Source organism: Chenopodium album, chromosome 9, assembly GCF_948465745.1.
Source record: "Chenopodium album chromosome 9, dcCheAlbu1.1, whole genome shotgun sequence".
In the NCBI taxonomy this organism is placed as follows: domain Eukaryota; kingdom Viridiplantae; phylum Streptophyta; class Magnoliopsida; order Caryophyllales; family Amaranthaceae; genus Chenopodium; species Chenopodium album.
Window position 1 is genome coordinate 4,246,167 of NC_137842.1, and position 69,228 is coordinate 4,315,394.

At 35.6% G+C, this 69,228-nt stretch overlaps 4 protein-coding genes and 1 non-coding gene across 5 annotated transcripts; 2 read left to right on the forward strand and 3 right to left on the reverse strand.

Annotated features, from left to right (window-relative positions):
• The first annotated feature begins 19,731 nt into the window (after window positions 1-19,731).
• Window positions 19,732-19,838, forward strand: LOC145560943 (small nucleolar RNA R71). The gene has a single exon (XR_014093534.1). It is a non-coding gene; the product is annotated as a small nucleolar RNA R71 (small nucleolar RNA).
• Window positions 19,839-39,568: 19,730 nt separating this feature from the next.
• Window positions 39,569-40,039, reverse strand: LOC145557333 (F-box protein CPR1-like). Its single transcript, XM_081618523.1, has one exon. It carries the CDS (start codon window positions 40,037-40,039, stop codon window positions 39,569-39,571), a length of 471 nt encoding a protein of 156 aa, XP_081474649.1.
• Window positions 40,040-41,519: 1,480 nt separating this feature from the next.
• On the forward strand, window positions 41,520-45,709 carry LOC145559425 (uncharacterized). Its single transcript, XM_081620846.1, has 2 exons — window positions 41,520-41,653; window positions 44,207-45,709. Exon 2 carries the CDS (start codon window positions 44,471-44,473, stop codon window positions 45,566-45,568), a length of 1,098 nt encoding a protein of 365 aa, XP_081476972.1. The 5' UTR covers window positions 41,520-41,653; window positions 44,207-44,470; the 3' UTR covers window positions 45,569-45,709.
• An 8,244-nt stretch (window positions 45,710-53,953) lies between these two features.
• LOC145559426 (cytochrome b561 and DOMON domain-containing protein At5g35735-like) lies at window positions 53,954-59,718 on the reverse strand. Its single transcript, XM_081620847.1, has 4 exons — window positions 59,149-59,718; window positions 57,808-58,038; window positions 55,995-56,249; window positions 53,954-54,458 (listed from the first exon to the last, which is right to left on the reverse strand). The coding sequence occupies exons 1-4, from the start codon at window positions 59,530-59,532 to the stop codon at window positions 54,147-54,149; spliced, it is 1,182 nt and encodes a 393-aa protein (XP_081476973.1). The 5' UTR covers window positions 59,533-59,718; the 3' UTR covers window positions 53,954-54,146.
• Window positions 59,719-65,994: 6,276 nt separating this feature from the next.
• LOC145557334 (uncharacterized) lies at window positions 65,995-67,248 on the reverse strand. Its single transcript, XM_081618524.1, has one exon. It carries the CDS (start codon window positions 67,246-67,248, stop codon window positions 65,995-65,997), a length of 1,254 nt encoding a protein of 417 aa, XP_081474650.1.
• Between the last annotated feature and the right edge of the window lie 1,980 nt (window positions 67,249-69,228).

Sequence of the window (69,228 nt, forward strand, 5' to 3'; positions counted from 1 at the left end):
AACAGCAACACTGCCGCAGCACCGCAGCACAACAGCAGCACTGCCGCAGCACTGTCACTGCAGCACTGCCGCAACACAGCAATAGCAACTGCAACACTACCGCAGCACTGCCGCAACATGTAGTAGACTCAGCCCTCAAGCAGACAGCAACAACAATAAACACAACAAACAGGGGAAAATAGCAGGGGAAGGTTGAGAGATTTTGATTGATGATTAAAATAGAAAATAACGACTACAAGATTAATACTACCAATAAAGCTAGAGTCTCAGAGAATCTAACAAATGATTTGGATAAGTAAGGAAAAAAAAGACGGATCCATTATTTCCCGCTAATCAGATCATTCAATTCATACCAACAATTGATAGAATACACTACTACTAATTTGGGGATCACAATCCTTCTGTGAATAACTAATGGTTCACTTTTATTCTATCCAAGTCCCTGCTCTACATATGAAATCATTGGTTTCCCAAATTAACCTAACGAGAAATCAACATTACTAATAAAATTAAAATATCAAGTTTTAAATCATTCGGTAAATGACATACCAATTCAATCTTAATTTGTTCGGTTGATTTAGATCCTTGGCAATGGATTGGCATTTCTTTCCCATGCCTCTTTCTATTTAACGAATATTGGGCAGACTTCTTTTTGAAGGTATCAGTTGCTCTAATTGTTGCAAGTCGTTTCCTAATGCTTGGGTGACACCATTTAGCGCGATAACCTTTTGTTGTGAACATCTTACTCACCACATTAGAAAGGCGTCTAGAACATTTTTGTTTCCATCCTTTCTTTACCATTTTTGCCATCGAAGGATCCCAAGAGAACTTAGCCTTTTGAGCAACGATGCACCACTTGTTAGTGAAATATAATTTATTAAAGGACAAATTAACTTTGAATTGTTTAAAATTATCATGTTTCATAATGAAAAATACCTTAAAGGCTTTCCACCAAATTGCTATTGCTTCTTTCGGAACCTTGGCCCAGTTAATCCATGGCCCCATAAAATAAGTCTTATATGAAGTTTCAACAACTTCATCCACAACTTCACGAGAATGAAACCTGTTTCATAAACACTGAAATTAAAAACAACAAATAAATGTATAAATATAGCAATTCAATTTATTAACTAAGGTTACTCACCATAGTCCCTCTGTTTTGTGCAATACTTGAGAAGCATTTGGATTACCCGTGTCATCAGGAAACTCTACTTCCTCTTCATTTTCATTATAGCCAGAACCATCTGCATCATCATTTTCCATCTCCTCTTAATCCCTATATAGTTCTTCCATATGAGAATTATCATTCATTTCACCATGTGATGGTGTTTGTTCAGAAGAAAGCTGTGATGAAACATTAGGTTGACGCCTAATGATTGGATCCCTCCCATTAAAGCCACCTCTGGTTAGAACCATTTTTGTATATCTGCACACTATAAAATGAGAAAAGGCAAGGTAATATAGGCACTATAAGAATTAAAGTTTATAACTAAAAAACTATACTAAAGAAGTAATATTAACTATATGATATAAATTTCATATAAAATAAACTATAATTATCAAAATTACAATAACATGAAATTAAAGTCATTAAAAATATTTGAAAATTAAGATAAACCAAAGTAAAAAGTAAAATGTAAAATGTCTAATCTAAAAGGAACTATTTTCTTCATCTTCCTCATCATCATCATCTTCCTCAAATTGCTCCTCCTCCTCCTCCTCTCCCTCTTCCACTTCCTCATATTCATTACAAGACAGCTCTTGGGCTTCTTCCTCACCTACTTCAAATTCAGATAACAAAGGAGGATTTTCAATTGAAATGACTTGGAATGCATTAGGCTCAACGGGCGCATCAATAACTCCTCTTGCCTTAATGTTGAAAACAAACCACCACTAATTTCTTTCATTACTACTTGACAGGGTAAAGTCGTATCCCCTAATAAAAAATAATTACCTAAATCACTAACTAAAGTAGATAGGGAAGTAGGGTCGGTCTCCACAGGGAAACAAGTCTTTTTACTCCTAATTAATTATTATAATCTAAATTATTTAAGTAACCAATATTTATAATTAAGTAAAAGACTAAACTACTAAGGTTGAGAATGGGAAGAAAACAATATATGAAAGGATCTAGGGCATAGGTTCACCAATAAATAATATTCCAGGGTAAAACATAGTAATTAATCATTGACATTGCATAAATAACATGATTAACAGACTCTCGCAATTTATTAATCAACATAGATCTAACAGGCTCTCGCAATTTACTAGATCTAAGTTCTTATTGAAAATAGCCTTTAATATTAAATTAACATCTGCTCGATTCATCAATTTAATATTGCTATACTTTTACAAGCCGCAATTGTAAAACATTAAAACAATCCAATAAGAAATCATCATGCAATACCAATAATCAATAATAGTCAATCATCAATGCATCAATTAACCAGATTGTAAAGGGCTCTCGCTACGTATTACAATCACACAATTAATTTATCGGTATTAAATCTCATCTCTCGAATCTTGACTTAACCATTTATAAATTAACTTGCCTATTGAAACTAGACCTAAACATTAATTCTCATCTCTTGATTCTTGAATCAATATTGTCAAACTCATGCATAAAAGATAGGCCTAATCTAGTCACAGAGCATTGAATTAATCAATAGGAAATTAATCTAGCATTGATAATCAACAACAATAATTTACCCCTTCATATTATTTATTAGATCCCCATAAACCCTAGAAATTAAACTACTCACACATATTAAAAACTAAACTAATCAAAGTAATAAAATAAATCATGATGAAAGGAATAAAACAAATAAATAAGATTAAGGGAAAAGAAAATCGTTACCAAAATAAATCTGGAATTAATGAAAGAATTAAGAACAAAGGTTTAGAGAGAGAGAATACTAAGTAGAGAGAGAAAATCTAAGAAAGAAGGTACTAAAATCGTATTACGGAGGAGTATTTATACTCCGTACAAAAATCCTAAACTAAAGCAAATTAAAACGACGTTAATCGTCTCCTAAAAATACACGCGCCCGATCGGGCGAGGCACCGCCCGATCGGGCGCGTCTTTTTGTCTCTAATAGCAATCTCGCGCCCCGCCGGGCGCGTCACCGGGCGCCAGCCATAGCTTCTCCCGCCCGGCCGGGCGCGCCTCCGGGCGCCAGCCTCTTTGGCCGGGCGGCTCATTTGGGCCACTATTTGGACTTCGATTGGGCTCCAATTCTTCGGGTCAATCTGGGTTTCCTCTTTGGGTCTTGAATACTCGGTCCAAATGCCCCGGTATCACCTATACCGAGCCCTTAATCACCGGTTCGATGTCTCTAACCGGCCCTGGGCTATTGAATCTGGTCGTGCTTCTCCAATGCTCGTGATTGCTCCAAAATATCTCGGGAAAATACTCCAAAAGCATAAATCCCTGCAAAAGTCAACCAAATCTACGAAAACACTGGAAAACACCAATTAGTAATAAAAGTGGCTCTAAAGAGCCAAAAACACTACTAATTATGACCGAGGGACGGGGGTAAAATACTATATAAAATGGACACATCAAACTCCCCCAAGCCAAACCTTTGCTTGTCCCTAAGCAAAGATCTCATCAATGAATTAATAAATATGCTTCACCCCAAAAGTACAAATCAAGCACAAACGATCCAGGGTAAATCAAATAAACATGCTTCAGAGTCAACCAATCAAATCCATCCAATTACCTTTCTTCCCTAACAATTGTCAAACAGAGCAAACCACAAGAGCATATAGAATTCAAGACTAGTGCTCACACACTCAACTCTCATTTATGTGGCGAGTAAAAGATGTACTCAATCGCTCTCCAACCACCCCTTTAATGTGAACAATGCCCTCCCAACTCACACTCTCGTGTGTATAAAACAATGAACGCTCAATCCTACTAGTCGACTCGAAATATGCCAAATCATAACTTGCATTGATTAACAACACTTTCACATTCATACAATTCTATGCACAAAGGTCGGAAGGTCTTTAAAGCTTGTAATGTAAGGCTAGGGTAAAGGGTAAGATAAATTTGGGAATAAGTGAGAGAGAAGCTATGCTTAAAGGAGCCATATCCTAATAAAACCTATGATTAAAATAAATAATGATCATACATCTCCTACATAACTAACTCTAACATCAACCAAATAAACTCCAATCATAATAAATAATCCCAACACTTACAATTTCACTCATAAGATATAATAATGGAGTAATAGAGTGAATAAACAAACTTATTTTCCAAACTTGATTTTTTTTTTCATTGAGGCTCAATTTTTTCTTTTGATCTACCTCCAACTAGAACATTTGAACATTTTTTTTTTATTGAAGTTCACTTATTTTTTCAAATTTTTTTTCTTTGAACTTCTCTTTATTTTTCTCATAATATCATGCTTTATTTTTTCAAGAAAATATAACTCTCATACTCATCGAAAATAAACATGAATAACAACAAAACAACTTCTCAAATCCCACCCAAATTGTGCAAATAATAAGCACACTACAAACTCCCTCACCTCACTCACTAATAGCTCCCCGAAGCCAAGCTTGGGACTAGTAACCAATGGGGCAAAATAGGCTTGTGATGTGGCTAATAAACAACAAAAGGTCAAGGCAACAACATGGGTAGCAAGAAAGGAACAAATGTATCTACAATATCTGGAGGCTACCTAAAAGAACAAATGCCTTCGTCCTCCACAATGTGCATAATAAAGAATTATATAAATATTACTAATAGTTGCAAACCAATACTCAAATTCATTGACATACTAGGAACTATGGAACTATCACACATTCCTAACCAAATAAACTAATCAAGCACTATATTCACAAGTAGTTGGACAAAATTGACGCATGTTAAGGTTTCAAGGCAATCAAACATCAAATCATGATCAACTAATCCACAATGCCTATCATCAAATACCAAGAATCAAAACAAATTTTCTCAAGTATGGGGCACAGGGAAGCATAATTTATAATACATTGGAACGTATTTTTGGATTTTTTTTTTTTTCAATTTTTTTTTTTTTGTATTTTTATATATAAAGAAAGCAATAAAACTAACCTAGAAAGCAAGAAAACTAACCTAATAAAACACACCAAAAATAAAAGAAAAGAGAAAAGGAAAAATACCAAACCAAAATCTCCCCCAAGCCAGAATCAGACAATGTCCTCATTGGCTCGGAAACTAGCCCAGCATAGCTAGTCCTCATCATCCTCGTCCATCGAGCCGAAGCCCGCACCTCCACTGCCACCTGCACCACCTGCACCAGAAGAGCTACCACCAAAATAATCAGCGTGAAAACTCCCCCCCCCCCCCCCCCGCCGGTCCCCCGAAAGGAATGTCCTGCCCGTACCCGAAAAAGGAAGAATAGTCAGAGTAAATACCACGGGCAGTGGGATCCCTATCGTATACCTGGGGTGGAGGCTGAAACCAGTCAAAGTGAATAGCGTCGTCGGGAATGTTGCCCTGAAGAGCATTATCATCATACATAGGGTAGAGAGCTCCACCCTGGTTCCTCTCTAGGTACCCTAACCTCTGGTCAATAGATCCTACCATCCTCCTAAGGTCAGTATGCGAATGCTCGATACGTCCTAGGGCCTGACCTATACTCTGGAGATCCCAAACTGGGTCAGAGTCAACATGAGGGACGGAATGGGACATACGAGGTGGAGAGAAAGCCACCTCGGGCTGAGGCTGGGGTGGTGGAACTGGTGGTGGTGGTGCCTGCCCCCTAGCGTTGGCAACTAAAGCATCATAGGTGTAAGAAAGTTGCCCCGGGGGAAAGGCGGTCAAGTCTTGACTGGGAAGGGGAAAATTGGGCAAAGGTTGCTCGTTCCCAGTCCAAATACACCAAAAGGGTGTCTGCTCGCTATCCGGTTTAACCCACCCACATCCTCAAAATACCTAGTAGTCATGTAGGTATCTGGTCCACAGTTAGTCAGCTGGTGGGGTCCGTCTACTATAAAACCGGCCTTTTCCACCGCTATTTGAGTGATAAGGCCACCTAAACGGATAGGGGACTTGGAAGTGGTGTTGGTTGTGGCATGCCGACTCAAGTGGTGAACTATAATCCTACCTATGTTCAATTTCCCAAACCCGTATACATAGTGTCCTATGATAGCTAGTTCGTTAGTTTGAGCGTTATGAGGCTCGGCCCTACCTAAAAAACACAGACCCGCAAATCTTTGCCAGATTTTCGGGACAGGGTGGTGAATAGGTTTGGTACTAGCATGTTGGGGGTCGGGGGCAGGTAAACCAGTCAAAGCATAATATAAATCACCAATTTTATAGTCTGCATGCCACTGGTGAGATAATTCATAATTTAATTCAAAAATTTTACAAAATTCAACAAAAGTTAAACTAATATTTCTATTATTTAACCTGAAAAATATTAGGCCCATTCCTACTACTAACAACATGAAAAGTGGACAGGAATTCACAGGTAAGTTCTCAGTATGTAGGATAATGCATGTCAACAAATTTTCTCATGCCAATATCATTCAAAAATCGTTTAACAAAATCGTACAAACCGAATGATTATAAGGTAGGGCGGTGAAACCACCGAGAAGGAATTACCTCACGACCGACCAAATGCTCCAATAGTTCCTTTTGTTCCCGGCTCACGATCCGGATCGTCGGCCAATACGGGAGCTGCAAGTCTGGGTCGTACTCCTCCCTCGAACTAAAGCTCCTACCAAAAATGGACCTAGCCCTCTTTGATGCCATGTTGAAGAAATGGGTTTAAAAATTTATTAAATTAAAACTGAAAATTTTTTATATGAGAGTGAAGAGGATGAAGAGAGGATCACGAATATGTAAAGAATTTTGAATTTGAGTTGGTAATGGAGGAGAAATCTTAGAGAAAAGTTAGAGAAAATTTGAGTTTTAGAGAGAGAAAGTAATGGAGGAAAGAAGAAATGGAGAAAGAAAGAAGAAAAGGGGGAAGAAAAAGACGCGAACGTGCTCGCGCCCGGTCGGGCGGTGGGTCGCCCAATCGGGCGATCTGATGAAATTTTGAGGTTGGTTCTCGCGCCCAGTCGGACGGCCTTCGCCCAATCGGGCGATGTGAATTTACTAAAGTCCGTAACCTCTCGCGCCCGGTCGGGCGCCATTCGCCCGATCGGGCGATCTGACTATTTGATTTTGTCTTGCTCCCGCGCCCGGTCGGGCGCCAATCGCCCGATCGGGCGATTTTTAGTCCAAAATTTGCGCCCTTCTCGCGCCCGGTCAGGCAAGGCTTGCCCGATCGGGCGGACAAATTAGTTTGTAAACGTCAAGTTTCGCGCCCGGTCGAGCGCCTCTCGCCCGGTCGAGCGAAATTTCTTATTTTCAGACCCTTGCTCTCGCGCCCGATCAGGCGGGCTTCGCCTGGTCGGGCCCGAGACTAAATCGGCGAACTTTATTTTTCTTCTTTTCTCCAAAATTTGGCTAACTCTTTTCCTTCAAAACTGTACAAACACTCATAAAACTCATTAAATTCCCTCATCTCTCCTCTCATAAGAAAAAGAAAAGAAAAACTAGACTAAAAAACATTAAAAATACGGGTTGCCTCCCGCAAAGCGCTGGTTTATCTAGGTCCCGCACGACCTTCTTACCATGTACAATTTCTAGGACCCTTGGCCTAACGCTTGATCGGGTGGTTTCTCACCCGGTCTAGCGATGTTTAGGCTGCGATGCGGCTTCCTAACATAACCTGTGGGACGCCAAGTCACCTTATCTGGTGGATCCTCCTTGACTTGGACTGGGGGATCTTCAATGCTACGCACTTAAAACCCTTTTTCGATCGAATGTTGCTTCAAATTGTCATTGCGTTCAACACTTGCAACTCGATCTGGCGGAACACTTACCATAGGCTCGATTCGCACAACTTGCTCGATCGGTTCCACTTGTTCATCCTCGAAACCAAGACCAACATTGTAGAGTGCTCTTTCTATTGCATCGACTTCCTTCTGCCATTTGTCTATCTCATCTGAAAAGGATGCAACACAAGATACCGCATCCAAGGGATCTTTTTCAAGAGCTTGGGGCTTATTAGAATAATTTACAACCACATTAACACTGAAACATTTCTCCTCAGTCATGGAGCTTTTAGGGACATTATTCAAATTAAAGACCACTTTATCGTCCTCTACTGATAGTGTTAACTTACCACTTCTTACATCTATGACTGCTCCTGCAGTGTTAAGGAATGGTCTACCCAAAATAATTGGGGTTTGCATATCCTCAGCCATATCAAGAACAACAAAATCCACAGGTATATAAAATTTACCTACTCTAACGGGGACATCCTCTAAAACACCTAAGGGGTATTTGAAAGAACGGTCGGCCATTTGTAGAGTTATATTGGTAGCTTTTAACTTACCCATATTCAACTTAGAACACAAAGATAATGGCATGACGCTAACACTAGCACCTAAATCACATAATGCATTATCAATCAAGAGATTGCCAATATGACAAGGGATGGAAAAACTACCCGGATCTTTTAATTTAGGTGGAGACTTATTTTGAAGTACGGCACTACACTGTGCAGTGAAAGCTACTGTCTCTACCTCACTAATAGACCTTTTTCTTGTCAATATTTCTTTCATAAATTTTGCATACGAGGGGATATGTGTGATCAATTCAGTAAAGGGAACAGTTACCTTCAAATCTTTAACCACCTCCAGAAACTTACCAAACTGCTTATCCAAGTTTGTCTTCAATTGACGATTGGGGAAAGGAAGTTTGATAATTGGCTTTGGAGCATTCTTATTCTTGTCTGGAGTAGCCACCTTCTCTGGAGTTGTACCCTGCAATGTAGAATTAGATATGTTAGTATTATCTTTTAGCCCTACAGGGCTATCAACTACATTGTCTGGTTTAATGGAATCAAGATTAGCATTATTTAATAAAACAGGTTCATCAACTCTGGGCATAGAGGGTCCTTCATAGTTTGAACCACTCCTTAGAGTAATTGCAAATGCTTGATCCGTAGGCCTAGTCGGTTGTGCCGGCAGGGCTCCCTGTTGGCGTGCTTGTAGAGTAACGGAGAGTTGCGCAATTTGATTATCTACAATTTTATTATGCGCTAGAATTTGATCAATTGTCGCATCTCTACTCTCCATGTGCTTTTGCATATTGACCAACATTGCTCTAATTTCCGCCAAAGAAGGGTCGGAAGATGAGGAGGTTTGTTGTGGTTGGTTCTTCTGGCTAGCATTGGGATGATAATATTTCTGTTGCTGTTGTTGTGGCGCCTGTGGTTCTTGTGGTGGTGGATTTTGAACATTATTGCTCCGGTAGGAAAGGTATGGATGATTCCGATACCCAGGATTGTAAGTGTTGGAGTATGGGTTATTCTGCCTATAAGCTTGGAAGGCATTAACTTGCTCCACGGAACTCCTGCAATCCTGCTCCCAATGACCTACAATACCACAATTTTCACAGAAAGCCTCATTAGAATTATTATTAATCGCAGAAACATTGGCTACATTAGCAATACTCAGATTATCTAATTTTTGGCAAATAGAGGTTAGTTGAGCTTGCAAAAAGGATACAGAGTCGACACTATGCTTCCCCTTGTTAGCAAATTGTAGACACCCATTTGTGTCTCCCCAAAACCAAACCCAGTGATGAGTGCCTTTCACGTCGAATCATAATCGAATGAAACGAAAGTGTGGGAAGGTCTAGTGTTGCGGAAAGTTTTATTTCTTTTCTTTTCTCTTCTCTCTGTTTTTGAAAACTTTATTTTAAGAAAACAGTCAATCCAGTTTGGTTGGTCCATTATACGGGTCCAATAGTGGTGTAGTTGGATGGGGCTTGCAAAGACTTTTCCAACGATATATTATAAGCCCAATTCCGATGAATATTGAGGAAATTATGGCCAATTTACTAAACTGGGCCCGGTTTGAGTTTTAAGTACGTCCCAATGATCTAGGGGAGGGCCTAATATGATTTATCATTCCTAATGTAATTAGGAATGGTTTTTGTCTTCTAGAACATTCTAGATGGTTTTATCATTCTTAATTTAATTAGGACTCTTCAGAGTTTTAATCAGATCAAATAACATTTTCGATTGAAATTATATTATTTTATCTTCCAGTACGGTAAAATTATCAGATTTTCGAAAACGCGTTAAAATCCGGTTTGGCGTCCAACCCCAGGCCTTGGCGCCTGGAATCAGGATTAGCGCCAGACGCCAGCATTGGCGCCTGGCGCTAGCCACAGATCCTGGCACCAATGAGCCAGGGTTGGCGCCAAGGTGGATTTGTGGTCTTCAGACTCTATTTTGATAAATTATCTTTTTTGGATGATTTTCTCTATAAATATCGTATCTAAAACTCCGTTTTGAGAACAACAACGAATTATCAATTCTCACCATTCACCAAGAATCACCAACTCTCATCAAGATTTTCTTGATTATTCTCTCTCTCTCTCTTTTCCTAAACTAACCTTTTCTTAATTACAAAATTCCGCATTCATTAGATCTTGATACACCTAGCCGTATTCGAAGTTGTCTTCGCCCTAGACGTGAAAGGTTTTAATTTCTGAGGGTTTGGTCCCAAATCTCTCTTTCAATTATTTAATTTAATTGCTTTGATTATTATTTTCCTTGAAGTTACTAACGTGTGTATTTTGTTATTAGAAAGAGGAACGAGGCATCCAAGTAAGTACTTTAATTGATTAATTGATATTATGATGTAGACATCATGTTTAAATTTTTATGATATTCCTAGTATCATGTCTAGGGTATTTTTAATATTAAATATGATTATTATGATGTTTCTTATGTTCTTCCTAATATTTATGATTATTAGTATCATGTTAGGGCTAAAGGTTTGATTTTTAATGCTTAGTGACATGCTAGGGTTTGTTATTAATCTTGTTAGTATCATGCCTAGGATCTTGCTATTTTTATTATGCTTTAATATTAACATGAATATGATTATGATAATAATTGTTATAATTTTGTGATTATTATTAATTATGATGATTATTATTGTTAATAATGTTGATTATTATTTATGTTGCTTGATATGTACATATTATTATTACATTATTTTATATTGTTATTGCTTGATCACCTTTATTGCATGTTAAAGGGAATTGGTACTTGCAACCACGCTTAATAAGATAATTAATAATCTTGTTAGGGTTAATTGTGATTATAAATTCAAGTGATCGCCAATAATAGTTTATTTGTACATTAAATTCAACCAACATAGATTAAACAGGTTTAGGGTTAATCCTATTGATTGTATGTTAGTCAGAAAGCGCACATGAATACGAGCAGAATAAAGTAGAGGCCTATTATTAGGGCAGGTTCAATCTCTTTTAGGTTGGATTTGTACCATCGTCCCGTCCCCGAACCCTTTTTTGGTTCATGACCTTATGGAGTTGACGATCTCTTGGATCGTAAAGGGGTGTAACCTTCACCTCGTGAACGGTTTACAAGTTCCTTAAAAACTTGTTGGCGACTCTTTTGCTCTATCTTCTTCCCTTTTGGACGCCACCGTACTTTAATGTATGATCACAGTGGGGTTCAATCTAGTGGGATTCTAAAGGCTTGAAATTATTCCCTATAGTTTTTGGCAACTCCACTGGGGAGGATTTCTATTTTAATTCCTGAATTTGTTTCGGCAATGATTTAGAATGAGTGGATGAGACTCGAAAAGTTCTAAGTATTTCATGTGCGTAATTTTGATTAACATTGTGTCATATGCATAAAAAGGTTCTCATTGGAAAGACCATCCGTAATGAGTCAAAAATATAGGATTTTACACGTAGGAAATTTGAGAAAGGTCTTTCACAACTAGGACTGAAATAACACCGCGGGAAACTGGATGATTTTATTGAGCACAGAAAGCTGCTGAGGCATGTGAGAAGTAGCGTCAGGGGCCAGAGCTTGGCGCCAAACATTTAGCCGTAGCGCCAGACGCTAATATTGGCGCCAGGCGCTTTAGTTAAAAGTTGGCGCCAGTCTCTGTTTGCTGGCGCCAATTTCCTCCAATACCGAGCCAGAAATATGCGTTCTAATTTTGACCGGTTTTTCGTATTGTTTGCTCGATCCTACTTCCTGATTGAATTTTTTCTCATTTTTCTGAAACCCATATGTGTTCTACATATGGACATAACCCTCTGGGAATTCATGCTCTATCTACCCAATTGAACGCTCCTGGCAACAAAGGGTACATCTGAGAGGTTGAATTCACCAAACCATGGAAGCGAGTTTTTTCTAAAAAAACTCGCGATGTTCTATCCACACGCGTTAACCCTTCACGGTTAGGCTTCTACGCGGTGCATCTGGACAATTAACCATGGACCCTGTTTGACTGAACCATATCCCGAACTTTAGAGAACTAGAGCCATGGTTAGGTTGCGAACTCATTGCATCATGTTGTGCCTATTTGACTAATTGTGCATTATTTGTTGTGCATATATATCCTATGCTCCTCTTAACCGTTTGTTGATTTGTGTTGAGATTATAATTAATGACTTAAAGAACTTTGCCTAATTAATTAATTAATTTGAGTCAATAAAGTCCCTTTTTCTTCTTTTAATCGGAATTGACCTAGTACGACTTTAGGCATACCCCAGTTGACTAATAATATCGAATACAGTCCCAGACCGAGGCTCCAATATTGGTGCCAAAATCTGAGCCGTAGCGCCACTGTATGGTGCGTAGCGCCAGACATTTACTAAAAAGCCTGGCGCCAAGCACCATATTGTGACGCCAGTCCTGTCGCTTGGCCGACAGTTCGGATTATTTGTCGAGTCACTACCTAGGGTCTAATTAACCAGTTTGCTAATTAATTCGGTTAATTTTCGCTATCAATAACACCTCGTCAAGTCATTAATCGAGTCTTGGTCACATAGTCTAGCTACATGGTCATGACACGAGTCATAACATGTCACCTACACTCACTAGTCTTAGCACACACTTTGAGTACACATCACCATGGCCATGTCTTAGTCAGTCTTTTCCGTCATTGGAGTTAGGGGGTACATTTTATTCCTAATTCTTCATATCCCTCCACCTCCATCATTTTTTTTCTTTTTTCACTTTCTATTCCATCTTTCTTCACTCCTTCCATCCATGTGTGTTGAATCGAGTTTGAGTCATATGATTGACAAACAAAAAATGAGGGTAATGATGAAACAACACAAGACAAGAGGCGAGCTTCAACGACAAGATTTCATGGCCTCTTTTTTTCTATTTCTTTTTCATTTTTTCCTTTCCCCAATAAGTCTAGCATAGGCACCTTTCTTTTCCTTTAGATTAATTTTGTAGTCTTTTTTCCTTTTCTTTTAATAAAAATGAGCATTTATTTCCTTACATATGATCATTTCATTGCATTGCATTAAAAAAAAAAAAAAAAAAAAAAAAACAAAAAACAAAAAAAAAACAAAAAAAAAATCCATGTCGAATTAAGCACCAGGTATACCAATGATTTAAGGCACCCTTGTAGCCACATCATATCTCCTTTCGCCATTCAATTATACAATCCTTTCTTCATAAACCACTTTGAGCCTCGTCTAACGATGGACCCTTCTTTTCTCAACCTACATCTACCTAACTTTGGGATGGGATGGTGTACAACTTATGCAATTTTCAAAGAACAAAGCTTGAGTGATTTCAAAAGATAGCAAAAATAAGCAAAAGCAAAAAAATAAATAAAAGTGTACAAAAGGGCAAGTGTACCAATGTCTTTGATATGAAAATATCTTTGATAAGAACACGTCTCAGATTGCGTCTCTTATCGAGTGCTCGGTACCGTGCCTGAGAAACATGAATGCCAAGTGAGTGATAGACCGCATGATCGGGATTGCCCACACTTATAAAGATAAAATAAATGCTAAAGCAAAAGAATGAAATAGCTAAAAAAAAAAGAGAGTAGAAACTCAAGCATGAAAATACAAATATTCAAAAGCAAGGATGCACACCTTGGGGGCTTATCTAGGATCTTGAGCCTTTATCCCTTTCTTCTTCAATCCTTTAGCCTAACCACGTTACAACCCTTAAAAAGACCTTTTTGAGGTATACACACTTGTGCGAGGTTTGGCTAGAGCTACGTTCGGCCTGATTCCTAATGGATACGTAGGCAACCTCCCATCGAGGTGCGGCCGTAATAAACATGCATTCATATTCACATTCACACACTTACACCATGATCATATCAAGGAATTCCCTATGCTCATCCCTTTTCATTTAGAGCTAGACTTGGGGGCTTGATCCCTACATCATTAGCTTACCTAGCCTAAGAGTCACCATTATTTGGCTCTTCTAACAATAATATTTTCCCACACACTTAACTCTTGCGGCCTAGCTTTAGTGTCACTTTCACACACTGCACAGATACATGACCAAATATACTTCCCTTAGGAACCCTTTGTCATGAAATCTTAACACAACGCTGAAGCATGCCTTATCATATCAAAATCACTCATAGTTGTCATTGCATCACGAAGTATGAAGTGCTTAGCCTCCGTGCCTAAGTTACCCAAATAATTTCATCATGGAGTCAACAGTTGAGATAGCCTAGAATGAATTAATCCTTGAACCTTGAGAGATAGTGTCAAACAACATTTGACTAAGCTCATTCAACATGCATCTTCAAACTTTTGATTTTCTTTTTCACGTCTTTCTTTTTCGGGAGAAAGTTGGTACCCTCCACAATTGACGGAAAATTTTTGCTTTTTTTGAGTCGCACGATCACATTACAATGCACACACGAGTCATGTACACATTGAGTCATGTCGTGTCATATCACTTTGATTTGAGTCTAACACATGTGTCATTACACTTTGAGTCGAGTCAATCTTGAGTCAGTCAATCATAGCGAGTCAAGTTTATACCTTGAGTCGTGTCAAGTCGATGAGTCAAGCAACATTAAGCCTTAGGTCAACCCTAAGATAATTAAAAAGATTGGCAAAGTTCTATAGTCAAAAAAATAAATACAGGTGCAGCAGAATAGGGAAGACCCTACTCCAATTCTTGGCGCTAGAGATATCTCAGCAACGACAGAGCTCGAAGCCTCTCAGAAAGGTGATTTCGATCTCATACATCAATTTCGGGTTCCTTGGTACGCCAGTTAGCCCCTACAAGCAATTTGACATGATTAAATAGTCGGTTTGATTACAATTGCAATAAGTAATCGATCTGACGAAAAATCGTCTCACTTAGCTTAAGCGCCTAAAACACTGGCTCATTACAATCGGTTTAAAAGCAAGCACTTAAACGGCAAAGTTTTCCAAAAATTGGATTGTCATCCCCAACTGACAATATTTCCAAAAATGGATTGTCGTGCATCTTCTTCAACGACAATTTTTCCAAAATTGGATTGTCATCTCTGGCAAAGTTTCCAAGCGTGGAATTTCGTGCTCCTTCTTTGTTGGCAAGTTTTTCCAAGTTCGGATTGTCATACATTCGTCGGCTCATTGGCAAGTTTTCCGAGATTGGATTGTCATACACCCAGTTCCCAATGGCAAAAGTTTCCCAAAGGATTGTCGTAGGTCTCTACTCATCATAAATATCGGCGAAAGTTCCTCAACGTGGATTGTCATTCATTTTAGCAAGTGGCAAATTTTCCCGAAGTGAATTGTCGGTCGACTCTTTTTTGCAAATGTTCCAAGACGCGGATTGTCAATAGTGGCAATATTTTCCCAAGAGGATTGTCGCATACCGTTGGCAAATTTCCAAGGTGGATTGCTTTCAAGAGTTATATTCCAAGATGTGGATTGTCAATCGTAGCAAAGTTCTTATGAAAGATTGTTACGAAGCATTGGCAACTTTTCCAAAAATTGGATTTTGACAAATTTTCTGAGATACGGATTGACGCTTCATCGTGGAAACATTTCCAAGGATGGATTGTTACGAAGCATTGACAACTTTCCCTAAATCGGATTGTCATACATCATACAAGAGTTGTGTTGGCAACTATTCCCAAAGAAAAGAGGATTGTCGTCACAACAAAAGCACCGACATACTGGTTCACAAGCAGCAAAGCGTCGACATACTGGCATAGCAAATACTAAAAGCAGTGATCTTTTCGAAGACTATCACAGCGGGAAAAAGAAGCTCTTTGTTAAGAACGTCAAAGCAGCAAGGTGGCATTCCCTAGATTGCGGAAAGTTGTCATGAACAACTGAAGGTAATTTCGGGCGAAGTTGTCTTCGATCATAGTTCCTAAGGCATGGAAGATGATCATAATGCGGATGAGAATTATTTCAAGAGAAATAGTTTTCGATGATATTCCCTTGGACGTGGAATATTATCATAGCGGGGAGGATAGTTTCAGGCGAAGCAATCTTCTAATTTGGAAGCAGTTACGGGCGTAGCGGTTTTCAAGCGGTATGACATTCTCTAGCTTGCAGAAGGTCATCAAAACGGCAGTACAACAACAAATCGGTTACTTTCAGAGACGTGTGCTCGACGGTGCAAGATACGCGTTTCTTAACTCTTTTATCTGTTTAACTAACGCTAGTTTTGCAGGTATCGGCGTTACAAGAGTGATTTAGGATCGCAGAACGTTCTGAATCATTCTCCGTCCCTATCGATACTTTGGCTTTCGTTTTCGAAACTTGCGTTTCTCCAAACTCAGTCAAATCTTTAACCACCTCCAGAAACTTACCAAACTGCTTATCCAAGTTTGTCTTCAATTGACAATTGGGGAAAGGAAGTTTGATAATTGGCTTTGGAGCATTCTTATTCTTGTCTGGAGTAGCCACCTTCTCTGGAGTTGTACCCTGCAATGTAGAATTAGATATGTTAGTATTATCTTTTAGCCCTACAGGGCTATCAACTACATTGTCTGGTTTAATGGAATCAAGATTAGCATTATTTGATAAAACAGGTTCATCAACTCTGGGCATAGAGGGTCCTTCATAGTTTGAACCACTCCTTAGAGTAATTGCAAATGCTTGATCCGTAGGCCTAGTCGGTTGTGCCGGCAGGGCTCCCTGTTGGCGTGCTTGTAGAGTAGCGGAGAGTTGCGCAATTTGATTATCTACAATTTTATTATGCGCTAGAATTTGATCAATTTTCGCATCTCTACTCTCCATGTGCTTTTGCATATTGACCAACATTGCTCTAATTTCCGCCAAAGAAGGGTCGGAAGATGAGGAGGTTTGTTGTGGTTGGTTCTTCTGGCTAGCATTGGGATGATAATATTTCTGCTGTTGTTGTTGTGGCGCCTGTGGTTCTTATGGTGGTGGATTTTGAACATTATTGCTCCGGTAGGAAAGGTATGGATGATTCCGATACCCAGGATTGTAAGTGTTGGAGTATGGGTTATTCTGCCTATAAGCTTGGAAGGCATTAACTTGCTCCACGGAACTCCTGCAATCCTGCTCCCAATGACCTACAATACCACAATTTTCACAGAAAGCCTCATTAGAATTATTATTAATCGCATAAACATTGGCTACATTAGCAATACTCAGATTATCTAATTTTTGGCAAATAGAGGTTAGTTGAGCTTGCAAAAAGGATACAGAGTCGACACTATGCTTCCCCTTGTTAGCAAATTGTAGACACCCATTTGTGTCTCCCCAAAACCAAACCCAGTGATGAGTGCCTTTCACGTCGAATCATAATCGAATGAAACAAAAGTGTGGGAAGGTCTAGTGTTGCGGAAAGTTTTATTTCTTTTCTTTTCTCTTCTCTTTGTTTTTGAAAACTTTATTTTAAGAAAACAGCCAATCCAGTTTGGTTGGTCCATAATACGGGTCCAATAGTGGTGTAGTTGGATGGGGCTTGCAAAGACTTTTCCAACGATATATTATAAGCCCAATTCCGATGAATATTGAGGAAATTATGGGCAATTTACTAAACTGGGCCCGGTTTGAGTTTTAAGTACGGCCCAATGATCTAGGGGAGGGCCTAATATGATTTATTATTCCTAATGTAATTAGGAATGGTTTTTGTCTTCTAGAACATTCTAGAAGGTTTTATCATTCTTAATTTAATTAGGACTCTTCAGAGTTTTAATCAGATCAAATAGCATTTTCGATTGAAATTATATTATTTTATCTTCCAGTACGGTAAAATTATCAGATTTTCGAAAACGCGTTAAAATCCGGTTTGGCGTCCAACCCCAGGCCTTGGCGCCTGGAATCAGGATTAGCGCCAGACGCCAGCATTGGCGCCTGGCGCTAGCCACAGATCCTGGCGCCAATGAGCCAGGGCTGGCGCCAAGGTGGACTTGTGGTCTTCAGACTCTATTTTGATAAATTATCTTTTTTGGATGATTTTCTCTATAAATATCGTATCTAAAACTCCATTTTGAGAACAACAACGATTCAACAACAACGAATTATCAATTCTCACCATTCACCAAGAATCACCAACTCTCATCAAGATTTTCTTGATTATTCTCTCTCTCTCTCTCTTTTCCTAAACTAACCTTTTCTCAATTACCAAATTCCGCATTCATTAGATCTTGATACACCTAGCCATATTCGAAGTTGTCTTCGCCCTAGACGTGAAAGGTTTTAATTTCTGAGGGTTTGGTCCCAAATCTCTCTTTCAATTATTTAATTTAATTGCTTTGATTATTATTTTCCTTGAAGTTACTAACGTGTGTATTTTGTTATTAGAAAGAGGAACAAGGCATCCAAGTAAGTACTTTAATTGATTAATTGATATTATGATGTAGACATCATGTTTAAATTGTTATGATATTCCTAGTATCATGTCTAGGGTATTTTTAATATTAAATATGATTGTTATGATACTTCTTATGTTCTTCCTAATATTTATGATTGTTAGTATCATGTTAGGGCTAAAGGTTTGATTTTTAATGCTTAGTGACATGCTAGGGTTTGTTATTAATCTTGTTAGTATCATGCCTAGGATCTTGCTATTTTTATTATGCTTTAATATTAACATGAATATGATTATGATAATAATTGTTATAATTTTGTGATTATTATTAATTATGATGATTATTATTGTTAATAATGTTGATTATTATTTATGTTGCTTGATATGTACATATTATTATTACATTATTTTATATTGTTATTGCTTGATCACCTTTCATTGCATGTTAAAGGGAATTGGTACTTGCAACCACGCTTAATAAGATAATTAATAATCTTGTTAGGGTTAATTGTGATTATAAATTCAAGTTATCGTCAATAATAGTTTATTTGTACATTAAATTCAACCAACATAGATTAAACAGGTTTAGGGTTAATCCTATTGATTGTATGTTAGTCAGAAAGCGCACATGAATACGAGCAGAATAAAGTAGAGGCCTATTATTAGGGCAGGTTCAATCTCTTTTAGGTTGGATTTGTACCATCTTCCCCGAACCCTTTTTTGGTTCATGACCTTATGGAGTTGACGATCTCTTGGATCGTAAAGGGGTGTAACCTTCACCTCGGGAACGGTTTACAAGTTCCTTAAAAACTTGTTGGCGACTACTTTGCTCTATCTTCTTCCCTTTTGGACGCCACCGTACTTTAATGTATGATCACAGTGGGGTTCAAGCTAGTGGGATTCTAAAGGCTTGAAATTATTCCCTACACAAATCCTCTGGGATTCCCATATTGGGAATTGTGTATCGCCATATCTTCAATAACCTGACCTGCATCATCAACATTAAGATTCATAAATCTCCCACTAGCTGCAGAGTCTAAAATTATTCTAGAAGAATTTCTTTATTCTAGAAGAATTTCCAATGTCGTTATAAAAGGCTTGGATCAACTGCCATTGCGCTAAATTATGATGAGGGCATTTTCTTTATAAGTCCTTGAACCTCTCCCAGGCCTCATATAAAGACTCATCGGCTTCTTGGGCAAAGTTCTGAATCGCACTCCGTAGTACTGTTGTTCTCTCTGCAGGATAATACTTGTTATAGAAATTCAAAACAAGAGTTTCCCAGTCAGTTATACCAAGTGTAGTTCTATTTAAGCCATTAAACCACAATTTAGCTTTTCCAGTTAAAGAGAAGGGAAAGAGAATCTCCCTGATTTGGTCTTGAGTGACCCCGGCTTGCCTGATGGTGTTGCAATATTGACAATAGTCGTCAATGTGAAGATTCGGGTCTTCACCCTTTGCTCCACTGAATTGCTTCCTCTCTATCATCGTTATAAATTAAGGTTTAATTTCAAATTGAACCCCATCAAGAGCCGGAGTAGGGGCGAGATGTAGAAAATTCGTAAGCTTTGGTTGTGAATAATTACTAAGCTTCTTTGGAGCCGTCATCTCTGATTCTGCGTCTGATGATGCCTCTAAATCGCTGGAATCAGTTGGAGGATCGCGGTGATTATTTTTATTATCACCAAAATCTGCCAGGATTTGCTTGTAGAGATTTTTCTGTCTATGGAAGGAACGTTCGATCTCAGGATCGAATGGGATGTAACCTGATCTGGAACACCTGGGCATAAACAAAAACTAGAAGCAAATATGAGATTTGTCTCAGAGAACTAACGCTCTCTCGGACAAAAAGGGAAATTATCTAGACTACAAAAACAATCAGAAATAAAAATAAAATCGTTTCCCCGGCAACGGCGCCAAATTTTGACAGGGTAAAGTCGTATCCCCTAATAAAAAATAATTACCTAAATCACTAACTAAAGTAGATAGGGAAGTAGGGTCGATCTCCACAGGGAAACAAGTCTTTTTACTCCTAATTAATTATTATAATCTAAATTATTTAAGTAACCAATATTTATAATTAAGTAAAAGACTAAACTACTAAGGTTGAGAATGGGAAGAAAACAATATATGAAAGGATCTAAGGCATAGGTTCACCAATAAATAATATTCCAGGGTAAAACATAGTAATCAATCATTGACATTGCATAAATAACATGATTAACAGGCTCTCGCAATTTATTAATCAACATAGATCTAACAGGCTCTCGCAATTTACTAGATCTAAGTTCTTATTGAAAATAGCCTTTAATATCAAATTAACATCTGCTCGATTCATCAATTTAATATTGCTATACTTTTACAAGCCGCAATTGTAAAACATTAAAACAATCCAATAAGAAATCATCATGCAATACCAATAATCAATAATAGTCAATCATCAACGCATCAATTAACCAGATTGTAAAGGGCTCTCGCTACGTATTACAATCACACAATTAATTTATCGGTATTAAATCTCATCTCTCGAATCTTGACTTAACGATTTATAAATTAACTTGCCTATTGAAACTAGACCTAAACATTAATTCTCATCTCTCGATTCTTGAACCAATATTGTCAAACTCATGCATAAAAGATAGGCCTAATCTAGTCACAGAGCATTAAATCAATCAATAGGAAATTAATCTAGCATTGATAATCAACAGCAATAATTTACCCCTTCATATTATTTATTAGATCCCCATAAACCCTAGAAATTAAACTACTCACACATATTAAAAACTAAACTAATCAAAGTAATAAAATAAATCATGATGAAAGGAATAAAACAAATAAATAAGATTAAGGGAAAAGAAAATCGTTACCAAAATAAATCTGGAATTAATGAAAGAATTAAGAACAAAGGTTTAGAGAGAGTTTAAGAGAAAGAGAATACTAAGTAGAGAGAGAAAATCTAAGAAAGAAGGTACTAAAATCGTATTACGGAGGAGTATTTATACTCCGTACAAAAATCCTAAACTAAAGCAAATTAAAACGACGCTAATCGTCTCCTAAAAATACACGCGCCCGATCGGGCGAGGCACCGCCCGATCGGGCGCGTCTTTTTGTCTCTAATAGCAATCTCGCGCCCCGCCGGGCGCATCACCGGGCGCCAGCCATAGCTTCTCCCGCCCGGCCAGGCGCGCCTCCGGGCGCCAGCCTCTTTGGTCGGGCGGCTCATTTGGGCCACTATTTGGACTTCGATTGGGCTCCAATTCTTCGGGCCAATCTGGGTTTCCTCTTTGGGTCTTGAATACTCGGTCCAAATGCCCCGGTATCACCTATACCGAGCCCTTAATCACCGGTTCGATGTCTCTAACCGGCCCTGGGCTATTGAATTTGGTCGTGCTTCTCCAATGCTCGTGATTGCTCCAAAATATCTCGGGAAAATACTCCAAAAGCATAAATCCCTGCAAAAGTCAACCAAATCTACGAAAACACTGGAAAACACCAATTAGTAATAAAAGTGGCTCTAAAAAGCCAAAAACACTACTAATTATGACCGAGGGACGGGGGTAAAATACTATATAAAATGGACACATCACTACTACTACTAGGACAAGGAGCATAATATACTTGTTCGACTTGATATGGCAGTACGAACGGATCATACTTTGGATATCTTTTTGAATGGTTCACCTCAACAAGATTATACTTATCATGTATCCTAATACCAGGTCCAACATCAAACCACTCACACTTAAACAACACCGTTGTTTAACGCTTTCTTGCTCCAACTTAAGTTAACTCTATTATTTCTTGTAGAATTCCATAATAATCACTTCCTTGGACACTTTTCACACATATACAATGTCATTTTTTATGCCCTTTTCCAATACCTATATTAATCAAACGTTTAGAAAGTCATTACAGTCATATCTAACATGCTAAAAACACTAGTTAATCATATATCTATTTAGTATTTTATATTAGTTAAGTGTCTTACATAATCTTTGAACCTATCAGGATATTTGTCTTCATATTTTATCCAAACTTCATCTGAACTTTGTCATCTATGTCCTCTGATCATTTGTTCTTCAAACAAACTGTTAATTATATTAGTATATAAACATATAGATATGTTACGAGCAACATGTTATAGTACTTTTACCAAAAGTTACCTTTCATATTGTTGTAGAGTTTCACAATTACTTAAAACATATCGGTGAGCAACTTTGTAATCTTTTTCAACAAGGTAACAAAGTTGACCTTCTGACGAACTATGTCCAAAAGTTGAAGAAAACATCTCAGGTAAGTCAGGATTATTGTTCAATTCACTTTCAGCATGTGCACCCAATCCTAAATCCTTCACCTTAGAGTTAACCTCCTCTTCAAAATAAAGGGAGCAAAAATTTGTTACCTCCTCGAGTAGGTAGGCATTACAAATTGAGGCTTCCACTCGCGCTTTATTACCCACTTTCCTCTTTAAATGGTATAAAAACCTATAAAAAAAAATTCTACATATCTTCAAATTAATTTTTTTTAAAAAAAAAGTAAAAGATGAATTTTATATAATTACCTCTCAAAAGGATACATCCACCTATATTGAACCGGCCCACCAATCTTTGCCTCATAAGGCCAATGAATAGGAAGATGCTCCATACTATTAAAAAAAACCAGGCGGAAATATTCTCTCTAATTTGCAAATAATTTCAGGAATATTTTCTTCCAAGCGCACCATGTCAGTAATTTTCAAGGTGGTAGAGCAAAGATCTCTAAAAAATTGGCTCAACTCAGTAATAACATTCCACACATTTAAGGGTAACAAGTCCTTAAATATCGCTGGCAGCAATCGTTGCATAAAAACATGACAATCATGACTTTTCATACCGAATAGCTTACACTCCTTTAAATCAACGCATCTACCTAAATTAGAAGTATATCCATCAGGAAACTTTAATTTCTTCACTCATTCACAAATAAGTTTCCTTTTCTCTTTAGGCAACACAAAAGGAGCATTCGGTTTTAAAGTCCGTTTTTCCCCTTTACTATTAACAACATCTTGCGCCTCTAATTTTCGTCGTTTACAATACTCCCCCAAGTCTCTTCTTGCTTTCACATTGTCTTTAGTTTTACCCTTAACATCCATTACAGTGTGAAACACATTATCAAATACATTTTTTTCAATGTGCATGACATCAAGATTGTGGCGTATCAAGAGTTTGCTCCAATATGGAAGCTCCCAAAAGACACTTTGCTTTGTCCAATGGTGGAACTCTCCATATCCTTCTGGCTCGTTACCATCACCCCTTATTTTCTCAACAGTTTTTGGAAATAAAGATACTCGATTCCAAATGTCCTCACCACTCATTCGTGGTGGTGGGGAATCATTCTCAACTCTGTCTTTAAAAAAAGCACTCTTATTTTTTCGAAAAGTATGATCATGGGGTAAAAACTGACGATGACAATCAAACCAACTTTGTTTCCCACCATTTTTAAGAGTGAAAGCTTTAGTGTTTCCATACAATATGGGCAAGCTAATCTACCCGCCGTGGTCCATCCTGAAAGCATGCCATAAGCCGAAAAATCACTGATAGTCCAAAGCAATGCAGACTTCAATTGAAAATTTTGTTTTTGAGAGATGTCGTAAGTTGGTAACCCAACCTCCCATAATTGCTTTAACTCTTCGATAAGAGGTTGCAAGTACACATCGAGATTCCCTTTAGGATTCTTCGGACCTGGAATTATTAGACTTAGAAACATAAAAGGTTTCTTCATGCACAATTCAGGTGGAAGATTATAAGGAGTTAAAATGACGGGCCAACAAGAATATTGTCTTCCTGTCTTTCCAAATGGTGAAAATTCGTCGGTACAAAGACCTAGTCGGACATTTCTAGGCTCGGCAGCAAAAGAAGGGTACTCTTCCTCTAGGTGTTTCCACGCCTCTCCATCACTTGGATGTGACATAAGGCCATGAACTCGAGGATTATCTTTATGCCACCTCATCTGCTCCGCAGTAGATCTTATTGCATATAATCTTTGTAACCGCGGACCTATTGGGAAATAAATAAGAGAACTATGAGGAGAATTGTTGCCACTTTCTCTTAGTGTCTTATAACGACTTCCTTTGCAATACAGACATTCTTTGAGATCTTTGTGTTCCTTCCAAAATAACATACATCCATTTGGACATACATGAATCTTTTGGTGTGGAAGTACTAGCCCTTCAAGCAATTTCTTAGTCTTGTAAAAACTATTTGTCATCTTGTTTTCATATAGGCACATGTCTTTCATTAAGGAAGCAACACCATCTATAGCTTTATGTGGAATATTATACTCGCACTTGATGTTTGCCATCCTTGCAGCAACAGACAATACAGACAACTTCGGCTGCCTTCAACATGTCAAAGAACTTCTTGTAACTAGCATGTGGCTCTTCTTCAATATTTTCTAAATCACCTTCTAGTCCAAAGGCATCTAATACCATGTTTCTGTATGGGTTCAATGCATCCTCGGTGGATATGGAGCTGCTACTTTGGAATTCTCTTTGGAAGTGTAGTTCACCATGAAAAACCCATTGGAAATAGTTAGGAAAAAAACCACCTATAGAGATGCTCCTTAATGGTATCAAGATCATGATAAGGAATATTTCGACACTTTGCACATGGACATGTCATCACACCATCTATCACGACACTGTCTTGCGTGGTAGCAAATGTAATAAATTTATTGACCTTTTCAGCAAAGGTTGGACTAAGGAATTTTCCTTCCAACCGTTTATACATCCATGCTCGATCCTCCCTCATTATATTGCAGTTTCACTAAAAAATTAATGATACAAAATGCATAGACAAAGTAAGTAAAGCACTAAGACGAATGAAATTCTTTTAGGTCATTTAACTATTTAAGGTCATCAAAATGATAATTATTGTTACCAATTAACATCATACATACCTTTTCAGCATGATATATACCTTTTCAGCATGATATATATATCATAAGCACTAAGACGAATGAATTTTTTCAAAATGAAAATTATCGAATCCAAATAAAATGTCCGATCCATCTCTAAGATCTCTTTTAATTCCATTTTATTGTTACCGATTAACAACATATATACCTTTTCAGCATGATATGTCAAAAACAAAATAAAAATGTGACTTATTATTTAGATATGGAGGCTGCAATTAATTTTACTAGAATTTAGTTTAATTGAAAAATGTGATTTATTATTTAAATACGAAGGTCATACTTGATTTTACTAGGTTTTATGCCAAATGTTGCTAATATTTTGGCACAATATATACCAAACCCAATATATAGTGGACTTATATGAAGAGAAAATAAAAATTAAAACTAGAAGTCTAGAATGTCATATTAACATTTTGTCAACAACGACACCTATATCCAAGTCTGAGCAACATATCCTTCTGCAAATCAAAACTAATTTTCCAATTAAATGAACCAAGTAATATACAATTAATTTGATAATATGAGTGTGACACCCAGCTGACCTAAATAACATGAGTGTGACACCCAGCTTACCTAAATAACATATCCTTCTGCACATCAAAACTAATTTCCCAATTAAACTGCAAGACAACATAGCATAAATAAAGTAACATCACAATAATATGCTCTTATACTTTGCTCAAAATGCTAAAAAACCCAAGACAAGAATCAGAAACAAAACCTTCTTTACCATAGCTTGTAAAGTACACCCTTCTCAATTCTCATTTCCTCTACATTAACCCTTCTACCACTCCAACTCTTTTCATCTCACCAAAGAGTCTTACTCTTCATACTAACTTATCCTCTCTATTTTCATATCACGCTCTCGGCCACTCTGTTACTTAACTCAAGAGGCATACCTATTAAGAGAGTATAATTTTTTTTTCTTTTTCATTCAATAAAACACAATGGGTATGAGTTTATTTGTCAATGCGCTCGGGCTCGTTAGTCTTGTACTTCTTATGCAAAGGATGATGCAACTACATTTACAGTAGTTGGTTCTAAGGGTTGGTCTGTTCCTTCTGATAATATGTTTAGAAACAGAAAACTAATTAACCATACATGCAAACTGTTATCAAAAATTGAAGCAGGATATTGCAAAACTAAAATTAATTTAAAGCAGATTATGCAAATTAAAGCCATACAAAATTTTGCAAATTAGTTGAGCCAAACGAATTGATGCAGGATATTGCAAAAAATAATATTAAATTAATGCAGAAAAATTAAATAAAATTAAAGCAGATTATGCAAATTAAAGCCATACGAAATTTTGCAAATTAATTGAGCCACACGAATGGAAGCAGGATATTGCAACAACAAATTAAATTGATATCAATTAAAATTCAGCTTAATTCAATTGCTACTACTATACATACGCATTGCAAATTATATATCACCATCAATTGCATAAATTACATCAATTTTATATAAGAAAACCAAACAACTAATAGATCAAACCTTGAAACTTTGTCGAAGAATTGATCAATTGAAGCGTTGATTCTTTGAATGAGGGTTAGTACCAACGGTTTTTGAATCTTTAGAAACCAAGTTTTGTGGTTTTGAGGGGAATTTTGTGGGAATTATTAACTTTTCAATGAATTGGCGGCAAGCGCCTATCAATTTGGGGTTTATGTGTTGAGTTTTTTTGGGTTTTGATAACTTCTTAGTGCGTGTTTCTTGTGGATTTTTTTTTTTCTTTTTTTGACAAAGAAGGAAAGTAGATATTTGTTATTTTGTATAATAGTTTGACTCCATATAAAAGAAGGAAAGTAGATATTTGTTATTTTGTATAATAGTTTGACTCCATATAAAAGAAGGAAAGTAGCTAGTAGCTAGTTCGGTTATATAAAGATATAGTACTTTATAATAGCTTTTTTTTGGATAATTAATCATAAACTTTCCAAATTAAGGTTATAATGTGTCATGTATGATTATTATGTACTTTATGTTTATATAATGAACCATAATATATCTTACAAAAATTATAATGAAGCAATATAATAATTTTTTCCGCGATTGAAGTAGTAAACATAATCATGTGGGGGTCTTGTTAAATGTAGCTTTGTATAAATTTTTATCACATGAAATATTAAATAGATTAAAAAGTGTATTGATTATTGTTAAAAGGCAAATGGGTTTATAAAAAACATAGAGGAAGTATCTTATTTTTATATATACTTTGAATCTTTTTATAATTCAAGGTGAAGATCACCGTAAAATGCAGTAACCAATTCAAAGAAACAGGTAAATATGTCTATTAAACAACCAACTTGTTTAAAGCTTGTTTGTTAATAGAAAAATGAACCCCGACAAAATTTTCAAGGTCGCTTAATTGACAAACGAATTCATCTGAAACAACTTGGCATTTAACTTGCTTAAGCTTAGCTCAATAATAATAATAATAATAACAACAATGATACACGAACTAACAAGTTTATAATATCATTACCTGATAGATCTTGTTGCTTTACTTAAACGAGATTAGAATTTCTCCAAGGCTCATGATTTACTAGGGCTCGAGCAGCATCTTACATATTTGTTAGGATTAGGTTTGTTATAACTAGAGGAGTGGAGGCCTAGATTGGTTCTCGGCTACCCACTAATTTAATGATAAAAACAATATCTTAAAAAGCACATTAAGTTCACATGACATATAGTGCTCTCCTTTATTAATTTAGGTCTGAATCTAGCTATATTATGTTATTTTTATACTTTTATAAATTATTTTACTAAGTTTTAAACCTACAATTAAAGTTTAACTGTAAAGACTTAGGTATTGAGCCATGTCATGTAACATATGATCTTTATAGAAAAGAAAAATCCTCAATCATAACATTTATAATTAAGGACACATGTATCATAAAAGACACACGTATCATCTATATATAATGTTTAACATGTGATTACAACTATTATTTAGTCCATGACTTATTACTTGTTTCCACTATTTTTATCAAAATTAAATTAAGACAAGTTGAGATAACTAGAGTTTAGATAATAAGATAATAAGTCTATATTTTTAAATCTAGGAAAATAAGACCTAGATGCCCTAGTGCAATTTATAGCTTGAGTTAAAGCCTAAACTGAACTTAACTGAACTGAACTGTTTACGATTGAAGGAAATTAGGAATTGAACTGAACTGAATTAAAATTAAACTGAAGAGAACAAGTCCTTACTAGTAATTATATATATCTAATTAATTATAATAAGTTTAATGAACCATTCATAGAAATCATAATATAGTATACATTATTTTATCGCCTTTGTTTTATTGCTAAAGTGATTGAACGATTATTAATTCCTTCTAATATTTCTTTTGTATAGGACAAGATGACTTGTTTCCATTTTATTTATTACAATATTTTATGTAAACTAATTTAATGACTCCAAATAAATTAGCAACAAACTATAACACAACTTGTTTATAATGGCAACAAATTAAAATGTGATGTCATTTTAGCAACAAATAGCAAAACAAGTGTCTCCAATAGCAACAACTAGAGAATAGGTTGCCATAACATTTTGTAAAATGGCATTGCTATATGACAACAAATAAAAAATCTGTTGTCATCTAGCAACAATAATGAGAAGACTAATTTCTAGCTAATAGCAACAATTCAAAAATTTGTTGCCTCAATTTGTTTCTAAATCGCTACAAATAAAAAATTAGTTGTCATAATTTGTTGATATATGGAAACAAGATAAAATATGTTGACATCTAGCAACAACTAGTAAGACAACTTGTTTTCAATAGCAACAAAACAAAGATATGTTGCCATTATTTATTTGAAAACAGAAGCGTATTTGATCGCAATTAATTAGGCAGCGAAAAAAACTATTTTAGTTGCTATTTAGCAACAATTTTGAAATTTGTTGTCAAAATTTGTTGCTAAAATGCTCTCATTTTTGTAGTGCAATCAGGTATCTACAGTCGTCATCCTCTTGATCGGTGCGCTCGGCATCGTCTTCTTCATCATCACTAGCTACCTGATTCATCTCCATATTCCAGGTGCATCATAGTGGGGATGTCGTTGGTGTTTCGGCGCCAAGGCGTATTGCTGCGGACGGAGTCCAACTCTTTCCTGAGGGTGTCGACGGTCTTCTGACTTTCCTCGGTGAGTTTTGCATTCTCCGCTTTCTGTTGCGCGAGCTCCTCTTGAGTCTTGCGGATTTCCTCCATGTGCTGATCGATGGTCATGTTTCCTCTTGAAGAACCGATGAGTGCTTGATGATCTGTTAAATGGCGAGGTTTTTAGAATTTATGAATGAAAATCTAGTCGATGGCCCCACGGTGGGCGCCTAATTGTTGATGCCAAATTTTGCTTAAGGGTGACCTAAGGCTGGGACGTTCGACAACTAGAGTATAGAAAATGAATAAAACTAAAGTAAAAGACAAGGTACTTTGGTGACACGAAAAACCAAAACGTGGGAAAACTGCGGGTGAGTGTAAGAACACCATTTCACTATGAATGACTTTGAATACAATGAGTATGAAAGATTTGAATTGAGAGTAGATAGTTTAAGTATTGTGTGTCTATTAAGGGTCTGTTCATTTCAACTTAATTTCAATTTGGTTCAGTTTAGTTTATCTCCAATTAGTTCATTCCAGTTCAGTTCCTAATTTTCTTTTCTCATAAAATACACATTTCGAATCTATTGTTCAATTAACCTCAGTTTAGTAAATCAAAACATGTCCTTAGGCTATGCTATTTATAATATCAGCTAAGAGGTCTAACCCTAGCTAATAATATCATTGAAGACTTGTACCCGCTTCCCTTAGAAATAGGGAATCGGTTGATTGACGAAGTCTTGTTTCCTATATTTGATTCTTGTACTTATCTTGTTAAAATTTAAATATCTTTCATAGAGCAAATCACTGAAAAAAAGATGCAACGTTATCATGGGCCTTGGTCAATCCCTTATTTTTCGCTGAGTTAGTTAAATGGTCGTCGTTGCTTTTCATCGTCGTTCATCAAGACGCGCCTAAAAATTGACCATAACAATTATATCATTGAAGCAATTTTCCTTGGACAAAATCCAAAGAACGACAAGTAATGTAAAGCACGCAAACTTTATCATCACCCTAAATTGCATTTCAAAAAAAAAATCCATGTAACCCTTGTTGGTAGAAAGATTGATTGGAACAACAAAAACAAATAATGGATCTAGGCGTGTACGAAGAACACTTTCCTAAAAACGTTATTCGCCCCACCGTACTAACAAGGCTATGATGAACACGTTTTTGGGATACAAAGATATACACTCAAGAGCGCTTAGTACTAACGATCATGAGACCCTAGAGTTTTTGGGGAAAACAGAGAAAAGAGGAGAAGAACAGGATGAACGTCAATTCATCCATAATTGATCTTAAATAGATCAAATATTGGCAGTTATCCGAAAAGATAAGAATGAGCATTTATGATAATTGTAACTGTTCTATTTACATTTAATTAAATATTAAATAATGTATAATTAAATAATCAGAGTTCAAAATAAACCGACAAAAATTAAATATCGTATTAGGCTTTAATTTCCGTGTCCGTGCTAAGTGCTAAGTCTTTGATTATAAATATATATAAGCCACTTAGCCCACTTGTCCAAAAACACCACTTAGCCCATTTCATACCCATATCTAATTGTTTACAATATAAACAATACATTCCCTTCTTACTTTTTTCATGTGGGATAACCTCTCACAGACTCACACATAACATTATTATTGGAAATATTCCAACAACCCTTTGTTTTATAATACAAGTAATTAACAACCGCATATAGACATCAACCCAATTTTGTTAAAAATAAGGGTTTGGTTGAGGTGAAGTTCATTGAAATTAGGGGTTTTGATGAAGGAATTCCAGAATTTGAAGATGCCTTTGAAGCATACAACTGATTAAACTAGTCGCTTATATATCCATGAATACTGTAAACGTATCTTTAATAGTTGGTTTAATAGATGCACCTTCTGAACACTAGAATAATACTAAAAAAATACTCCTTTGACATTAATTCTGATAAAAGACACAGAATAATTGTCACTGAGACATTCGTAATGCTTTATCACTATATACACGTCTGTAAGTGCCTAAGTAGTAGACTTCCTTAATCACACCAGCATTTGTTCTTGGTTGTGAGATTAGTACATAACTAGTTTAGCTTAATTCAATGACTATTATGATTAAACTTTAATGAATCCAATTGACACATAAGTATGTCTCGCATTTTTTAATTTATACTGACATTTACTTTATAAGAATTTGTTTGTATAAAAATTTTATTTATTAAAGTGATATTAGTTTATACATTTTCCTTTCTTTTGAATTTTATTTTTTCCAAATTTAGATTTGTTTTAATATAAAAAAGGTAGATTTGTTTTAATAGCTAATGAAATACCATGTACATATCTTGATTTATTTATTAAATAAAAAAGGTATTATTAGAATCTTCCATAAAAATAATAATCTAAGATACAATAAGATTTAGTAACAATATTATAATAAAAAATAGAAATTTGGAAAGAAAAATAGGCGGGAATTTTTTTAATAACATATGTCATTTAAGATTCGCCTTTAGTATACGTTATTGATTGATTGATTGATTCCCGAGATTGATAGAGCAATGGATTGGTATAAGTGCTAAAACAGACAATCTTCCACGACCTTTAAATTGATCGAGAATAGAAGTAAATTAAGACCAAAAAAATCAGGAAGTTGTCTATTCTGCTGGGATTGATGCTAGAACCTACAGTGCATCATACTGGGATAGCTTATTACGTTTATGAAACGCTCTAAAAAGCTCTTAACCAAACACCCCCAGTACCAGAGCCGAAAATTCAGAAGAAAAAATAGCCTATTATACATGTTTGCATTGGTTGAACAACATAGCAAAAGCAAATCACTTTTTTAAACATTATACAAAAAGCTTAGCAACCATGGCACCAGCTTATTTCTGATAAGATACCAATAACTCCAATGTTCTGATAGATACCAATAACTCCAATGTTTGCATATTTCATCCAATTGATAACTATAAAGTCTAAAACTTAAATTTCAATCTGAATACAATTTTCAGCCTTTAAAAACATTTCAAGTTTTCATCTTTCCTTCACAAAATCGCAAATAACAGTTAGATTTTTTACTTTTAACATCTTACATCTGATAATGAGGGATAGCTCAAGTGGTTAGAGCTTCCCTCCCGATTCTTATATGTAACGTGCTGTTAAATCGATCAAGTAATCAGCAAAGAGCAGCTTGTTCAGTTACAGTAGAGTTTTTAAAAGCTCAAAAGAACCAGTAAATTATATATTTATATGACACCATAAGCTACATACTAGTACAAGTGCAGTATAACATTAAAAATAGGTAAAATTGATATAAACCACCTTTTTTGTCCAACATTTTTGAAAAAACCACCTTTTATGTTTTTTTTTTTACTAAACCACCTTTTAAGTACCTAAATTTTTAATGACACCACCCGTTTTCAATATTTGACGGAAAAGTTAACTGCGACGTCAAAGGGGCCCACGACCTTTTCTTTTCCCTCCTAAATCATGTATATTTCCCTCCCAAAACATTCAGCCATTCCCCTGTATATAATTGCTTGAATATGTTGATGAGTAAAGCTCTAAAAAAATCTGAAGTATTTTTTTGCCAAATAATTAAACATTAAGTCAACAGTTGAGCACTCTAAACACAGTCAAAACAACCACTCAAAACAATAAAGTTTGTTTCTTTGCCGAATAATCAACCCAACACAAGCCGATTAAAGTATCAGACATGCAATTAGGGTTTATAATTCTTTAATTCAACCCAAAAACAAAGAACTAATAAACAATTGCAATCTACCAAGCATATAATACAATAATGAATTAACACAAAACGCCACAAGCCCACAAAAATTAGAATAAAAAAACATTAAAAAAAAAAAAAAAAGAAATTTACCCCGTACTACAGTTTAATAACCCATAAATCTTTTGCAATTCCTTGCCTTTACCCTTGTTACTGTCCATTTTCTCCAATGATTTACTTTTGCCAACAAAAAAACATTTAATAATTACAGGAAAAAGGAGCTAGAAATGGCGTCAATGGCAGAAATTTGTCAGCAATAAATTGGATGAGTGACGAAGAAGACTGAAGGACAAAGGAGAGAGATGAATTAGTTGAGTTGATAAAAGGAGTATTAAGTCTTTCTAACTAAACGCGGGATTTAAGAGGAAAAAATGACGTTGGTGGGCCCCACTAACGGCGCCGTTAGTATTTTCGTTAAATTTGAAATACGGGTGGTGCCATTAAAAATTTAGGTACTTAAAAGGTGGTTTAGTAAAAAAAAAACATAAAAGGTGGTTTTTTCAAAAAAGTTATACAAAAATGGTGATTTATACCAATTTTACCTTAAAAATAGTACCAGAAAATATTCACCCCTTTAATTAGGTATTAGTAGAAGTACAACAAAAGATAGCCACCCTAACCAGCCGCTTCTCCTCCAATGGTCATGAAAACAACCAAAAGTGGAAATTTTACGATGCAAAATCCCAGCACTGAAACAAAGACAAACATTTTAATATAAGCATGACAGATCCATGAGCTTTCATGCAAAAATAATCTAAAAGCTTATCTTTTCTACCAAGAAAGCACAAATTTTTTGCAGACTCAAGGCGCCTTAAACAAACAACTTAGAGTATAAGACTATAAGCCCCAATTTGCAGAGAAGTTAGAATGGGCAGCATCAAGCAATCATTCGATATAATTTTTAATACAAAAACTTTTGTATACACCCGATTTACACTAATATTATTGTACATCGAGCAATATAAGGGTAACTTTTACCTAATTTTAGGGTAACTTTTTGCCTTTTTTTTGGGTAACTTTAAACATAATACAATTTATATATATATAGACAATAAGAAAAGTTTTATAATGGTAATTTAATTATATTCAATCACTAATAATTGATTTTTAGTCATTTAAAATGTGATTCTTTATTAATAATTTTTATTTGTATTGGATTACTTTTATGCATATTAAGGTAACTTTTATTTATTTTATGGGTAACTTTTGATCAAATTAGTCTATCTTTATAGTGGATGTACAATAAATATTGTACACCCGATTTTTTTTAAAGTTTGTGTTTTTAATATATAATTCACAATAAAAATACAAAAAGAGCACAACAATTTGATACTAAGAGCACTCACACTAGTGAGCAAAAAAAAATTTGTTCATTCTCTCTCTAGCCACTTTCTCTCTCTTGCTAACCATGATCATTTTTTGTGAGCAAATTTTATCCCACTAGTGAGCAAAAAAAAATTGCTCATCAATCTCTCTCTCCTACTTTTTCACATACCCCACCAACATTTCTCTCTCTTACACATCACCATATTATTATTAATTATGTTTTTGGTTAAATGAAGTTTTAGTGCTACTAATTACAATTATACTATTATTTAACTTAATACAATTATTAAATATTAATTAATAATATTGAATTTTAATCGTTAAACAATTATAAATTATAAATCTCACTAGAAATGGGAGTAAGAATAATATAGAGTGTTTTTGTGATTTTTGAAATCGTACCAAAATATGTCAAAATGGATCTCTATTTGTAGAGAAAAAAAAAATTATAACTATTGATGAATTTTTTTTTTTATTATAAATCGGCCAAAATAGCCGTTTTAAATTAATTACCGTTTAAAAACGGTAATATTTGCTGATTGGAGGAAGAAGCTGACAGGGACATTGGAGAATTGCTGGGCCCCACTTAGTTACTATTCATCCTCAAATTTGCTCATAGGATGAGCAAAATCAGAAATGCTCATGAGCATTTTTCAATATGCTCATTGATGGGGAACCATTTTTAACAAATTTGCTCACCATTTTTGCTCATGAGCAAAAAAATGCTCACTGATGTGATTGCTCTAATACTCTTAAAAACAAGTCACATGCATTTACAGGAAACAAACCAATTGGACAGAGTGACCTACTATTCCATCTAATGTTCTTTTGGAATGCTTTACCACTCCTAGCTTTACTCTGAATATAAGTCTTGTCCTAGACTAATCTTCCCTCTCTTATTTTTCAATTATTTATATGATAATGGGAGGAGGGGGAAGCCTTTTTCCATCTATTTAAAGGGTAATGGTTGATTATTAGTAGCAAGTTAGGGATTTCTTTTATGTTTTGCGGCTTGTATATATGTACTCAGCTTTGCTGATTGCGTGTTTTGTGTGTCTTTCTTTGGTCATGGCCTTTGCCTTTCAATGACCCTGTGACGATCCAAATTTTACACTTGTAATATTGGGGAGCAGATTAACCACAGGTTCTTACACATGCAGCATTCGCATCAGGGTTGTGGGATTTTGAGTGGAGAGTTGGTTATTATTCGCAGTTTATTTCTTTCATAAATTTGAATTTATTTAAACTTTGGTTTTATTTATTTACTACTTTTGTTGGGTTTTGAATAAGGGCCTTAATGGTTCCAGCTTGTATCATTTAATTTGGTTTTGGTTATTGGTTTTGAAACTTATTTATAACTGAATTAGTTTTTCCGCTGTTATTTTCTAATAAAGCCTTAACGTTTGAACACGTGGTGGTAGCACGCTATTAATTCTCTTGAATATTCTTCAGCGTCCTCACAAGTTTAAAGAGAGAATTATAAAAGAAGGAAATTAGGAGCTGAGAGGAGCTAAACTGTGCTGAGCTGAGCTAAACTGAAAATAAACGTATGAGAAGTTGAGAACAGGGCCTTAGATTCAAATCAAAGTCCGACTGTTGCTACTTTGCTAAACTACTACCGTTGTGCTATGCTGCTGCTTGTTATCCTGTTGTATTCCTTCATGTTGATGAATTTTTTATTTTTTTTTTGGTTGATGGTTTATTTTGTCTAGCCAATTAAATCGGTGTGGTTTGGTTTTTTTTGGCATTGTTTTTTGTTTCGAGTTTTCAGTTTATTTTAAAACAAAAAATCAAAAACAGGAAACAAGAAAAAGGTGTTTTCACTTTTTTGTTGCCAGTTTTCAAAATTAGCATGATTTTAATAAGTTTGACTAATTTTTTATTCATTATATGACATATATCATACACTTTTAAAATACAAAAAACCAAAAAACTGAAAACCGCAACAATGTCAAACGAACCCTAAATTAGTGGTTTTGTTTGGTTTTAAAACTAATATGGTGCGGTATGGTTTGCAAAATTCAAATATCGAAATATTGTGGTTCGGTTTCGGTTTGGGCAATAAACCAAATCGAAAACCGAACTTTTACCCATACTGTCGGTGTTATTTTGAAATAAAAAATAAAAATACCAAGCATATCTATAAGATAAAAATAATTAATTGTGTATATTAGAAATAGATCATATATTTTCGTCAAAAAAGGAATAGATCGTATATATAAATATACTATATGAAGCCCGTGCGATGCACGGTTTGTCAGTATTTTTTTTAAAAAAAGTATTTTTCATATTTATGTGATTAAAATTGTTATTATATTAGTTTTAGAATATTAGATAAAATTCCTAATATCAAAAGATAATATTTTGTATTTAATTAATTTAAACTTTTTTTTTTTTTTGAATCATTAATTTAAACTTTAATATTTCATTTGCTAATTTTGCTTACGTGACATTTGAATTATTTAATTGTAAAAGAAATTAATAATCTCTTACTTAATTGGCTACTACTTAAATTCATAATCCTACATTGGCGCGCTAAGAAAATTAAATCCTACGTGGCTCTCTAAAAACTCGGGGAAAAACTCCCCTTTATATATATATATATATATATATATATATATATATATATATATATATATATATATATATATATATATATATATATATATATTAGATTGGACCTCTAATTTGTATTATGTTTCATATTCTACTCTTTATCAATTAGTATATGGTATTTCGAATATCTTCAAGTTTAGAAGTAAGGAAAAACGAAATAACATGGCTAATCTATGTAAATTAATATTCTTAGTAAAGTTATTTTATGCTATGATTTCCTCCTTTTATATGGCATGGGTATATCTAGGTACAAAATTTTTATATTGTAGCAAAATCTGTGACACAAGTGTATGCTTGTCATGGGAAAGTTATTATATGTAGCACTAGTGTAAAGTTTGTGACAGGAGAAGGACAAAAAAAAAACAAACAAACAAACAAAAACTGCGGTATAAGTGTAAACTTTGCCACGGGAAAAGAGCTACTCGTTGCATAAATGTAAAGTTTGTCACAGGAATATTAAAGTGCTACTTGTGGCACAAGTGTGATATTTGCTATGAGAAAATAATAGAAATTGTAATATAATAGTACTTTCTCGATCTCATTTTTGTAGACTACGGTATACTCCCTCCACATTTTATTACTTGGTCCAATTCTCCATACGTGCTCTTACTTTCCCAAAAAAAAAAAAAAAAAAAAAAAAGAAAAAAAAAAAAAAAAAAACTCTAGGCAACATAACATGGGTAACAAGCAGCAGCAAATCAGTAATCTTTAACACCAAATTCACGACTGACATAAAATAAAAACGATTACAGAAGCAAACAGATCTCACATCTCAGAGTCTAGCAAATGCGATGATTATAATGGGCTATCTCATACCAAGTACTACTCAAATCTCCAGTTTGTAAGGTTCATTCTAAGCCATTATTCCTTCTGGAAACTTCATCTCAAACTAGTGGTACATTTCGACCAATTATGCAGCCCAGCAGACGATGTAATTGTAAGGATTTAATTCTGTAGTATGAACCTTGAGCTAACAGTTTTTAAAACTTAACTAGTAAGGTTCTACAAAGAAAACTTTAACCGATAAACAGTTCTGCAGTGATCATCTCCTTCTGAATTCCCTTCGAGTCTGTATCAGTTATAAGATCCATTATCTATCCATGGTCCAACAGCACAACCACTTTCAAATTTGGGTACTGCTTGTAAATGGCCACAGCCAACACATGTGCAAATGGCAAAGATGTATACTAGAGTTACTTCAGATTGAACAGGAAACATAGATTAAAGTACTAAATCAAATGTGATGGAAATATTAATATGCAGTAATGTAACTCATATGAGGCCATAGCCGCATTAGCCAAATACAAAACAATACATCCCGTGGTTTTATGCTATTCTTATGGAGTCATATAGCCTCAATTTTCCGAGAGAAAACAAGAACTTATCCTCGATTTTTGAGAGCAAACAAAAACTTATCCTTGATTTCGAAAAGTAAACAATAGCTTATCACCAGATAATAAAGAGCTTAATTTCGAAAAGTAAACAATAGCTTAATTTCGAAAAGTAAAATGGAGTTATAAAGAGCTTCTAAACATACTCCAGATAAAACTATCACCGAATTAAGATTAAAACAACTTTCAGATAAGAGATGAAACAATACTTTGGTGTGACGAGAGCAATTTCAATAAAGGCCTGTACTTTATAGACTTCTAATGGAAATTATAGCTACCTTAATACCATAAAGTAAGTAATATCCCGGATAGCAATTAAAATGTACAATAGATTAGCAGTGACAATTAGCCAAGAGCAATAAGCATCTGTTACAAATCAATAGTAATAAAAACTAGACGATTACTATTTATCATCCTTGCATACCAACCAAACAGATCACAGAACAATACAGAAAATGAATTTAAGCAAACAGGATTCAAAGTCTTATACTAACAAAATATGTGCATTTGGATTTGGAAGCTATGAAAGAAAAGCGAGACATTCAAAAACTCTATCCTCATCCGTTCCCTTGGCAATCCACGAAGTTTGATTGCATCAAATGTTTTAGACTCCAAATCATACCAACCAAAATTCAGGTCGCTTATGCCCAACAAAACTTTTTTCCCATCTTTGTAGTAAACAATAGGCAATACTAAATTGCATCTCAGGAAACAATCATTGCCAATACTAAACAATCTCATCCAAGACTCTTTGTTTTCATAATTGATTCATAATGGTGAATTTTATGTGATGCCACAGTTAACGGAATCGGGTAGTCGGTAAACAAGAATCTCTCGGTGTGAAGATCCGAACAGACGAACAGGAGGTTTAACACTGTTAGGATCTGGAGTAATAGGTACCTTAGAATGTGATTTGGTAAGTGGGTTTAACAACACGATTTCAGTTTTGTTGGCAATGCAAATGATGCCATTGCAAGACCCAAACACCTCAACTCCCTGAGTTGAGAGAGGGAGCTGGACCTCCGAGAAAGAGAGGTGGTTTTCGTCGAGTTCTGCGGAATGAATGGACTCATCATAGAGGAGGAGATGACGATCGGAGTTGGAAATTAGGGTTTGATTCAGGTGAAGTTTGATGAAATTGGGGGTTTTGATTAAGGAATTCCAGAATTTGCAGACGCATTTGAAGCGTACAACTGATTTAACAGGTAATCGTGAGAGGATCTCGGTTATTAGCTCAGTCGGAAGTGCCGCCATTGTTGCCCTACTTCGAGCAATCGAGCTTCAGCTCTAGAACTATAGTGAGCTAAAAGTATTTGTATTTGTATTTGGTACTGTACCCCGTAGATTTCATTTGTTTTGTGAAACTTGTTAGGGAAGAACTCCGAAGATACCAAGTAAAGTTGTTTCGTGGCACGAAAGACCAAATACTTTCTGTATTTGGCTTTTTACGATTTTCAAAACGCGTCTTAACACATTTACTCAATTAGGGTCTGTTCACATTTGCTAAATTGAACTGAAGTGATTGGAGTTGAAATGAATATTATGAGAGAAAGAAATTAGGAGCTAAAATGCACTGTACTGAACTGAACTGATTAGAGCTGAACTGAACTGAATTAAGTAAATGTGAACAGGCTCTTACTCACACACTCCTATTTGACCGTGTTTCATGCTTTATGCATAATTAGGTTAGATCCGGTCTCATGCCCAGTAACCTGGATTCTACAGAGTAATTCATATGAGGCCATGCCACATTAGCCTAATACAAAATACATCCCATGTCATATAGCCTCAATTTTCCGAGAGAAAACAAGAACTTATCCTCCATTTTTGAGAGCACGCAAGAACTTATCCCCGATTTCCAAAAGCAAACAAGAGCTTATCCTCACTTTCAGAGAGCAAATAAGAACTCAGAAATTGGTGATAGCATATGAAAAACAATTTTTTTGCCAGAGCTACATGACACCAGCCTACTGGTTATAGCCTCAATTTCTCAAAAACGAAAAACGGGTATGCCTTCCATGCTACAAGACTACAAGAGCTACATGACACCAGCTTATTTTTGATAGCCTATCAACAACAATTTTTTGCATATTTCATCCAATTAATACCTGAATGTCTAAAGCTCAAATGTCAATCTAATTACATTTTTCAGCCTTCAAGTTTCCATCTTTCCTTCAAGATCCCAAAAAACATATCAAATTTTTGAGTTTTAACATCTTACCTAAAAAAATGAGTAAACTTTTTTTTTTTTTTTTTTTTTTTTTTTTTTTTTTTTTTTTTTTTTTTTTTTTGACAAAAGAGTTACTCCTTATTTTGACCCCCTCAATAGAAATTCCATAATTTGAATTTCAAATCTTAAATTGCAAAAAAAAAAAAAAAAAAAAAAGAATTCTTGGCAAAATTAGTAACAGCAACACGAAATTAGTCTTGCCACAATGATTAGTATCATAATTAAAAGTTGTGAAATAAAAACATCATAAATTTGTGGAAAATTTGCATCAAAGGATCTTTTAAATGGACTTGTTTGCAAGGAAGGACCTTATAAATCGAAAGTGGCATAGAAGGACCTTTTAAACGATTTTGGTTGCGGCGGGGGACCTTGACATCGGAAAGAGAAAATTGACCAAATTATTCCGGCGTTGACTTGGGGTGGCACGTGACTTTTTTTTTTTTTCTTTCCTCTATTTTCCCACAGATACCTCCCTTCTTCCCCTAACCCTTTAATTTTTCCCCCAAATTTTATTCTCTCTCCTTCATGAAATTGATTCCAGGAATGAAATTCAAATTGAATCAATTACTCCCCCCACTTCCCCCTTGCTGCACATGGAATTTCACTCAATCAAGTAGATGATGACTTTATTTGGTGAGGTACAGTACGCATATTCTTATCTCTCAGCTCCTTTGTCCTTTTCTTTTTCTTTTTTTTGCATGCTCAACCCTTGAAATTGTTCTGCCATGGCAAAAACAAAGAAAGGGAAAAAAAATGGTAAAGAATCTGGATTTACCATCAAAAAAGGTCATGAAAACTAGCTAAAGCTTGATTTTTTTACACTTTCTTAAGTCGAAATTGCAGAAATTTAGGCTTTGATTTGAATTTTTTAATCTGTTACATGTAGTGGTTCATCCAACTTTAATACATTAATTCATTCATTGAAGTACTTAATTAATTGATTAATTGAAGTGATGATGTTGGGAATTGGTTTTGATTTATTTGTTTTTTTCTTTTTCTTATTTTGAGTTGTTGCCTTGTGCGTGCATGTGTTGTTTGTGGGTGGGTGTTTAATTTTTTTTTATTGCATTGCCATATGATTGATTGGTAAATAAATTATGCACTTTGTAATTAGTTGTTTTTAATTTGTATCTTAATTCAGGTTTAATTATCAGTATCAAGTGTATAAAGTTATGGATCCAATAAACATAAGACTCTATTATGGGGGTCAGTTTGTGACTAGGAAGGGCAAAACCACTTATGAACATGGTAATAGTGAATATTATGGACTATCATTGCATCCTAATGTTCAAGAGGTATGCTACTTTGAGTTCGTTGATTGGATTAAGGAGCTAGGATACAATGTTATGGGGCAGCTTTGGTTTAGAAAAGATGGTCATAGCTTGTTTACTGGTAGGCAGCAGCTCAAAGATGATAGTGATATAGTTGATTTTTTGTTTTCTAGAGAGGATGATGGTTGGTACAACTTGTATTTGGTGCATGAGGGTAGAGTGGTAGATAATAGGAGGATGATGTGTGGTCCAGATAAGGTTAGAGAGTACAATGATACAGATTCTGAGGGAGGGTCCACATTTTTGGGTAGTTTTGTGTGTTCTGACTCACTTTATACTAAATCATCAAGTGGGTCCCAGTCACTAGATGTTGTGCCAAACCCGAGATCTAACTTATCCAAATTCCTTTCCAATTCCATCAAAGCTCCAGATTGCCCTCTTTACAAGCCTCCCAACCTTCCCAAACAACCTTCTGCTTCCCCTTCTTTTGCAATTGAACCTGATTTTCAACTAGACTCCACACAAACATCTGTAAACTTTCCCTTAAATAATGCCAGTAACACCTTGCAACCCATTCCAGAGGTTGATGCTGATGGTGAATATGAGGATGAGGAAGAAGAATCTGATGTAAGTGACAAAGATGTGGATTTAAGTGAAGGTGACTTTGAGGACATAGAAGATGATGACCTGTTTGCAGCTAATGTAGATGCTAACATAAGTGAGACTGTGAGAAATACTTTAGGACATCTTAGGAAGAGTAGTGAAGGTGGGGAATCTGCTGTTAATGATGAAGGCCGGGAAATCTTAATTCAGAGCGATGAAGACTTGAATGATAGTGAGGATGAGCTGAAAGACAAAGTTGGATCAGATGATGATGAGGTCCAATATCCTATTTTTAATCCAAGTGTTGATTTTAAGAGAAAGATTAACTTGATTCCAGGGCTTAAATTTCCATCTGGGAGGGTATTTAGGAAGGCTTTGCTACATCATGCAATTGAAAATGGATATAACTACTACTTTTTGCATAACAAGAGCCATAGGATAACAGTGTATTGTGCTGAGAGGTGTAAATGCCCTTGGAAAAAAGGCAGAAGGGTTGAGTGCAAGTGTAATCAAAGGAGAAAGTGTTACTTTAAGGTGCATTGTAAGAAATTGAAAAATGAGAAGACCTTTCAAATAAAGAGTCTTAGATTAGATCATGTATGTGGCCACCAACATGTCAATCCTAGAGTGAGCTCTGAGTATCTGGCAGAAAGGTACATAGAGGATTGGAGGGATGACCCTTCTTACAAGTTGAGTGCATTTATTAAGAGAGTTAGGAGAGAGCTTGGTTGTGAAGTGGGTTATTACAAGTGCTATAGGGCTAGGAATATGGCACTAAATTTGATTCATGGTGATGCTTCAGAGGAGTATAAGAGAGTGTGGGAGTATGCAGATGCCATAAGAAAGTCTAATCCAGGGAGTACTGCAATAGTGAAGGTTCAAGGAATAGACCACCCTCCTCCCCTGTTCTAGAGAATGTACATATGCCTATAACCTTGCAAGGAAGGGTTCATGGCAGGTTGTAGGGCTATTTTAGGGGTTAATGGTGCCCATCTAAGAGGGCCATATCCAGGGATTCTTCTAACTGCTGTAGGGAAGGATTGTAACAATAATATTTTCCCTGTAGCATGGGTTGTTGTGGAGATTGAGAATGCTGAGACTTGGAGTTGGTTCCTTGAGCTTCTTGTTAATGATATTGCATTAGTTGCTGACTCAGTTACCTGGGTTCATGAAGTGGTCGGTGATGTCACTTTTATGAGTGACAGACAAAAGGTTTGTAGCTTTGTACTTCTTCTATTTCATTCTCTTTCTTGGTATATGTGTCATTAGCAAACTAAACATAGTGTTAATTCAACTGTGATGGTGTTTTCATGTTAGGGCCTCTTGGATGCATTCCACAAAGTGGTTCCCAATGCTGAGACCAGATATTGTTGTAGGCATATCTGGTCTAATTTCAGGAATAAGTTTCCAGGAGAGGTTTACAGAGAAAACTTTTGGAAGGCAGCTAGGTCTTCAACCAAGGTAAAAATGAATTACATGTTTACCAAACTTTTCAAACCACTAGTGTTTTTCAACAAGATTGTTATAGTATTGTAAACTTCCTTTAATTTTTTATTTTACCAACATGAATTTGAAGCACACATGACAGAAATAAAGAAATTAAATGTTGAAGCTTTCAATTACTTGAGTGACATACATGTATGCCATTGGTCTAGGCATGGTTTTAGTAGTAGGGCAAAATCTAGAATGTTATTGAACAACTGTTGTGAAAGCTTCAATAATGTGCTAAGGGAAGCAAGGGCAAAACCTATTTTATCTTTGATGGAATGGATTAGAAGGTATGTTATGATGAAATGTTTTGCTAAGAGGGAAGGGTTAGCTAATTTTGATGGGTTTATTATGCCTTCTGTTGTGAAAATGATAGAGAGGGGACAAAAGGTGGTAGGTAACATGAGAGTCACACAAGCTGATTTGCATGAACTTGAGGTTGACTATGAAGGAGACAGCTATGTGGTGAACTTAGAGCATAAAACTTGTGGGTGTTATAGGTGGACTTTGATGGGGATCCCTTGTTGGCATGCATTGGCTTGTATTGCCAAAAGAAGGCTTAATTATGAAGACTTTGTCCACCCAGCTTACCATGTTGCAACCTACTCAGCAACATATGCACCAGCCTTCCATGCCATGCCGGGACAAAAGCAATGGGACAAGTCACCTTTGCCAGAACCTTTACCACCTCCCTTTAAAGTGATGTCTGGAAGATCATCACAAAAGAAAAGAAGGAAAGAAGCAGGAGAAGGGAAAGACAAGTATGTTAAAAGGGCTAAGAAACAAAACACTTGTCAAAGATGTGGTGGTTTGGGTCATTATAAGACAAAATGTTTCAATCCCATCAAACAAAAGGGCCCTATAAACAAAGGTGGTAGACCAAGGAAGGATGGTGGTGTAGCTTTTTCCTCACAAACTGTCCCAACCACAACATCAGCAACTTCTATAAATCCTGTTCCAGCAGCAACTACATCAACAAGACAATCAAGTTCATCTGCACTTATGATAGGGGGTGGTACTTCTAGGAAGGTCAACACCAAATCTACTGCACCAACAACAACTTCTACTTCCAAGAAAGACAAGTCCAAAGCAAATGCACCAAATCAGAAAACAAAGAAACAAAAAACAGCTTCTGTTAATGCTCTCCGGTCCTCACAAGCATCTCAGAAGAGTTGTTTGTCTCACCATTGAATAATTCAAGTTAAATTTCAGTTTATGTAGTCACTTTATGTAGTAGTTAAGTCTATGTAATCCACTTTTGCTTAAACTTTGGTATTTTTGTGAACAAGTCAACTTTATGTAATTTGCTACAATTAAATTGCTGCTATCTTGCAATGAATATTGGATGTCTATTGTTAATATTGCTGTGTTTATATACATGAAGTTTGTTCAGGTTGGAATTGCTATTGTTTAGGTTTATTGCACATGCCAATTTTGTCTAACTTTATTCATTTATTTATTGAAAATTTGAGAACATAGGCTAACTTTATCCATTCATTGAAATATTTGGAAATTTGGGCTAAATTATGAAGAGGGGTACACAAAACAGAGGAGAGAGAATAAAATTTGGTGGAAAAATCAAAGGGAGGTATATGTCGGAAAATAGAGGAAAGAAATAAAAATAAAAATAAAAAAATAAGTCATGTGCCACCCCAAGTAAACGCCGGAATAATTTGGTCAATTCCCAAATTCCGATGTCAAGGTCCCCCGCCGCAACCAAAAACGTTTAAAAGGTCCTTCTATGCCACTTTCGATTTATAAGGTCCTTCCTTGCAAACAAGTCCATTTAAAAGATCCTTTAATGCAAATTTTCCTAACTTTGTGTAGTATCTTGTTAAACCATGTACTTGAGCAAAGAACAGTTGGTTCAATTCTACTCAAATTTCACTGCTAGGTACATTCATACATTGTAATAAGAAGCTCAAAAGAACTAGTAAGTCAAATGACACCATAAGCTACACACAAGTACAGTATGCATTGCACATTTGCACAATCACATAGAAGAGCACCAAAAAGCTGTAGATACCAGAAAGTATTCACCACTTCAACTAGGTATTCATAAAAGTACTAAAAAATATAGCCACCCTAAATGTCAAAAACTACTTGCAATGGCCTTCATGCGAAATCAGCTGCTTCTCCTCCATTAACCATGAAAACAACCAAATGTATATACTTAAAACGCTGTAATTGTGTATTAGCCTAACCTTATGTCTCTACTGATGTAACTGTGTATTAGCCTAACCTTATGTCTCTACTGATGTTGAAACATTGGGCCCTTGGCAATTAATAACAATGGATGCCCTGATAGACAAATCCTATTACACATAAATAGGGCCAAAGTTTAGCTGAGCAATCTAACTTTCTCAGTGAATTTCAAATAGAAATGCTCTGTCCTAACAAGATAATCTATACATGAAAAGTTATGTGAATGAATTCAGGATTCCACAGTTCAAAGTAGGGCATCAATGATCTATATGCATCATGCAGGAAGTCACCCTAGCAATTAGAGAGAATAAACATGCAGAGCATCAAGAGGGAACAAGTGAAGGAGGCAGACCCAATCACGAGACAACGACGACTTGGATGCTTTCTCGCACCCCAAACTGCACTTCCTATCATTAACTTTTCTCATTAGAGCCATGATGTCCCCTACAACTAATGGCAAATGCCTAGGTTTCTGGGCATATAAGATCTGATCAATTTAAGTAGTGCTTAGTCAACTTATAGTGCAAGTGCAAATTGCAAAGAAACAGAAGCACAAATCTATACCTATAATTTAAATGTAGAAAAGCGTTAAGATTTTATGTAAATGAGCATGACATGTAGAAATTAAACATTCCCATACTTTTCCTATCCTATTCTCATCCCGAGTCTCCACTATTTCCCTAGACATCTTTGGAGTAAACAATAGGCAATACTAGCTGGCATCTCAGGATACACTTGTTGCCAATACTAAACAGTCTAACCCAAGACTCATTGTTTCCATACTCCTTCATTACCCATATATCGCATTTCCAAAAATCCACATACTCCCTTAATTCATCATGATAATTAACAAAAGCACACAGACATCGACCCAATTCCGTTAACTGCGCCGTCACATAAAACTCAGTATCATCAATCAATTTGGAGTAGTCGAAAAAACATTAAAAACTTACCCATATCATTTATAAGAAACATTCAACTAACTTCAAAACCCTGTAATCAAAGTTAGGAAAGTGTTTCATATAGCGGAAGTGGTGTGTCTAGTATGGTGGTGTTTCATATAACGGTGTGTCTGGTATGGTAGCGTTCAGATAGCTTATGTCAAACATTAAAAATATTAGCGTTTCAGAGGTAGTGTGTAGTTTTTGATAAATTTTGTTTACTCTTTACTCTGTAAATATTATGCATGTATTTGTATTGTATTTTAAATTTTCAACCGTTATTTTTGCCAAACACTAATACTATTACCCTCTATATTGACAGGCAACCTCTACCCACTACTAATTGACAGCTACTTGCTACTCTAACAACTACCCGCTACTTAACCGCTAAAAGGTACCTGATATTGCTAGTTTTGCCAAACAGGACCCATGGTTGATTAAAGATTTTGGCGGGTTTTGAACACAAAACTGGTCGGCCCAACATTGTATAGGTGATTAAGGTTTATTCTAATCTCACTAGAGGCATTTTGGGATGGAGAATCTCTCTTCGGCCTTCCACCCACTCCCAAAAGACCAAATTTATTAATCTTGGTAGTTGAAATATTAAATCAAAGGTGAGTGCAGTGCATATCATGTTATTGGGAATTTGAGATGAATTTTAATGTATTACTCGTATCATGTTATACTAAATAATTTTCTGTAGCTTGTAAGAATCGAAATGTTTGCAATAACTATGATTATGTTAAAGATAAAACACAATAAATTTTCGTTATACAACTAACTAAAAATGAATACCTTCCAATATTCTATGCACTTAGCAAATTTTTTACATAAAACAAAATGTAATTGAAAATTAATGAAATTGAGAAAGAGCCTTCAACCCACTGATTAGTTTAGTTCGACTCCAAACATTTATAGTCATTTTCAACTAAATTTAATATTAGAAGGTTTTGTGTGAGTCCGTTTCACGTGAGTCCGGTTTATAATGCATACTTCAATCTCCTCCTCACTGTCACTGTCCAGCCCTTGTCCGCGGCCGGCGACCTTCCCCCTCCCATTCCCGATGCTGGCGACCCCCTGCCTCTGTTGAATCGAATTAGGCTTTCTTCACAGATTTACTTAAGTCCCCGTACTAGAACTACAAAGCTTCAGTAACAATGCACGTTGGAGCTACTTCACTCTTTTCCTCAATTATTATGGCTTTCTAAGATTTTTCGTTTTCTAGCCTCAAGCTGGTCAACCTTTTTTTCATTGCTTACTGATATGCATTGATTCATAAAGCCCTCTTTTACGGTGATACATTGTTTATATATATATATATATATATATATATATATATATATATATATATATATATATATATATATATATATATAATCTGACTTATATAACCTTATTTCTGACAATAATACTATAATTTCTGACATTTATAATCTAATATTTGACCATTATAATCTAATTTCTGATAATTAAGATCTAATATTTGACAATGATAATCTAATACATGATAAGTATAATTTAATATCTGACCATTGTTATCTAATTTCTGATATTTTTATTCTAATATCTGACTATTATTATCAAATTTCTGACAATTAAGATTTTTTTCCTCAATTTTTTTTTTCAGTTTGTATGACAGGACTCACATGAGTCCGTTCTTCACAAAACTTTTACATTTAATATTAAGGTGATCTTAGAAACTTAAAAATTGATCACAAATCCTAAGACGTTGAAGCTCAAATGCAAAGTTTCATTGGTTTTTTATATGCAAAGTTGAAGCTCAAGTGCGAGCTTTATAAGTACTCATAAAAAAACTTTATCTTTTGTAAGATGTATGAATCTAATGGAAGTTTTAAGTATGTTTTGTTCTTTTATGGTGAGCCTCAAGTAGAAAATAGGAGGATAGTATGGGAACAACTTCATTGGTTCTTAGAGGAATTCAAAGATGTTCTAGTCATAGGGGATTTTAACCAAGTGGAAAGTGGGAGCGACAAGATAGGGGGCTCAACTCAAATTAGAGGAATTGATGCTTTCCTTGATTGTAGGTTTAGTAGTAATGTGACAGAAGTACCTTTCTCAGGGCCAAGGTTTACTTGGAGCAACAAGAGGGAAGGAGGAGATCTTATTCTTGAAAGGCTGGATAGGGCTTACATCACGGAGGATTGGTTTGTCCACTCCCCGGAGGGGCGCATTGTTCATGAGCCTATAGTTTGCTCGGATCATGCGACTATCACATATTATGATCAGCAGGTTTCTAGGGGTTCCAACCGTCCTTATCAGATTGAGAATTGGTGTCTCTCATTTTCGGAAGTCAAGGGTTTAGTGGAAGCCTCTTGGAAAGAAAACATTCAGGGTTCCTACATGTTCCAACTTTCAAGGAAACTTAGAAATCTTAGGTCCAAGCTTCAATATTGGTGTCTTGAAAATAAAAAGATTTGGGATATCAACTGGAGGAAGGTAACCAATGATCTTCAAAATACGGGGTTAAATGTTAGCTCGCTCTAGGATGGTGAGAATTACATTCAACGCATTAACTTGATTATTCCGAAGAGTCAATTATGCTTCAGTTTTTGGAGGCAAAGGATGAAGGCCAGTTGGATTAGGTATGGGGATTGTCCTACCCCCACCATGTACAGGAAAGTAAAGCAAAGGCAGCTGCGGAATGAAATTCTATCTCTGAGGGATGATGACGGCTCTTGGGTTGAGGGGCAGAAGGAAGTGGAGGAGGTTATTCTATCCTCTATTAAGGAAGTCTACAACCCGGCTCCTGTTAACAATCATGGGGAATATATTGATCTTTTATTGAGGCAACTTGACATTCTTGTCCTCTCTGTCAATGATCGCAATTGGCTTGATAGGGGGTTCTCTGAAGGGGAAATCAAAAAGGCAATGTTAAACATGCATTGCTCTAAGTCTCCCGGGCCGGATGGGTATACGGTTGATTTCTTCAAAGCTTACTGGGAGGAGGTTGGGGAGCTAGTTGTTAATAGTGTCAAGCAATTTCTGAGAACAGGGAACATGCTCAAAGAATGGAACCAGTCTCTCTTGGTGCTGATTCCAAAGGTAAAGGTGCCAGAGCTCGCCAATCAGTTTAGGCCTATCAGTTTGTGCAATACGGTCTACAAGTGTATCTCTAAGTGCCTGGTCAATAGGCTAAAGCCGATTCTTCCGGGTCTGATTATAGAAAACCAACATGCCTTCATCCCAGGAAGATATATGGAGGATAATGTTCTCCTGAGCCATGAGCTAATACATCTGATAAATTCGAGGAAAGGTTCGAATTTTACAGCAGTAAAGGTCGATATGTCGAAAGCTTATGATAGGGTGGATTGGCTTTTTCTCCTTAAAGTGCTGCAGGCGTATGGGTTTTCGAGTCACTGGATAAGGATGATATCTCAGTGTATTTCTACGGTCAGTTACAAAGCGGTTATAAATAGGAACACGACAGAACACTTTGCTCCAAAGTGTGGGCTGAGGCAAGGAGATCCCTTGTCTCCGTACCTTTTCATATTCTGTATGGATATTTTATCAAGGATGCTGACTTTGGGGGAAGACATAAACCAGTTTCAAGGTCTGAAAGTTTCTAGGAGGTCACCTTCGATCTCGCATCTCTTCTTTGCTGATGATGCTATGCTTTTCTTCAAGGCAAATGAAGAAGCTTGTTTGGGTATTTCAGATATTCTCCAACGGTTTGGTAAAGCTTCAAGGCAACAGTTAAATCTTCAGAAGTCCTTCCTTAAGTTCTCTCCTGGTCTTGATGAAGACAGGAAGCTAGTAGTGAAACAGCTTCTTTCCATGCCCGAAATTGGAAATATGGGGAATCACCTGGGAGCACCAATTGATATAGGTCGGAAGACGAGCTTATCCTTCCAATTTTTAGTTGATAAGGTAGCGGATAAAATTACTTCTTGGGCGTCGTTACATCTCTCCCAACCAGCAAAGCTTATCCTTATCAACACGGTCCTGGTAAGTATGTCTGCTCACGTGATGAAATGTATGAAGCTACCTCAAAGCATTGTTAAAAAAACTGACTCGTTGGTCGCCCGGTTTTGGTGGTCTAATCATGGGAGTAGAGGTTTGCATTGGGTGAAGAAGAGTGTAATCCAGCTTCCCAAAAGTATGGGAGGTTTGGGGATTAGGAGTACTTCAACTCTGAATGACGCCCTTCTGTTTAAACAGGCGACTAGAATGCATATGCATCCCCAACTTCTCCTTGCAAGAGTTTACAAGGGTTTCCATCCAGATGGAATCTGTAGCATTATCAATTCCTATGTCAGGAAAGGGAACACATCTATGGGTAGGTCTAGTGTTCAAAAGGTCAGTCAAGTTTTCAAGGAGGGTTTTGCTTGGAAGGTAGGTAATGGCGAGAACATCAAGGCTATCAGCATGCCGTGGGTAAGAGGGGAAGTCCCATTAGCCAATTCAAGCCAGACATTAAGGGCAGCTTTAGATTGGAAGGTGAGTGATTTTATTGACAAGGATACCATGTCTTGGAATGCAGGTAAAGTAAGGGAGTGTTTTGAGTGGAATAGCGCGAAGTCAATCCTGGCTATGGAACTCCCGCATTCTAGGGAGGACGATTTCATCTACTGGAAGTATCACCCCTCGGGAAAGTATTCTGTGAAAACAGGGTACTACTATCTGTTGAAGGACTTGGGGCTAGATACGGCCAATTTCTTGGCTATGGATCAGGATTTTGTTAAAATTATCTGGAGAATGGAAATCCAGCCAAAATGGAAAACTTTCTTGTGGCGGCTCTTTCATGATGGTATTGCAGTCAAAGGTAATTTGGCTGGAAGAGGGATAGATGTTGAGACAATGTGTGATCACTGTGGGACGGAGGAGGAGGATAGCCAACATCTTTTTCGCTTCTGTATTCTGGCAATAGAGGTTTGGGAGGAGAGCTCCCTGTTTATTTTCCATGACTCTCCTGGGTTTATTTCTTTGAGAAGATGGATCCAGCACTATATCCTGTTTTTTTATAGCGAGGATGGTAAGCATAGTAACCGATGTGCTTTGTTTATAGCCACCTTATGGGGCATCTGGAAGGGCAGGAACGAAAGATGCTTTAAAGGTGCTAGGGGCACGATAGGTTTGGTCAGGGAACTCATAAACTAGGCCATGCAAGACCACGAGGTCTTTACCCAAAAGACAGTACGACAGGTAGGTTTGGAAGAGGCTGATAAGGATAGCCCAGCTATTCCTCCGGGGTTCAATTATGTGCAACTGGGAATGGTGAAGTCTGGTTTTGATGATTTCATTGTGGAAGCGGATGGATCCTGGGATAAAAATACTTTGCGAGCTGGTATTGGGTGGGCAGTGAAAACCAACACTCAGGGCTATGGCTTGGAAGAAAGGGGAAAATATGGAGCAACCTCCTCAGTTATTCATTGTGAAGCTTGGGCTTGCCTAGAAGCAATGAAGTGGGCTAGAACTAAGGGTAAACAAAGTATTTTTCTATTGTCGGATTCTATTTCCTTGATTAACAATTTGCAGGATAAGAAAGGCCAAGAGATCTCGATCAATTGGGTGCTTAAAGAATTAAGGGAGGTAGGAGGCGGGTTCCATCGATGTACAATTTTAAAAGTTCATAGGGACCAGGTTCAAAGGGCTAATGACATTGCTAAGAAATGTCGGGTTACCCTTTCTAACCTGTGATTGTTCTTTGTTTTTCCTTTGCTATTGTCAAAAAAAAAAAGTGGGAGCTTTATAGTTGTTGATGCCAAATATGGGTAACCTTTTTTTTTTTTTTCTTTTTTGAAACACATTATGGGTAACCTTTAGTTTGAAACAATTTGCTTTCACCGCCATTACTCGAATCGAAGGTAAATCGAGGTTTGAAAGTCATGGCTAACTTTGACCACAACTCCACAAGTGTCCTTTCATTTTTTACCTTCATTACTTGTCTAGCTCAATGCTTGCTTTTTTTTTTTTTTTTTTTTTTTTTTTTTGGTTGTAAATAAAACATTTTTTTTTTTTTTGAGGACAAGGTTGTAAATAAAACATTCTCATGGAGCTACATTTCTTTTTTTTTTTTAAAACCATGGAGTTACATTTCTATTATTAGAGTATTATTATTAGATAAAATTTGATCTCATGTCTTGCATAATTCTAGTACTTTGAATAATTAGAATAAATGACATCCACTCTTCACTAAAAAAAGATTGAAGTTGCATAATTTGGTACATGCGTACATCATCATAGAGAAAGTTTGATATGGCTTAAAAAGAAAGTGCACATTTTTAGGACCTGACTGAATTGAACTGAATTGAATATTTTATGAGAGGGGGATATTATGAACTGAACTAAACTAAAATTAATCTAAAGACAACAGACCCTTAATCCATTCATAAAAATAGCTCATCACTTATTAAGGAAAAAGAAAAGGAGGGAGGAGGGAAAAAAATGTGTGCAAGAGCACAAAAGGCAATGGATCGGACCAAAACTATCATATTAATAAAAACAATCAAATATGCCCTATAACTCACTGGCAACAATAATACAAAAGGGATTTAAAAGAAGAAGAAAATATTCAAAATCTGTAGTTTATAATACAACCTAAAATAATAAGCCTACATTTGAAACAAACGTATAGAAAAATTTACAAAACAGCAGCATGCAGTCTATGCATAACTGTTAGCAAATCCATTGGTTCCATTAGCATGGTGACCATGTTTCTGTTGATCAGTCTTCTTCTTCTTGTACACGACGGTCCATGTAAATGCCTCCAATACAAGAGCAATGGCTCCCAAAGCAATGAGGATGCCTGAGTATATTCTCTTCCATTTCTTCTCTGGCATCAACACTTTGTCGAATCCTTGGTAGATGTTGATGATACTCAAGATGATCACGATGTATCCAATGCCGTGATGGTAGACCTTCCAGTACAATCTGTACTTGTGGTCTTTGTTTGGCCTTAGGAGTAGGGCAAATACCTGAAATTCAAAGAAATCGAAACTATGTCAAAACGATTTCTCTCCTACCCCAATTGTGTCACAAGTAGGTATATAGTTGTAATTTAACATTAAGTTGGCGAGTATTTTATGTTTTAAAGAAAAAAGTAACAAGAATATCCTCTTATCTATTAAAAATTCTATGAACTCTATTCAAATTTCTTAAAAATATAGAAATGTAATTATTTATCTAACTCGCAAAAAAGTCCAAATTTTTCAATAAGAGAAGCGGACAAAACATGGGGGATACACATATAGAAGTATATCCTATAGACCTATAATATATAGACTATAAAAACGAGTTTTCTAGTACGGCGCAATATGAAGTTATGAACATATTAGTCAACTAACTCAAACAAATTCTCCTACTGTTCATGGAAAATGTCTAATGGTATGAATGTCTGATTATAAAATGTTGAGTTGAAATAAGTCCCATAAGTCCACAACAAGAAGAAGCTTCCAAAGGTTTGAATATAAAAAAATTAAAAATCAATTCAATCTTAGATTTTGAGCCAAGATACATAGTAGTACTTAGAAAATGAAACGAAAGAACGTATCAACCAAAATTTGAAGTTAGAAAATGACTGTTAGGTAGACTTAGAATTCTTTGACGACTTTTGTAGTTGGTACTACTTTAAACAATATCAATATGATACTTTTTCAAACCCCTTTTTTTCCCATTGTAGTGCCATTGTTTTAATTTTAAAGGAAGTAACAAATTTATGTTTCATAGTAATTTGATAAATTTTGCAAATAAAAATTAATCACCTAAATCCCATTGTCCTCTTATTTTACTGTTTTTTAAAAAAACAAATAAAAAAAATTTATCAAAACGAAATGAAACATTTATTTTGAGACAGATAAAGTATATCAGTATATCTACACGTAATTGCTAATCAAAGAAAGATATTCTATGGTAGTTCTAGAATAAGGGTATTAGGTGGTGATGTTTTATCTAGACTAGAAAATTGTACTCGTATAAGTTTTTGCAAGTAGTAGTAATGAAAAATGGACCGGCATTTAAAAACATAAACTTACATTTAAAACCAAAATTGACAATCGAAAAGCTTGACGTCAGAAGTAACTACAAACTCTACCTTGAAATTTTATGATTTATGGAACATACCGTGTTAGTTGAGTTACCTTACCTACCTGGCCCCATTAATGTGGCAGCTTAGTCAAAAAAGCTATGCATTATTCATCACTTTCCATGTAATTTATGTTACGTGTTCTTACATGAATTTTTCTAATGTATCATGTTTATAGTCCATTACAAGTCTCTAGAACATAGATAGATAAAAATATTCAAAGTATTGTATATTTGTATCTATAAAGTGAAATAATATTGATTCTCTACTGTCTACACGCGTAAAATAACATGTTATAACTTGATAAGTAGATATTTTTATGAGACGATATTATATTAATGTCATGTACGAAGTATAATCTTAATCATAACTGGTTGAGATAATGTGATAATCAATTCAAACAGAGATATATAAGAGAAGTGAGTTTAACCTGAAGAGTGGCGAGGCAGAAAAGGGCGATCCCAATGTTACGGTGGACGTGGTAAACAATACCAACAGATTGACTGCCAAGTTTAAGACCAGTACCCCAACCAGCAACTCCGATGATATAGGCCGAGATTTGGCAAGCTATATGAAGGTAGAACCATGCTGGATCGGCTGATGGGAACACCTTCACGTACCTTGCTATTATAGCTCCCAATGGCATTAAAATTCCCCAACTAATTGCATTCAAAACTCCATGAGTCTGCAATTAACACCCCCAATTTTATTACGATTATCCAATTTGCTTAATATTAGTATACACACTCTCAAATAACATGACAACAATTCAATAAAAACAAATGTACGGTTAATTTAGTACCAACTACCGATGTCTAATTAGATGTCTCTTTGACCTTTGTTGACTATATTTATAATTCTTTGACCATGTGGAATACATAAAATTTGAGGAAATTATAAAGTAAACATGTGAATCTATAATATTAGTTAGAAATAAAAAATGAAAACATGAACATATTGACTAAAAAAAAGTCTTAAGAATTAAATAACCGCAAAAAAAAAAGTTAAGATGTTCAAGTGTGAAGTTTTTCTAAATAAATGGTTTCTAAATTTTCACATCAACATCATGCTTATTGGTGGTGGGTGAACAATAACATTCTTTTCTTTGTCTAGTTCAAAACGCTGATAGAATGATTTTTTCAATATATAAGCGTGTGATGTTTCGACAATGAACCTTCTTACATATATTTGGGTGCATTTATTAAAAATTGTATCAAAAGATACTAGTAAAGTAGTAATGTATATGAAGAATATATGATAGTCTTTGCTCTAAATGCACCTAGATTCATAAAAGAATTATCAAATAAGAAAAAATATATAATCGATGCACCTAATTCTAAGCGCATCTATAATACAACATAATAGGATTTAAACGCAGAAACAAGAATAAAAAATAAAAATAAAAAAAAGATTGAAAAAAAGAGCATGTCGTTGTTGACACGAAAATAGCTCACCAACCAAAAGATCCAATAATTTGTTTTCATAATTACTTTTCCATGTTAGTACGAGGCAGTGGTTACACTTACACACATGTTAGCCTCAAATTTGTTCGCTTAATTATAATCATTTCATCATGATCAAATACTACCAAACACATGTGCTAAGGTTACAACTCACAAAGTAGGAATTATTACTTTAATCTCTTTTATTAGAGCTAAATAAGTTTTAATAATCTATTTTAGTTAATTGTATATCGATGATGGAAGAAGACAAAGAACTATTATATTGATAGTGTAATGCCTAATCATTAAATTAAATTTTTGATAGTAACATTCAAAATGGCTAAAACTTCTTATATTTTGAAACCAAATGAGTATAAAATACTTAATTAATGTGCTTAAGTATGCTTGACACTTGATTTTAAATTTTTAAAAGGGACTTACAACTAAAAACTTATGCATTAATTTATAACATTAGAAACAAGCAATAACATAATGCTAAATGACTCTTTCAAAGATATACGATAGAATAGAATAAGCTTTATTTAGAGAAGAGTAGGTAAATTGGTTGAAATTTCAAAAGAGGTAGGAACTAAACTAATCCCAACTAGCTTAGGGGCTTTTTTTTCTTAACTTTGTGATGTAAATTTGTAAATGTTATGGCATTAGACAATTTTCTCTGTATCGAGTCAATAAAAGGTCAGGCTAGGTCAGGTATTTTTTAACACCCCTGCATCTTTATGGAGTCGATTGTATTAAAAACGAGTAATAAAACCAAGTGGAGTTATGAAATTGAAAACTTACATTCTTTTGTTTAAGTCTTTGAATAGTTGCACCACCTGCGGTAGCTTGGCCAGAAAGGAAGTTAATAGAACCAGAGGACTTGGTGTTAGCACTGTTTAGAGAATGTTGCCGTGGATTGCCTCCGGTCACTGGGCCCACTTGCCAAACCTGGTTCACCGTCGTACTTGGTGGCCGAATAGTTGCAAATATTGTCATCTCATTGGTCCCGCTAGTTGCCGATAAGTTGCTCACCTGAGGTTGCCAATTTTATTATGTATTGTATATATAATTATCTAATAATGACCTATTGTAAACCTAAGTGTTTACAAAAGTCACAAATTATTAGCACGGGAATAAATATATAACAAAAATATTAATAACAACGTGTAGTTTGTACTGTAAGTCTGTAGCAAACAATGTAATTTAAACCAGTAATGTAACAATTATAACTCGATTATAATAACGAGTGATGAGCTAGGCTGTCCATTGCAATCAAACAGGGCGGCTAGTGATCATTTTGATTGATTCTAAATCTAAACACTAGTCAATTCAATAACATGCACATAAGGAATAAATAGCTGGTTTTTATTATTGCAAATCAAATCTTTCTTTTTCCTATTGTTGATGATAAGATACAATTAACCCAGATACCAAATCACATTTTCTTTTCTCTAACTCCATAATTAAGAAATTACCTGTAAAATTTAGACTTTTCTTCCACTGAAAAAGTATTGTATTTTAAAAATAATTCAATGCTAACTTTTAAAACTTTGTATTGACCTTTACCCAATTGTACCGCAATGGTACCAAATAGCCGATATCATCATAGTGTAACAATTACATCATCCTAAAGCACAACTTATTAGAAATGATAATTAAATACAGTATAAAAAATCTTTGTTTGACTGTTATATTTAACATTAAAATCACAATTAATTATTATTAATTCTTCATGGGAAATTCATATACTTTTATTTTATAATACTCTGTATTAGCTAATACACGTTTCTATTATTGACAAAGTGACAATTTATTTTTGGCTAGTAAATATCTTATGCAATACTCTGTATTAAAACAACATTACTTCTTTTGCCCATATACCTGTATATTGTGATCAAATATAGAGAAAATAACGCTATTTTAATCACGCTGATTCTTGATACCAATCAATTTAATTAGAAAATTAAAAGTAATAGACGATCAAATTGATTTATATACTCTATTAATTTTCTTAGAGTGAAATTTAATCCTTTCAAAAAAAAAATGTAATGAATAATTTTAAAAAATACACAATTTCATTGGGATTAATTAATAAAAAAGTATAATTTGTTGGATAATTAAAAAGGAGTAATAGTAAAATACCCGAAAACTGATGCTACTTCGAGCAAGAGTGGTGCTAGTAGAAGTAACAGAGGATGTGTAGGCGTAAACGCTACTGCTGGAAGAATTTTGGTAGGCAACCAAAGCCTGAGCCCCAAACATGCCGGACCCAGTCGGATTAAGGGCCCACGCGATCCAGTTCGAGGTCGGGCTAACCCCGGTGGTTCGGAAGGCAATATTGGCGGTTCCGGCTGTCGAATCATAGGTCCAATATAAAAATGAATTCAATTCAGGGAGATCACTACAACTGCTGTATTGTTGGTTGTTTGTAAAGGTGTGTGCTCTACATGCTGTTTGTGCTATTGCCGTTGTGACTAAGAAAGATATTGATAGTATTAGCAACGAAAGTCTCGTTGTTGATCCCATCTTCTAATAATCGAGTAATCGGATATGAATCAGTGTTGTCAGGAGAGGGGGTGCTTGAATGGGGGTTGTGGGTTTTTATAGAGAGAGAGAGGGGAGAGTAAATTGGGTAGAGAGGACCAAAATAAAAGGGAGGAAGTTTTGATCAAGGGAAAGAAGGGGTGGAAAGTGGAATTATATAGAGAATGAAATGAAAAGGGGGTGTAAGAAAAAGGAAGGTTCTATTGGTATGTGTGTTGGGTTTGGTGAGGGTGGGGGGGTTTTGATTGAGTTATAGGCATGAAGAAGAGTTGGAGTATTTGACCAATTCATGCTACTAGTGTTTTGGAATTAAAGGAAAGCTTTGGTCTTTGGTGGGGAAGGCCCAGACCCAAACATAATCCACAACTACCCGTTTTTATATTTTAATAATATTCCTAAATCCTAATCTTTGTTAAAAAGTATAAAAAAATAATAATGTTCATAATCTTTCTTTATTTATAATATAAGGCTATGTTCAATTCAATTTACAAATAACATATTAGACCATGTTAAACCAAATCAAAGCTTTTTTTTTAAAAAAAAAAATTCTTTATTTTGTAATTTACGGAGTATATTTTTTCTTTAAAGTTATTGATCTTATTGAATTTATTTTTACTGAAAAAGACTTAATTTTACTGAAATGTGATTATTTTTAATAAACTGATACTATCTTTAATTTTATACTGAATCAAAATTATTTTTATTGAATATTAATTTTTATAGTTGAAGTGTACAAGACCTAAGAAGGTGGGCAATTATTTAAGGACAAATCAAAATATAATTATGGCTTATTATTTTGGGATAGGAGTGTATGTATTTAAGGCATGTCACTTTAGCTTAAGTTCAGTTATATTCAGTTCAGTTCAGTTCAGTTCAGCTCCAATCAGTTCAGTTCAGCTCTAGTCGGTTCAGTTTAGCTCCTAATTTCCTTCTCTCATAAAATATTCATTTCAGCTCAATTCAGTTTAGTTCAGTTCAGTTCAACTCCAATCAGTTCAATTTAGCTTCAATCAGTTCAGTTCAGCCTAGTTCGGTAAATGTGAACAGACCCTTGGGGTTTTTTTTAGGACAAATCAAAAAATAAAAGATATATGTTCCCCTAAGAGATATGAATAAGCATTTAAGATCTTTCCTAATTTGGTATTAATTTAGAAATGCATGACAAAATCATACGTAAATCATTGTAATTAATGTTATTTTTTTCATTTTTAGCTTTTTATATGTAGCCCTAAGAGCAAGCTTAGCCTCAAGTCTTAAGACTTGGATGTGACTTCATTTTTGGTGGTCCCCATTGAAAATGATGTCATCAAATTTTTGTTAAGACTCACTAAAACTTACACAAATTTATCACTTTAGCCCTAAGACTTAAATATTTGACATATTATAGGTAGAAAAGTGTAAAAAAAAAAGGATAATAAAAATAAAAGTGAAGTGGGAGTAGTGGGTCTCAATCTCAAGTCTTAAGTTAAGTCTTGAAATTTCAAGACTCAACTTGAAACTTGTTTGGGATTTTTGAAGAAAAATGGGAAAAGTCTTAAGTATAAATCTTAAAATTCAAAATGATGATGTCACCCCAAGTCAAACTTGTTCAAGGACTAAGGATTATGTATAGCATTTTTTCTTACTTCGTAATTTTTAATACTCCCTTCATCTCTTTATTAATGTCCACTTTTTATCACTTATTACTCACATAATAAAGAGAAAGTGAACATTAATAAACAGACAGAGGGAGTAACCATCTTGAAAAACTTTTAAAATACTCGTAATAATTAACATGGATTTAATGTTGTTTTGACTATATAATTTAATTGCTGCATTCTGTCAATAAAAATAATTAATTGCTGCATATTTTCGAAAGTCCAAGGTCAACAAATCCAATCACAAAAGATATTAAATCATGCTTGCTATTACTCGTACTCCGTATAAATTAAATTTTCAGATGATAGTACGAGTGATATAGAGTATTTTTTTCCTAATAATAAATACTACTTCCATTTCTTCACGCGCGGAGTTTTATGAGAACTTGGAGAAAGTAATAAAATATGGAGGTAGTAGGGTGGTTGAGAAAATAAAAAATTGTAAAAAGCAAAAGTAGTGGAAGAATAGGAGGAGAGAGAGTATTATGATAGGTCCACTGAGTGTGAGAAATGAATAAAATATTGTAAAAGCTTTCCAAAAAAAAGAAATGGAGCAAGTATTTAAAAACGGCCGGAAAAGGAAAGTGGAGCAAGTATTTAAAAACGGAGGGAGTATAACGTATTTTATTGAGGAACAGTATAACGTATTTTGTATTTCTGAATTCAACTCAATATACTATCTCTGTTACATATTATTTGCAACGATTTGACATAAAGTAAAGAGGAAAAATGTTTAATAGTTGCAAATAATATATAACGAAGGTAGTACATTTAATTATTTACTCCTTTTAAAAAGTTTTAGTTTGAAATGGTACGGAAAGATTAAGGATGTAGGCCAAATAAAAAAAATCAAGACAAAATAGAAGTCAAAGTTATGCGTATACTGAGTGTGAGGGATAGATCCATGGTTATAGCTTCCCTCACCGTAAGTGATCTTGAGATCGAAACTTTCCATCCGCCCCTTGTGACTCTCTAAACACAAAAAACAAAAAAAAAAAAAAAGGTTATACATGAAATTAGTTTGGTCAGGCTACTTTACTTCAGAAAAAAAACCTGCTTAAAGAGTGGTTGATTTATTATAAGATCAAATTTAAAAACAAATAAAGAAATTAAGACTCATCTAAATCACAAGTTAGTAGCTAACCATTGGGACACAAATTAGGTACAAAAGATATTAGCTTAAAATCTTACGTGATATAAAAAGTTAATTTACTAATTAGTTTACCATTACAGTTGCTCTAACTGTTAAACCTTCGAACCTTTTATATTCACTCCTTACTTTTTTTTTTTTTTTTTTTTTTTTTTTTTTTTTTTTACAAATTAAAAATGAAGATATTAAGGTAAAATAAACATTATTAATTATATCGATACGTAATTTCGACATCCATTCCAAAATTAATACTCCTACTATTTTAGGTTATATATTAATTAATTATCTAACGATTGGGATGCTCATTAGCAAGATACCTTTATATCTCATTATCAAACATTAATCATTTAGACAATTAGCTGAATTTGGTATACAAAATGTAGATTTTGAAATTTAATTTTGTTAAAAAGTCAAAGTATAGTAATGGTCAGAAAGAGAAAACAAAGAAAAGTAACAAAAATGAAAAATCGAAATTAGCAATAAAGAAACAGAAGAAAGTTAGTAATTACTTGGTCATACTCATACGGTGATGCCCTGTCAAATTGGCCTTTTGCTCATATGCTCCAACTCGGCAACTCCCGTATTCACATGGATTTGGTCCGACTTTCCCAATTATTATAAATGATAAATTAAACTAACATGAAATCAAAATTTTCCGACAAATGGTGAATTATTCAATTAGTTGAAAAAACGTGACTGATTATTCTTCTCTATCTTTAGCTGTCTAATTTATTAAGGACAAAATTAGCATGTTTACAAATATACAACTAGCTAGACTCAAATAACTCAAGATAGAAGTTAATTACAAGTTACAGTATAAATTTATAATGTTGTTGGAGTTTACACCTAATTACTTTGATTTCCTAAACTCAAAAAAAAAAAAAAAAAAAAAAAAAAAAAAAAAAAAAAAAACTTTGATTTCCTTAAATGAATGTTCTCATCTTCTTCATTTGATTCTTGCTTTTCTTGTGTCAAATATAATAATACTATATAGCATTTTTTTTTTTTTGATGCAAAGGAGGGCCATGCCCAAAACAAATAAAATTAAGAAACAAAGCGAGGAGTAGTAACTCCTAAACAGTCCTCCCTAAGAGTCTCACGTATTTCGATTGGGGGGTCATCAAAATACATGGTTCCCTTAGCACGGACTATTCCTACATTAGCCAATCTATCGGCTACTTTATTTTTCTCCCTATAACAATGAAAAAAACTAATATTACTACCAAAGGAGCTGATGATGTTTCTGCAAACATTCAGCAAGTGGACACATTCTCCACCTAGAAGTTGGTCATTTAGAAGCGCTTCGATGCAAGCTTTGTTGTCCATTTGAATAGTTAGCTTGGTAATGCCTTGTTGTTGTGCTAGTCGAAGTCCCAACTCAAGAGCTAATACCTCGGCTTTGTAGGCATTGCAGCGACCGAAATTTGCAGCAAATCCCTTAATGAAATGGCCCCTGCAGTCCCTTAGAACCCCCCCTCCACCAGCTAGGCCAGGGGATCAGCGTGCTGCACCATCAGTATTCAAAGCAATCCATCCCATGGGAGGGGCAGTCCAGCAAACAAAAATCTCCTTTTTGGTAGTCCTATGTGTATGAAGTACATCAGTTTCAGCTTTCCCCATAAATGCCTTCCAGGTTTCTTCAATTTTGGCTCTTAAATACCTACCTGTGTCAATTGGTATTTCAGCATTTCTACCAAAAGTTGCAAAGTTTCGCCATTTCCATATCCACCATAAGGATACAGCAAAAGTGGTTAGCCATTTTTCAGAAAAAATTAAGCCCTCGGCTTTGAGGTTGCGAGTTATCCAGCTTTGTAAGTCCCCTTGAAAAAAGGATGGATAAAAGGCAGTTCCTCCAACACTTATCCATATATTTCTTACTATAGGACAGTCACGGAATAAGTGCAGTAGCGTCTCATCCGTGTTATGCCTACATCTTAAGCATCTAGGATCATCAGTGAGATGCCTTAGAAGCTTGTTAGCATTGCATAACACCCTGTTGTGTAGGATGAGCCAGAGAAAGACTCGGATTCTTTGTTGGACTGAGGCAGTCCATGCCAACTCCCACTTGGGGTCCTGAGCAATATGCTCATCATTTTTCATTATAGTCAGAGCATATTTAATTGAGAACCCCCCTGTTTTCGATCCTTTCCAGTAGCGGAGATCACCCAACTCAGAATTTTCAACCACTTTGTGTGCTGCTATAAGTTGAAGGATATTAGATGGGAGTAAATTTGCAAAATTATCCCATTTCCATCCTACCCCTTGCTCCCAGAGTTCTTCGACAATAGCTCCATCTAACCTTTCAGGAATGATATTGATTGTGAGATCTCGGAGTGGCGTATCTGTTTCCCGACAATGGTCCCAGAAAGAGTGCGTTTCCTATCCCCAATAGCAATAGCAGATCCCTTTGCAACCCACTTAGCATTTTCAGCGATTCCCTTCCAAACATTTGACATGTTTGAAGATGGTTCAAACATGTCGATATCACATCTCCCCTTGCAATACTTGTATCTAAGGACGCGAGACCACAAAGAGTTTGGTTCCGTAAGTACCCTCCATCCCAGCTTTGTTAGGAAAGCCGAGTTAGATTGACGAGCCGAGCGTATCCCAATTCCACCCTTATTTCTAGGAAGCTACAATGTATCCCAGGAAATAAGATGAACTCGAGAATTTTCCTCATCACCTCCCCAAATGAAGCGTCTTGCTTTTTTATCAATATTATCACATATCAAACGAGGGATTTTCGCAGTCTGCATAGAGTAATTGGCAATGGTAGTAAGAGTGGATTTGGCCAAAGTTATCCTGCCCGCAAGAGATAGATATTTGGTTTTCCATCCCGAAAGCCTCCTATCTATTTTCTCGCATAGGTGAGCATAAGTTTCTTTTGTCACTCGACTAGTAATTGTGGGCATTCCTAAGTATAGCCCCAAATCTTGAGTCGATTCCATACCCAAACTCGCATTGATTTCCAGTTGATGTTGCTCTGTTACATTGGAAGAGTAGAATACTCTTGATTTCTATAAAGAAACTTTCTGTCCAGAGGCCGCACAGAAACGATCTAAGCAATCCCTGACCACTGTGGCTTGTTCCAGAGTAGCTTCCGCAAAGAGGATCAAATCGTCGGCGAAAAATAAATTTGACAGCAGCGGTCCACCTCTACTAGCATAAATTGCTTTCCATCTCCCATTATAAATAGCCTCCTCAAATTATTTGGTTTAAACGTTCCATACAGAGAACGAATAAATATGGTGAAAGCGGGTCCCCTTGACGGATGCCTCGAGTAGGACGGAAAGGAGTAGTCTTTTCCCCATTCCAAAGCACTTGCATTGTGGGAGAAGTGACACATTCCATTATAACTTCCACCATCAAATTTGGGAAGTTCATCTCCATTAGGGTATCTCGGATAAAATTCCACTTGAGGCGATCATATGCCTTCTCGAAATCAATCTTGATAGTCATATACCCCTTACCACTCCTCTTTATTTTCATTGTGTGTAAGACCTCTTGCACAATAACTATGTTATCAGTTATTTGCCGACCTGGAACAAAACTCGACTGGGATTGAGAGATAATCAAAGGCAGTAATGGTTTGAGCCGATTTACTATAGCCTTGGTGATTATTTTGTATGCAACATTGCACAAGCCTATGGGTCGAAACTATGAAGGGAGTTCTGGATTATCAATCTTAGGAATGAGAACTATGTAAGTTTCATTCAGAGAAGCGGGTAATCCTTTGCCTTCCAGTACTGACAGAGCCATCTCATACACCTTAGGAGCCACAGTATCCCAATTTTTTTGGTAAAAGAGGGCTTGAAAACCGTCGGGCCCGGGAGCTTTGAGTGATCCCATGTCTTTAATTACCAAGTCAATGTCAGTCCGAGTGTAGGGTCTGTTGAGTCTATTTCGATCAGCAATAGAAAATTCTGTGCAAACTCCCGAGGGGATATCATACTCACAATCAATTCCATCATCAGTGAATAAATTTTCGAAATAGCCTGAAACCAGGTTCTTGACTTGTGCTTTATCATGAGTCCATTGACCATCTTGCTGTTTCATTTCCACAATTTTATTCTTCCACCTCCGCACAATAGTACTTATGTGAAAGAAAGTAGTGTTTCGGTCCCCATGTTGCAACCAATCTACTCTGGCTTTTTTATACCAGAGTAATTCTTCTTGTTGAAGGGCTACATCAAGCTCTTTGCGCAATTTTGCCTGCAACTTAATCAGTCCCGAATCACGTCTACTTGAAAGAGTAGTCTGAATTCCTTTAATTCGTGCCATCAGCCTCCTTTTTTCACGAAAAATATTATGGAAAACTTCCTTATTCCAGAATTGAAGGTCCTTAGAGAAAGAGTGAAGAAGAGGAATAAGGGGAGTATTAGAATTCCATTTATCATGGAGAAACTCAGTGAACTTTTCATGGGAAAGCCAAGCAGCTTGGAAGCGGAATGGGCGGTCTAAGGAGTCCAAAGGAGCAAATCCATTGGGAGAGATAAGAAGAGGGCAGTGATCCGATTGAAGAGCAGGGAGATGTTTAACTCTAGCCTTGTCAAATTGCAAACTCCAATCTGAGTTACATAGGGCTCGGTCAAGTCTTGCACTTCTCCTAGTTGCAACGGAATTTCCCCGAGCCCAAGTATGTGATGGTCCCGAGAACTCTTTTTCAATGAGTTGGTTATTTTCCACCCAATCATTAAATTTTTCACTTCTTCTACTGGTATCATTACAGCTGGAACTCCTCTCCCAAGAGAATCTGGTTTCATTGAAGTCTCCTGCTAATAACCAGGGTCTGTTATTACTAGCAGCAAAATTGGAGAGGTCTCTCCACAAATCTTGACGTTTGGATGGGTCGAGGCTAGCATAGATTGCACTGAAATACCAAGGAATCTCCCCTACTCTTGATATGGTCATGGTAATGTATTGGTTTGATTTCTCAATTGGATCAATTGTGACCAGCTCTGGTTTCCAATATACCCAAATTCCACCACTAAACCCTTAGGCATCTACCCGAACATGACCATTGTAAGCTAAGATCGAAGCAATTTTTTGAGCTTGTTCCCCTCCCATATGTGTCTCGACAAGAGCAAACACACATGGTTTGTGAACTTTGATGATTTCCTTCAAGACAGAAATAAAATCATTACTTCCTGCACCTTGAGTATTCCACACCATGCAAGTGATGGGGAACGTATTGAGGTTAAGATTTTGTGTATTATTCATAAAATCAGCAAAGGTTGGGTAAGTAGCTTCATATGCACTCGAGATAATTCTCAGCAATTGCATAATTTCATATGGTAGCTTCAGTGTGATCACTAACTCTGGTGCTTCCATCCTCGGAGCTAACCATGAGTGAATCTCCATTAGCATCCTGTGAGTCAGGGGGTTTGCTGTGCCTAGGTATGGATCCTCCATCGGGAAGGTGGCACATATGATCTTCTCCGGAGGGACTTGTAACATGGTTGGGGATGGGATTAGGAGCGGCATGGTTGAGGGAGCTTGGAATTTGGCTTGGGGAGTTTTGCTTAGATAGGTCAGTACTGAAGGTCATAGGGTTGGCTTGGTTAGTGACTTGGTTAACTGCTTGAGAGTTTTCAGGAATATTTTCTTTGCCTATTCTGTCACCTTGCAAGTTTTTAGGAAGGATATCCTTTTCCAGATCATTTGATTTATCTTTTAGGATAGAATTTGGGAATGGAGCAATTTTTTTCCTCTGTTCACGCCTTTGTTTAACTCCAAAAGATTGCGAGATCTTTTTTGAATTGATCGTATCTTTTCCGGAGTTAAATTTCAAAAAGTTTTGGGAAATTCTCAATGGTAAACCTTAACTTATTACTTTTCTCAGTGGTAAACAGTATTTTTTGTAAATATCTATGGTAAACCTCAAATTATTATGTTAAGCGAATGGTAAAATTAACTAGTTAACTATACAGTTAATGACTAATTTATACTGTAACCCTAGTTAACTATACAGTTAATGACTAATTTACCCTTAATTCCCAATTCCCTCCAACTGTGAATACCCACTTCCCTCCCATTTCCCTCTTAAATCGATTTCCCCAATTTCCCCCCAATTTTCACTTTTTATGAACCCTAATTATTTCAATCTCAATTTCTCTGCCAATTTTGTGCAAATTCCCAATTGAATGAGCATGCCAATTTCGCGTTCTTCTTCCTCCTCTTTCAGACCAACAACCATGGAAGATAGGATAGGTTGGGTGAAGCTTGTTCGATGTCAGTGTGTTCCCCCCAAAATCGCTGCTGTGAAGATCTCAGAGACTGCGAAGAATCCTCGAAGATTATTCTTCAAGTGTAGGGTTTGCGATTTCTTTGCTTGGGTGAAAGAAGAGGACATAATTCGACCTGAAGCTGCTGAATTTGGAGCTGAACAAGATGGTGTTGTTGCTGTTATTGGCAGGCTTGATGAACTGGTTAATTTCATTTAAGTGATTGTGACAGTAGCTCTTATTATGTATTTCCTTTTGTTTTATGTTGCGATGTAATGTAGTTTGAATGATTAGGGAATTATGGTGTTGTTTGATGATGGAATGTAATGTATCACTTTTTTAATGAATAAAATTCAAATTTGATCCAATGCTAGTTTGATTTGTCTCAGTATGAAAGGAATGCATAAAAGCAAATATATTCCAATCATGTGTCCAATAAAACCATTGCATTCAGAGCAACAGTAATAGATGTCCAAAAAAAAAACCCCTTTTGTCACTGTCATCTAATACAAGTGCAAGAAAAAAAGCTAGTCACTGTTATCTGATACATGTACAAGCAAAAAAAACCAAACTACTGGCATGCATTGTCAAACTAAACAGGTTGTGATGCTGACACTCCTGTTCTTGCTTTCTTAGTCCTTGGTGACATCCTTATAGGCTGTGAGGA

Excerpts from the sequence above, each read along its gene's own strand:
- LOC145557333 (XM_081618523.1), bottom strand. The coding sequence starts at position 40,039 with ATGGCGGCACTTCCGACTGAGCTAATAACCGAGATCCTCTCACGATTA.
- LOC145559425 (XM_081620846.1), top strand. The coding sequence starts at position 44,471 with ATGACAGAAATAAAGAAATTAAATGTTGAAGCTTTCAATTACTTGAGT.
- LOC145559426 (XM_081620847.1), bottom strand. The coding sequence starts at position 59,532 with ATGGGATCAACAACGAGACTTTCGTTGCTAATACTATCAATATCTTTC. Across the intron at positions 56,250-57,807 it reads AAAGACTTAAACAAAAGAAT|ACTCATGGAGTTTTGAATGC; the intron begins GTAAGTTTTCAA and ends TGTTAATTGCAG. Across the intron at positions 54,459-55,994 it reads TCTGCCTCGCCACTCTTCAG|GTATTTGCCCTACTCCTAAG; the intron begins GTTAAACTCACT and ends TTTGAATTTCAG.
- LOC145557334 (XM_081618524.1), bottom strand. The coding sequence starts at position 67,248 with ATGACCATATCAAGAGTAGGGGAGATTCCTTGGTATTTCAGTGCAATC.